General features: G+C 33.1%; 2 protein-coding genes, 1 long non-coding RNA gene and 2 pseudogenes across 5 annotated transcripts; 2 read left to right on the top strand and 3 right to left on the bottom strand.

The window, feature by feature from the left end:
- Window positions 1–17,681: 17,681 nt before the first annotated feature.
- LOC146939674 (putative F-box/LRR-repeat protein 9) lies at window positions 17,682–19,215 on the bottom strand (annotated as a pseudogene). The gene is made up of 2 exons (XR_015033464.1): window positions 18,715–19,215; window positions 17,682–18,283 (listed from the first exon to the last, which is right to left on the bottom strand). The product of XR_015033464.1 is annotated as a putative F-box/LRR-repeat protein 9 (transcript).
- A 5,846-nt stretch (window positions 19,216–25,061) lies between these two features.
- On the bottom strand, window positions 25,062–27,525 carry LOC146939673 (putative F-box/LRR-repeat protein 9). Its single transcript, XM_085753232.1, has 2 exons — window positions 26,255–27,525; window positions 25,062–25,824 (listed from the first exon to the last, which is right to left on the bottom strand). The coding sequence occupies exons 1-2, from the start codon at window positions 26,596–26,598 to the stop codon at window positions 25,170–25,172; spliced, it is 999 nt and encodes a 332-aa protein (XP_085609358.1). The 5' UTR covers window positions 26,599–27,525; the 3' UTR covers window positions 25,062–25,169.
- Window positions 27,526–44,408: 16,883 nt separating this feature from the next.
- LOC146939672 (uncharacterized) lies at window positions 44,409–45,397 on the top strand. The gene is made up of 2 exons (XR_015031747.1): window positions 44,409–44,579; window positions 44,864–45,397. It is a non-coding gene; the product is annotated as an uncharacterized LOC146939672 (long non-coding RNA).
- A 5,463-nt stretch (window positions 45,398–50,860) lies between these two features.
- On the bottom strand, window positions 50,861–54,862 carry LOC146939671 (putative F-box/LRR-repeat protein 23; annotated as a pseudogene). Its single transcript, XR_015031746.1, has 3 exons — window positions 54,692–54,862; window positions 53,073–53,451; window positions 50,861–51,605 (listed from the first exon to the last, which is right to left on the bottom strand). The product of XR_015031746.1 is annotated as a putative F-box/LRR-repeat protein 23 (transcript).
- A 2,559-nt stretch (window positions 54,863–57,421) lies between these two features.
- On the top strand, window positions 57,422–58,432 carry LOC146939670 (putative calcium-binding protein CML27). The gene has a single exon (XM_085753231.1). The coding sequence runs from the start codon at window positions 57,823–57,825 to the stop codon at window positions 58,237–58,239; it is 417 nt and encodes a 138-aa protein (XP_085609357.1). The 5' UTR covers window positions 57,422–57,822; the 3' UTR covers window positions 58,240–58,432.
- Window positions 58,433–72,089: the final 13,657 nt, after the last annotated feature.

The following is a 72,089-nucleotide window of genomic DNA, read 5'->3' as shown; positions in this document are numbered from 1 at the left end:
GGTAATCATCAAGAGGTTGACAAGCAAGATGCTCAGCAAGGACACTTCCTTTGATTGCTTTCTGAGCTTTGTACACAATATCATATTCAGACAACAACATTTGCCAACGTGCAATCTTTCCAGTAACAGCAGGCTTTTCAAAGATGTACTTGATTGGATCCATTCGGGATATCAACCAAGTTGTATGATTCACCATATAATGACGCAAGCGTTTGGCAGCCCAAGCTAAGGCACAACAAGTCTTTTCAAGCATTGTATACCGAGTCTCACAGTCGGTGAACTTCTTGCTCAGATAGTAGATGGCATGCTCTTTCTTACCAGTCTCATCTTGCTGACCGAGAACACAGCCCACTGAATCATCTAACACTGACAGATACATGATCAAAGGCCTTCCTTCCACTGGCGGGACAAGGATAGGTGGCTCCAACAGGTATTCTTTAATGCTATCAAAAGCTTCCTGGCATTCATCATTCCATACAACAGGCTGATTCTTTCTGAGCAATTTGAAAATTGGTCCACAGGTAGTAGTCATGTGAGATATGAATCTTGAAATATAATTCAGGCGTCCGAGGAAACCTCTGACTTGCTTCTCAGTTTGAGGGGCCGGCATCTCTCTGATGGCTCGGACTTTGTCAGGGTCAACTTCAATGCCTCTTTGACTGACAATGAAGCCTAGCAACTTTCCAGATCATACACCGAATGTGCACTTGTTAGGATTCAACCGCAGCTTGTACTTTCTCAGTCTTTCAAACATCTTTTTCAAATACACAACATGCTGCTCCTCATCACTTGACTTCACAATCATATCATCAACATATACTTCAATCTCTTTGTGAATCATATCATGAAACAGAGTGGTCATACCTCTTTGATAGGTATCACCAGCATTTATCAAGCCAAACGGCATCACTTTATAACAGAATGTTCCCCACGGAGTGATGAAGGACGTCTTTTCTCTATCTTCAGGAGACATTCGTATCTGATTATAACCAGAGAAACCATCCATAAAGGAGAACACTTTGGATTGAGCAGTACTATCAACAAGCACATCAATATGAGGCAATGGGAAGTTATCTTTTGGACTGGCTTTGTTCAAATCTCTGTAATCAACACACATTCGAACTTTCCCATCTTTCTTTGGTACTGGTACGATGTTGGCAATCCACTCAGGATATTCAGCTGTCATGAGGAAACCCGCATCAATTTGCTTTTGCACCTCAGCCTTGATCTTAAGAGCCATGTCTGGACGAGACCTTCTCAATTTCTGTTTGACAGGAGGACATTCAGGTCTTGTCGGTATCCGATGTTCCACAATCTTGGGATCTAGTCCCGGCATATCTTCATAGGACCATGCAAAGACATCTGGATAATCATGTAGAAGCTGAATGATCTTCTTTTTCACCTCTGGCTCAAGTGCTGCACCAATCTTGATCTCTCGCTTGTTCTCTTCAGTACCCAGGTTGATAAGCTCAATTTCTTCCTGGTGAGGCTGAATGGCTCTTCTTTCTTGCTCGAGCAGTCGAGTGATCTCATACGGTATCTCTTCATAATCATCATCCTCATCTTCAGCTTCATATACAGGGAATTCAAAATTTGGAGGAACCATAGGGTCACTGTGTTCAACGGGTTTATTGTGGTTCAATCTGCATAATATGATTGGGATGATTTTTAGAAAAAGTTTTTCTATGCAGATTTTTGAAATTAATAAGAAAATACAGATGTTTTGGTTTTTTCTGGCATTACCATTATTTCCAAGAAAAAGGCACTAAAAAGTAAAAAAACAAAGAGTCGTGAGAAAAACGACACTTTTATTGATAACGGCAATGCCGAAACAAACACGCCCTTACAATGATATCACTTTCGCCTCGGGCAGAGCGAAAGGATTGTTATTTTGAAAACAAAAAACATGAGCAACAAAACACATTACATGGAAGCATGCATGACTAAAGGAACATCAATGGCTTCCCAATTTCTCACAGTGCCTCCTGGTATAACAAAGGTAGGCACGTAACCACCTTCAGCAGCATCTTCAGTAATAGCATTGATGTACCCAGCACTGTAGAAAGTTCCCTTTGAAACAGCAGATGTCGGGGAGAATCCAAGGCCTTCTTTACGCTTGTTTTCCAGAATCTGAATCACTTTGCCCCAGCCAGCAGCTTGCCCTGCTTGAACAGCCTTCTGGGCGTCTTTTAGTGAAGCCATGCTAGTACCAGCCCTTCGGGGTTCTGCACCCTCAACGGTCAAACCTTGAAACGACGTCCCTTCAGCGGACCCTGCTTCAACACAAGAGAAAGATGATACTTGGCTAACCAGAAATGCCTCTTCACCATGCACAGTGACAATCTTACCATTCCTCATGAACTTGAGCTTCTGATGCAAAGTAGAAGTGACTGCTCCAGCGTCGTGGATCCACGGTCTTCCGAGGAGACAACTATAAGAAGCATTGATGTCCATGACTTGGAAGGTAATTCGGAATGTCTCAGGACCAATGGTAATTGACAAGTCCACTTCCCCGAGAACATCTTTGCGGGATCCATCAAAAGCTTTAACTAGATAGCTGCTACCCCTCAGAGAAATTCCATGATGACTCAATTGCCTTAGTGTGGACTCAGGCATTACATTCAATGATGATCCGGTGTCCACCAAAACGTTGGATATCATATCAGACCCACAGTGCACCGAGATATGTAGAGCCGAGTTGTGGTGTTTCCCTGCTTCGGGGAGCTCATCGTCACCGAACCCCAAGTTGTTGCAGGCAGTAATATTACTTACTATCCCATCAAATTGATCCACAGAGACTTCGTGATCAACATAAGCTTGCTCAAGTATCTTCATCAACACCTTCCTGTGAGCTTCTGAGCTCATGAGCAGAGACAAGATGGATATCTTTGATGGGGTTTGTAGCAGCTGGTCAACAATCTTGTAGTCACTTTTCTTGATAAGCCTCAGGATTTCGTCCAGATTGGACTCTTCAATAGATTGGCCTGCTGGGCCGGGATTCTTGTCAACAGGAGGAGCAATTGGTGGAGTTATTGTGGCAATAGGTGTCACCACCTTCTTTTGAAACAAGGGTGGACGGATTTTTCCACTTCTCAGAGTTGTAATTTCACCGGCAACATTGTCAACTGTAGCTGGGGATACCAGAGGCACCTCCACCCCGTTTTCAACCATGGTTGCATTGTACTTGTAAGGAATTGCTTTGGTAGAGGTATAAGATACCGGGCCAGGTAGCCTGATCACCAAAGGCTCAACATTCTTTGCCTGAGATGCAGTTTCAACAGGAGTATCATGGAACACTGGCACAATCACACATACATCACTGACGATCAAGTACTTGTCATCCATCAGGCTCTGGATATCATTTTGCACCACACAACAGCCCATAGGATTCTGCAGACATTCTGAACAAGAAGCATGATCATGTCTGAACAGAGAAGCCTGGCAAAGTTTGACATGTAATGGTACCAAGGGAGTAACGACATTGCGGACATCCAACATGGGGTCCTCTTGAGGAACGGGAACCCTTTCAAAGGCCTCAATCATGTTAACAGCAGCATGGTTTGGAAGCGGATTGTCAAGAACATGAGGAACACTGTTCTCAAAAGTCAACCGTCCCTTTTCTATCAGGTCTTTCACAATATATTTCAGAGCAAAACAACCTTCAACATCGTGGCCTTGAGCACCTTGATGAAATTCACATGTCAGATCCTGTCGGAACCTGGGAGGCAATGGATTAGGCGGAGGCTTGCCCGGTCTGGTGACGCAGTGTCCCTTAGCCAGTAGAGTTGGGAGCAGCTCACCATACCGCATTGGTATTGGTGGAAAAGAAGGTTTGGGTCGGGGACCCTGTTGTTGCTGCCGTTGCTGTTGAGCGGGAGGCTGTTGTTGTACTTGCTGAGGAATGGCATTGACGGGCATTGGTGGTTGACCCGGTGGTAGAGGATACTGTTGATAGAATGGCGGGGAGAAGGGATGTTGAGAGTACTGCATGTAGTGATAGGGCAAGGGCAATTGTGTAGCAGCTGCAGATGGGTTACCAGATACCATCCCTACGTCAGATTCTTTCCTCTTGTGATGACCGTTACCGTACTTCTTTGGTGCACTGTTTGAAGATTCACCCTTCTCAAGGACAATAATACCATCTCGGACAGCCTCTTCTAGGCGAGTTCCCATTGTAACCATATCAGAGAAGTTGTTCGGAGCAGAGACTATCATTCTCTCCTTATATTCCTTCTTCAGAGTCTTCAGGAATGTCTGCGTTAATTCTTCCTCATCAAGTCGAGGAGAAGCACGGGCAGCTGCCCCTCTCCACCTCTGAGCGTATTCATGGAAGGTCTCATCTGGTTTCTGAGATAGGGCTTTGAGAGAGTCCCTGTTTGGCCTCAGACGGGTGTTGAACTCATATTGACCTTCGAAAGCAGCAGCGAGTTCCTCAAAGGTATGGATGTTATCTTTGCTCAGACTAGTGTACCAATCTGCTGCATCATCTGTCAAGCTACTCTGAAAGCAGTGGATCATCAGTGCATCATTGTCGGCGTAGTTAGCCATCTTTCGGACATACCGGATAACATGGTTGTGTGGGCAAGAAGTCCCATTGTACTTGTCAAATTCTGGCTCTTTGAATTTCTTAGGAACCTCAAATCGGGATACCAAACATAGATCACGAGCTTTAGCAGGAGCACCATTGTTTCCTCGGCTAGCCTTGACCTCACGGAGTTCTCCAGCCAACTCCCTTAATTGTCTCTTCATAGCTTCCATTGCGGGATCTTGTCCACGCGGAGTATCAACATCAATCACCTGTTGCACAGTGTGTACAATAGGGTCGGTATCGACAGCGGTTACTTGAGGCATAGCAGTGGATACAGGAATCTGTCCTTGACCAGCGACACCAGAGACACCAGCAGCAGTATTAGGAGAGTAGTAAGCTGAGAGGCCATAAGGACGGCCGTTGGGCATAACAAAGCGAGCATCAGTAGCCACAGTAGACAGTGGGATAGAGGGAATCACCTCAGCAGTAATTGGAACAGAAGTGGCTGGTTGTTCCTGTGCAGCCATCATAGCGGACATAGCGTCATGAGCCTTAGCCAAGTCTTCTTTCATAGCAGCCAATTCGGCACGGAGCTGAGCATTTTCTTCTTCAAAGTTAGCCATCATCCTTCTCTTGTGAAATCTTGTCTGATGAATTCTGTCTGGTTGGTAAACTTTGCGAACACGAGCCACTTTTCAGACTGCGGCGGACAAAACCAGGAGGCAATGAGCACGAGAGAAGTTCTTTGTGACCAATGAATGCATATGATGCATGAAATGTGTTAATGCATATGCAAAAAGACTCTTTTTGTGTTACCGAAGGGTTTTAGACAAATTATAAACTTGTAAACATTACTAAACAACAATAATCATAAACGGGAGACAAACAACCAACATAAAGTTTTACAAGACAAATCCAACATGAACAAATGGAAATAACAACAGGGACTGGAGGTCCTCAAGCATAGGAAGTGGAAGCATCATCCTCAGACTCAGACTCATAGCTGCAGTATCGTGCATAGAAGTCACGGGCACCCCTAGCCCTCTTAGAGTCTCTCATAAGCAACCTATCTTTCTCTTCAATCTCTCTCTTAGCCTTAGCTAACTCTTTCTTCAGTGTCAAGACCTCATGAGTCTTCTGCTCGTCCTTTCCATCCAAAGTCATGATCAAGTTCTCAGCCTCATAGTATCTAGCCCTCCACTGATGCTTCTCCCGACTCTCCATAGCTAGATGCTCCTGATACATCTCCTGGGTAGGTGGGAGTAGAGGCAAAGGCATGGTAGGAACAGATGCAGACACATATCTCATAGAGGGGTAAGGCATACCAATCTCCTCAGCTTGGTTTATCACCCACTGTGCATAGGCCTCGTGAGCAATACCGGACCTTACACCCATATGCTTCACCTCTTTCTTCCGAAGCTTAGTCCAAGCTTCCATGAAATCCTTTCTTATTCCTGTGGGAGCATTGGAGTAGTGAAAGAAATAAGGAGCCGTAGCAAGATTGATGGGCTTATCTTTCATCGGAAAACCAAATTGTCGCAAAGCAAGCTCCGGGTTATAGTTGATTCCACCCCGGGTACCAAGAAGAGGTACATTAAGAAACTTTCCACCACCAAAGATAATTTCCTTAACCCTAGAAGCGGGAGTGAGCCAAACCACTTCATTAGGAGTGAGAGCCATAATCCTCTGTGAAATAGACCAATTCTCCGGATTGTCGTGGAAAGACTGCGGAAGGTGCGAAATAAACCACCTATAGAGGAGAGGCACACAACAAAGAATGTATCCACGACCTTTGTCGGAACGATCGTGAATAGCATGGTATGTGTCAGCTAGCAAAGTAGGAACCGGATTCTTGGAATGGAAGATCATAATAGCATTCATGTCCACGAAGCCATCAAGATTCGGAAAGAGAATAAGCCCATAGATGAGAAGTGCAAGAATAGCCTCAAGAGTGTCCTGACAAGTGGTATTGAGGTTGGCTTTCCCAAGAAGATACTCTGAAGTGAACCCTCGGATACGTGCCTTAGTGACAAGATTCTTGGAGACATCGGTGGTCTTGAGATAGAGATCCTTAGCAATAACCAGTGGAGTAAGAGGAGGCTCAAGTCCTGAGAAAGGTGCCCCCTTAGCGACAGACAGACCCATCAAGGAAGAATAAGCCTCTAGAGTAGGCACCAACTGAAAGTCTGGAAAAGTAAAGCACCGATACTTCGGGTCATAGAATTGCACTAGAGTGTGCACAAGCTTCTCATCCACATTAGTATGAAGAATAGGAAGTAAAGCCCCGTAACGACGTCGGAAACCAGTTGGATCCTCAATTTTGAGTGCCAAATCTCTCAAACTAGCCAAATCCACTTCCTTGAACTTGTAGGAATTAGTCCTCTTCATCCCTACAATGTTTACAAATTCAACTTGTCTAAGCCCTTCGATAACAATGCATGGAAAAAGTTTATGCATGTATGCATGTATGCATGAATGCATGATTATGTTCAAGTTCGGGGAAAACATGGTGGGTTGAGATTCAAAGTCGAGGAGTCATGGGCGGACACGGTGTCCGGTGAAACTAGGGCTTTAGGAAATAGTAACCGGGTTCTAAAAAGGTTCCCAAGTTGCAACCTCTCCGACGTATCTCATGGTGTCACGAGACAACACTCGCTCCATGATTATCCGCGGAAGGTCTAACTTGAGTGTAGTATCGCGTGACGACTAAAACTCGAGACAACACTCGGTTTAGCCTCCGCACTACGTCCTAGAAAATGGCCATGGATGGGTTTGGTTATCTACGGTTCATAGCGTCATAGAACAATTAGAAGTAAAGTGCCTAAACGCGACAACACGCGCCGACAACATCACCTCCAAAATGCCTTAGCTATGTGGGATTGATCGCATAATCCAAAACACGAGGCAACCCCCGAAATGAATTGTCGATTATATCCCTCCTAAATCCTAAGTTCACTCAGCCCGGGTGCAGGACATTTGATATTCTCACCCCACACGTTTGCAAGAAATTAAACATTTATTCACATAGGAAAGCAAGTAAAAGAAGCAAGTAAAAATACAAGCGCAAGCGTGGAAATAAAGACTAGGCGTAACTCTCGAATCTCCCCAGTGAAGTCGCCAGCTGTTTTATCTTGGTTTTCGGGTGTCAAACATTGATTACGTTTGAACCTTTTTAAACCGGTGATATCTTATTTTTTCTTGGGAAGGGAAAAAGTAAGCAAAACCCTTGAGAATCGAGGTCCGGGAGTTGTTTTCGCTACGGGAAGGTGTTAGGCACCCATAACGACTATAGTATCCTATAGGAACCGTCTTTAACTTCTACGCGCGCGCTCTATTTTTAAATGCTATTTTGAAAGATGTTATTTAGTCTAAGAGTTTTCTAAGTGAAGAATTGGAGGGAGAAGAATGTTTTTGGATTTTTATTTTAGTTGAATTGAAGGAATTTTGTTCCTTGCCTACGTACCCGTTTAAGGGATCAAATCCACCGTAGTTCTCTTCCAAAAATGTTTTTGTTTTTGTTGGTTGATTTTAAGTTTGAAAATTGGAATTTTTAAGAATGAGGAAAAGAGGCCTCAAGGGCATGAGATTGGGAAATTGTGAGGTTGAATTAGTCATTTGCAAAAAAAACAAGTCAAAGTATGATTAAGGTTTATTGGAATTTGATTAAGAAAATGAAAAGGAAAATCAATGGGGTTTTGACCCCAAGGTTTATTGTAAAAAAGATTTGAATGAAGTTTGTTCATATTTTTTTTGGAAAATTGGTTTTTTTCTAAGTATAAAGCCTAAACATTCATCTAAACATACAATCCTAAACATACATCTAAACATGCATATTCTAACTATATGGTGATGTGTGTGCATGTGTCGGTGCTTGTGTCGGTGTACATCATTAGAGTCCATTGTCCATTACATCATACCCTAGATACATTCTATGGCCTCTTTGCCAAGAAATTAAAAGTGCATAAAGGAAAAATATTACAAAACTCCTAAGTTTTACATTCTAATTTTTGGTGAAACTTAAAGTGTAAGAAATAAAATGAAGGAGGAGATGAAATATGGAATGCTTATGAATGAATGAAACATGAAATGAAATAGTTAGTGGCATAAGGAACAATAGGAATTGAAAATTATAAGCAAAAGAAATGCTAAAAAAAACTTGGCAAAAGTTAATGAAATTTTTAACCTAAAAGTAACTAAAATCACCTAACATTTACCATAATATCAAGACAAGTATATGACTTATAATCCTCACATCATGACAATTTTCGAAAGGTTTTATTGTAATCAATAAAGTGAGAATTATGAGGACACATTCAAGTCAAGAATTATGATGTATCTTAGACATACTTGACACTTTATTTTTCACATAACTTGCAACACAAGAAATTGACAAATCACATTCACAAACAGTAGGAAAGAGATACAAATCAGAGGCAAACACATCACAAAACTACACAACAAGAACATGTATCATTTTAACAAAATATCACATCAAAACCTAGCAAAAATTCTCAAGAAAAACAAACCAATCACAAGTAATATCATGCATATTTTTATCAATTTTTTATTGTGCAAAACATTCAAGAAGAAACATCAAGAAATATACTAAAACACATAGGGAATTTTTAGAAATTTTTTAAAAGGTTTTTTAATGAGACAGGGGTGCAATTATCAAAACACAACGTGGAAATAGCAAGAAAAACAAAGAAAGGACGCAGGAAACCTAAACCAAAGCCCAGGCCCAAGGGAAACGGATCCTGGATTTACCAGGAATCAAAGAAGGTCGTTGGATCGATCCAATTGGATCAAACCCTAGATCTAACGGCCAGAACACAAAACCAGAAAGTCAAGGCTGAACCAGACCGGTCCAACTGCCTATATAAAAGGCTATGGACCGGTTCAATTCATTCTTCTCTTTCACTTCTCTCTCTTCTCTTAACCTAGTGAGAGAAGCTCTCACTTCTCTCTTCTCCCTCGTCGTCTTCTCCGACGAACACTACGACGGAGGTACGGTGGCTGCCGGTGGCGCCGCCGTACCTGAACACTTTTTCCGGAAAAAACATGTCGTCGTGTTCGTCTTGAACTCCTCTCCATGATTTCGAAACTTGTTTTTGGAAATTAGGCATGGATTCGAACAGATCTACACTTGAACCTACAACTTAGGGTTTCGAAAATTTCTTCTGATTTCTTTGAAACTAAACCCTATCCTGGCTTACTTTACATGCTGATGATGAATTTATGCTTTAAATCGAAGACCAAACGGTGAACTTTCATGATTTTTGAAATTAGGGTTTCGTTTCCACTTTTTCGAATCTTTTCGAAGTTTTCACTTCGATTCACCGTTTAACTTCACTTTTAATCCTTCGATGATGATTTGAAGCAAGAACGAGGAGGATTTGTATGTTTACCTGATTTTGTTTGGAGATTCGAACAATTAGATCCTGCGAAGCTTCTGGTAAGTCTTGAACTGAAAATAAATCAGTTATTCTTTCTCTTTCTGCTTCACTGGTTCAGAATTCACTTCGATCTTCTCTTCTTCTCACTCTTGATGCCTCGCTTTCTGTGATCGTTCAGGTTTGTCACCTAGGTGATGAACTTGAGCTTCGAATTGCAGAAGCAAGAGTTCGATGATGAAGATTCTTCAATGAATCTCTGAGAACTGCTTCAAATTCATCGCCATTGATAGAAATTAGGGTTTGTGTTCTTCGGTGTTCTTGAGTTTTTTGGAGGTTTTGATCGTAACAGAATAGAGAGAGAAAATTATGATTTGTTTCTGAGACTTTTTGATGAGTTGGCGTTGAATGATTGATTTTTTTTTTCTGTAATTGGTGATGTGGCCTCTATTTATAGGCCAAGTGTAATATTCTGGACCAGTAGCCTTGTGACACCTGGATTTGGACTTGAAATGGCTCGGCCTTGGCTGGATTTTTTTGACAAAGGACCATCTTGCAATTTTGAGAATTAAAAGGACTGACCTGCAAAATAAAAAACTTAAAAAGAGATGACCTGGACAAAAAAGGACTATCTTGCAATATTTGGGACTTTGGGACTAAAGTGCAATTTGACCAAAAAGACTTGAACGAAATTTGACCTAAAATAAAAAAGAGTCTTAAAATAAGATAAAATAACATGAAGGACCAAAGTGCAATTTTAGGAACTTCAGGACTTAAAAAAAAACTAAAAATAAAATTGGAATAAAAATGGTAATTTGACTAAACGTAAAGTGAAACGTCTAAAATTTGACAAAACGGACTAAAACGAACCAATGGCCTAAATGAGGTACTTTAAAGTAACCTCTCTCTGCCAAAATTTCGTGTGAAATGACCAAAATGCCCCTGAGGCTAAAACGACTGAAAATGACTCAGATGCAAACTTTAAAAATGGATTTTTTACAAGAAATTGAAGCAAAGACTCATACAAGCAAAATTAAAAGACTCAGAGACAATTTTTAGTATTTGAACAGAGTCTTGACACTTGAAATGACTAAAATGCCCTTAGGGGCAAAATTGACTCAAAATGACTTCAAATGCAATTTTTGACATGGGTTTTGACATAGAATGAAACAAAGACTTGTTCAAACTATTTGGAAGGACTCAAACAAAATTTTGAAAGACTGAGAGAAATTTGACATGGAAAATGACTAAAATACCCTTGTATGTGAATTTTGCAAATAACATTGAAACAATATGCAGAGAAAGATGCAATTGATCAGAGATAGTTCACATAACTTGAAATGCAAGAGAAGAAGAATTGAGTTAGTATTTTTAGGTCCAAAATTAGGGTATAACAAATGTCCTTAAAACATTTCGAATTCTCACATTTGACCTTCTCACTCCTTTGCCATTCATTAAATGCACTTTTACCATTCATATCAAATCTGAAAATTCTCTCCTCATTTAAATGCAATTGTTTGACATTCTTCTTTAAGATCAATCTTTTAAATGCTCCTTTACCACACAATAAATTCTAACATTTGACCTTCTCACCCCTTTGTCACGCAATGAATTTCATTCACATCAAATCCAAAAAATTTCTCCTCATTTAAATGCAATTGTTTGACCTTCTTCTTTAAGATCAATCTTTTAAATACTCTTTTACCACACAATAAATTCTAACATTTGACCTTCTATCCCTTTGTCACGCAATGAATGTCATTCATATGCTCACGTTTATCTCTTATTATTAAAGCTGAACCCCGTCAACAGAAATCATCTTCACCCTCTCTCGGGTCAGCATAGTCAAGGAAATATGTGTCTTTTTTTTGAGGTATTTTAGATACACCATATTTTCTTTGAGTCAATCCATGTTTTAGAAATTTCTAATTGGGGTTTTTGAAGTTGTGGATAAAATCGAATTTTAATTGTATTACACGAGATTATGATGTGGTTAGTTCTACGTATTTTTCTTATATGTTTTTAAGTTGTTTCTGTTTTTAATCTCAAACTTACCAATGATGATTTAGAGATGTATTTTTGTTTTATGTTTTCAGTAACATGAAAGATGTTTCCTTATCCTCAGAAAATCTAATGAATATGTCTTTTTTGCGTTAAGTTATATGTCCACCTTTATTTTGATTCAGTATAATATAGTGTATTTGCAAATTATTCCATCTGATATAGTGTTAGAAGAAAATATAAAAGACAAAAAAATTTATGCGCTGACATAGCGTAAACAAAATTTAAATAAGTCAAACAAAGTTTGGATACATCGTTAATACTCAAATTTAAATAAGTTCAACTTATTTTATGATTTTAAGAGATAGAAGCAAAGTTATAAGACATCAAACAGGCTGAGATAGAAGCAAAGCTACAAGTTAACAATTATCGGACATCGCATAATATATAGTTTAAGCAGGTCACCACATATAAATTTAGAGGATCTAAAATACTCAAATTTGAACAAGTTCAACTCAGTTTAGATACATTAATAGTACTATCAAGTTTTAAAAAGTTCAACTTATTTTATGATTTTAACATGCATCCATATGGAATTTCAATCCGAAAATGGCCAAGATACTTTTCTATCATTAGTTATCCTTTTTTAATGTAAGTTAGTTGGTCATATGGTAAAGCACACCTGACTATGATTGAATGTATATGTTTGAAACCATTTATTTTAAGTAACATAATGTTGAATGAACGTGTAACCTCTCTTAAGCCTTAGAGGTTAGCATGTCTCAAACATCTGACCTCCACTATCTTCATTCCCATTTAGAGTTTATAAAAATCAAAGATAGTTATATATTCTAATGTAGTAAAAATTTGCTTTGTAAATTGTCCATGTAAATCCAAGAACGTGTTTGCATAAATTGTTTATGTCTCTTATTTGTACTTTAATGATGTCATACTCTAACGATGTCAACTTAATACTAATTATGTAATACATCATATTCCTTATGGAACTATTAAATTACAACTCAATTAGATGATATAACTTATTCGTCACTTTTCTTCGTTGGTTGGACCCGTGTGTCGCATGGGTCGATGTTCTAGTTCGAAATAAAAAAAAAAAGTTATTGAAGGAGTAAAGTGTAGATTTTAACATTAGAGAGGAGGAGAATGTAATTCATGCTTCTCTTAAAGGAGGGGATTGAAATGTTTTCTAATATGTTTTGAATAAGACGGGAGTGACGTGAATATTTTAACATAAGAGGGGAAGGAATTATAATTCAAGCATCTTTGAGGGGAGGGGAGTGCAAATTACTCTTATAATTTTGGTCCATGAAAATATGTGATATTTTGATTTTAGTTTTAAAAAATTTTTGTTTGTTTTTTACAGCTGCAATCTAAAAGAAACTATTAATTTGATCCCTCGATTGATTTTAAGTTTTATAACAATCAAGCTGGGAGGCCTCCTCCACCATGCACTCGTTCTTCTCAATTGCGATTGAGTTTTTCTGTTCTGCCCTGCCTCGCCATATAAATAAAATAGTAAATAAATAAAAAATCACATTTGTTATAATTAGTTTAATAAAATAATTTTAATAAAAAAAGTTAATAAAATAACTATTATTAAAAAACTTAAAATGAAAAAATTATTCAGAGTATATACAAATTTATAATATACTAGCAACAGACCCGTGCTAAGCACGGGGCCCGTGCTCCGCACGGGCTGATCCTTAAATTGTGATTTATGCGTCAAAACACATTTACAATATTATTTACATTGAAAAATAAGAAAAAAATTAATTATAAAAATGAAGATAATAATAAAAATATTGAAATAGTTGTTATTAAATATTATAAAGTGGTAGACCAAAAGTATGTGAAAATATTATAAATAATAAAATCACAATAATGATAACGGGGCCGTTAATAAGCCCCGTGATTTTTATATATCATTGAAAAATATTTATAATTTTTTTAGCATTTTTTTTTATTTTTATATGAATTTATAAACAATAAATATGTGTATCGTGCAAGATTCTTATATCAAATTATAATTAGTATATTATAATTACTCTCACTATTATTTAGAAGATACAATTAGGCATAGTAATGGGGCGGATGGGGACAGGTTTTACCTTCCCCGTCCTCATACCCTACTACCATATACATATCCGCTACCCTACCCATATCCCACGGAGATAAGAAATCGAATCTCATCCCTGTCTCTGACGCGTTCGGGTATCCTCTCCCCATCCCTGCAATGGATTTTTTTTTTATAAAATAGAAGTATTTTTCTTTCTCATGCGCAATGTTGCAATGCATTATCCTGCAAAGAAATGACGATGATAGATCATGACTATTGTGATGGAGAATAGAGAGAACTCTGAGAAGTGGGTGTCATCTGATAGACTGAGACTATGATTATGTGACTGAAATGATTTATGGTTTGAGTTTCTTTTTATATAAAAGGGGCAATAGAATGATTTTCTACATTCGGGACGAGTTTGGGCATGAGTTTGGGGTGGGTATACCTATACCCCCTTTACTCATCTCGTACCGGTATTTTGAAATTGGGGAAAACTCAAACCGAGTCAAAGCGGGGAAAAACCCGTCAAATTGAGTTTGGTTCAGATGGATACTCGCGGGTATGAGTTTTGTTGTCATGCCTAAATACAATACATAAAAAAAAATCAATTTAACTAATTAATATTTGACTGATTGTTATCTCATGTATGATTTGTACAACAATATTAGTTAGTGTCTAATTAATTAGAGAGTAACGTTTGTCTTGTTATTTTTTTATAGTCATTCTTTAAAAGGATATAATGATTAATAATGAATAACGATTGAAAATAATAATTTTATAATATGACATTAAGATAAACAAAAAAAACGTATGAAAATCATTTATACAAAAGAATTAATTTTGAAGATGTGTAATTTTATGTAAAGTAGTTGTATTTCTCATAATAAACACTAACCCCGTGTATAATTTTCCCTAAAAAAAAAACCGTGTCTAATTTATAAATGAGAAAGATTTTGTAACTCTCCTAAATTATGTTTTTTTTTGTTAGTGACCGGGGTTTGAACCCCGAACCTTGCATATTTTATTTATGCATTGTCCAACCAACTGAGCCAAGCTCACGAGGACCCAAATTATGTTATTTGTGATCATTCAATTGGATATAATTGAATAAATTTATATGTAAAAATGAGTGAGAAATAGTCATATGCTTTTTTCTTTTTTATTTACTCTTTTTTTTCCCGCGTTTTTTAAGTATTAGTATAAAATGTATTTATTAATGTTTTTTTATTAGAAACACACGATGAGATAAAATCACATGTACGTCATAAATTTTCTTTTTAGTAAATGTAAATTAAATATATGACAAATTTGTTACGAATTAAAAAAACAACATTCAATAATTTATGGATTTTTTTATCATGATAAAAACCACCTCTTTGTAAAAAACAATTCAGGACTCGTTTTGTTTTTTTTTATCAAGGGAAAATTTAAAAAAAACTAAGCAAATCGCTGTTTAAATATCCCAGAGGCATCCGCAAGCAAAGAGATATTTAGCTGAGGTGGAGGAGACATCCATATCTTCAAGGAATCAACATTTTTAGCACCAAACTTGGCCAACCAGTCAGCACATTCATTGGCTTCTCTCAAAGTATGATTAAAGGAGACCGACCAAGGAAGAGAAGAAAGCTTCCTAATGAGAGAAAGCAAGTTTGCATGAGGATGAAAGTCATTCTGATCAGTATTCGCAATAAGATCCAAAGTTGCCCGAGAGTCAGATTCTAGGAAGAGAAGAAAGCTTCCTAATGAGAGAAAGCAAGTTTGCATGAGGATGAAAGTCATTCTAATCAGTATTCGCAATAAGATCCAAAGCTGTCCGAGAGTCAGATTCTATGATAATAAATCGATACCCAAGGTCCCATGAGAGTCAGGACCCGTTTTGTTACTAATAAATAAAAGTGATTTTGATATCTATTAAGTAAGAGAATTTATAAAAACATATCACGATTTATTTTGTTTGGTTATTGTAATTAAAATCACATGTTTTAAATAATTTAATTTGTTTGGATACAACTATAAAAAATAGTTTTTTTGTTACAAAATTACATCTTTAATAATTAGAGAAAGATTAACTTTAATAATTAGAGAAAGATAATAGATTGTAAACTGTCAAGATAATAGATTGTAAATTGTTTTTAACTCTTTAGATATTTAGAAGTTGAATTATAGAAAAATTTATTTTGATTGGGATTAAAATTAAGTTTGTTTGTTCTTTTAAAAAAGATTAAGTTAGAGTGTTTTATCAAGTGTGTTTGTTTTAATTTGTTTTTAAGAGAGAAAATATAGGAGGAGGTTGAAGCAAAAGACACAAAAGGATATAATTTTGATGACGACTCAAAAAATTAAGAAGGGGTAAGATTGTATTTTTGGTACACATTAAGTTTCATAATTAGAGAATATATAATTAGAAAATAAAAGATTAAGTTTGTTTGTTATTTAAAAAAAGATTAAGCTAGTGTTTTTTATCGAATGAGTTTGTTTTAATTTGTTTTTAAAAGAGAAAAAATAGAGGGAGATTGAAGCAAAAGACACAAAAGGATATAATTTTGATGACGTGTCAAAAAATTAAAAAGGGGTAAGATTGTATTTTTGGTAGACATTAAGTTTTATAATTAGAGAATATTTACGCACATGTGGACGAGCCTTACAATTGATAGATAAATATAATTATGGTGTTGTAAAAAAATGCTTAATTAGTAACGCAATAACAATATATAACAAATTTGGTTCAAAACTTTATGGAAACAATACATTACAATTTAACAAAGATCATATTGTAATCACACCAACACATTATTCAAAATAATTTCTCATTTTGAGCAATTTTTGAAATGTTATCATCTAAAATTGTCATAATAAAATGCCGAAATACCTTAATGTTACTCGTCCCATCCCAAGTCCGTTGGTTCGACTCCAAGTAGTGATACAATTTTCCACACTCCAATCGTCAAGCAAATGGGTAGCTCTATTGAAAATTTGCTCACTAGTTTCTAACATTCTGCTACAAGTTCATGTTTTTATGTTTCCAGATGCTCCACGTTATGACAATCATTCGTTCAGCACCATGGCGAGATAATAGCAGCTGTACACACAATTTCTGTACTATGTGCTGCCATCTCGATGTCATTCCATAAACCATTAGCTTGCCAAATTTGGACATTGCTACGTGCGATTTACTTTTTTTTTTCTTTTTCAACAAATGTGCTACTTAATAAAGGTTAAACTGCTAATTTGTAAAAATGATTCTCTTCATGTCACAATCTAATAAAAAAGTATCACATTTGTACAATTTTGTAAATTAAAGGACTGTTTTGAAACAAAATAATAAAAGAGGAACCAAATCAGTGACAGATGCAGTTGTATGTTGAGTTTAAGTGAAAAAAATATCACACAATGCCGGCCGATGTAGTTCAAAGCTTAACACACTGAAATCTTTTTGAGGAAACAGAATGATTAGACAAACAGAAGGAAATTCATTCAAGAATATCCATTCTTTTTCACATTCATAGATAAATTCAGCCACTTTATCATAATATCATCTTATCATCATCTAAGTGGTAGCGATTGGGGCGGTGAAGCCGTTAATGTATCACAAGAAGAAGGAAGATGATATCCATATTTGTTAGCACTGATACCATGTTGATATTTGAGAGCATGATGAAATAAAACTTAAGTAATTGAATATTCATGAGTTACTTCATTGATTACTGGAAGAGAAAGTTAGTTGATGATAACTAACCTTTTATTTTACAAAACAAGATTAACTAACTATCAGTCTCCTTTAATCAAATTCTCCCATTTCAATTTTCGTTATACTTTGAAAATAAAAATAATAATCTTCATTTTCATCATCGCAATTTTCGTCTACGTTGGTTGGAAGTTGTAAGTCTTCTGATCCAAATTAAACTACCATTCGAATCAACATGATAACATCTGTGTAGGTCAAGAGATTCAAGAAGAGGGCATCCATCAATAATGGCTTGCAATCCGACATTAGTGAGGAAGTTTCCGATCATCGTAAGATGGCAAAGCTTAGGCATGGTTTTTGCAATAGCAAATGCATCATCCTCATTCAACTGGGTGAATCTGAAGAACATCCTACTAAATTTCAGTGATTTCAAAAGTGGGCAACTCCGACCAATGACTTCAAGAGAATCATTAGATAAGTTGCTAAATGAAATGTCAAGCTCCTCTAGCAGCGGAAATTTGTTTGCAACTTCACTAAATTGTCTGGGCGAAATATTCCGGCATTTTGTAAGTTGTATGCGTCGTAGGTGACTTCCACTGTAAGATTTGAATAAAAAAAATCATGTAAGGGAAAAATGATTGATTTAAAGAATAAAATAAACTTGAAAACTCAGCACCACAAAATACATAAAATATAACCGCCGACCATTTCTTCACTTCAAAGGATGCATCCAATATTGCAAAAAAGGTGCCCAAAAGAAAGATTGAGTTCTCATATGCATACATGATATATATGTGTAGTTAAACAAAACGAAAAAGAAACACATTACCAATGGCAAAAAAAAAAAAAATATTGATTGCAATGCATGAGATACAGTAGGCCAAAAAATAAATAAGTAACAAGACTTTGTAAGAAATCATTCATTATTATAGCAACAATTATTCGTCAGAACATCATAAATAAATGAATGAATTCGTAATTTTGCAAGACTTAAAATTCCAAGCGAGCAGAAGGAGAATAATATTACCAGCTAGCAATGGTCTGAAGGAGATCATCAGTGCAAAAAGACACAATCTCAATGTCTTCCAAGTGACCGCAACTTTGTTCAACAGCATAACGACAAATCTCTACCAAATCCATAGTATTGTAGGGATAACGATCATTGTCTCTCATGTAAATGGTGCGCCACATTAGAGGATCCTTGCAAATGTTCCACCACAGAGGACACACTTGACATGCACTTGTCACAATGTCGATGGTACAAAGCCTTTGAAGAATGTTTGTTGTGATGTCTCTAGGAAGTTCAAGCCAATTTGGCCCCATTGTGCTCTCCTCTTTTTTGTTCTCTCCCCATGGTGCCATCATAGGAACAAGACGATAAGTGGTTGAGAATGGAGAACCTGAAGAGAAAAGGAGTAAAATTGATTTAGAGAAAGAAAGTGTAAAAATAAAATTAATCATACGCAATGCATTTAATTGCAGCGGTTGAATACTGAAATTATGTTCGTATCTGGAGGTGAAATCACAAGTTATACATCTGTAATTGTGGAATGGTGGTTGAAAATCGAAAGAATGTTAGTTTTACATGACTAATATAATATATTGGGTTAATAGTAATTTACCCCTGTAATATATTTTTTTAGATTTCATCCTTGTAATTTGATTTTATTTTATTTTTTTGGATTTGGACCTTGATGACATCAAATTACAAAATTTATGGTACTTTCACCCCCTGTAATTTGAGCAAATTTTGCTTTACCCCCTGCCATATCATTGATTTTGTACGGTCAAATTCATGAAGGTCCAAAACCAAATAATCTTTAAATTACAAGGAAGAAATCTATTTTTTTTTACATAAGGTAAACCAGAAATGACCTATATTACATGAGATAAAACAATATTAATCCGTAATATATATGATGCAAATCTTGCGGGTGAAATCACAATCATCAAATCAAAACAGTAAATTCATATTCAACTATAATGAGAGTGGGTGGGTGTGCACATACGCGTGTGCTTGTGGAATAAAAAATTCATAATCAAGATAAAACAATAATTGACGTTAAAGTCTTAAGCTAAAGAGAGACTGTGTATTTTTTAAAAAGTTAAAACACTAAATCTCTTTATTTTATCGTAACCATCGAATGACATAAACATACTCAAAATTTCATCATCTTATTTTTTTCCTTCCAATACTTGAAATAAGAAGAGACAAATTACAAATCCTACGACCAGATCGGAATAACAAGCACAACCATGATGATATGAAGATCTTTAGTGAAAATTGTTTGTACTCTATAGTAAATCAAAATCATAGATACAAATATATTATGTATCATAATGTTAAAACATTGCTAAACAATGTGTACCTGACATGGTTGTGTTTATTGACTTCAGAGAATCTTCATCTAAGGTGGAAACTAAATTTTGAGATTCTTCTACCACGAATGACATTGTGATTGAATACCTATAAAATTTTCATCGAGATTTCAAATGAGTCTAGTGATAATGAAAAAAAGTATTTCAAACAGCGGCCGCTAAGCCTTAAGGTAGGAGAAGATGAGAAGAATATGAACCTGGTTAACAAAACCTAATCTTAAACTAGTACCCGGTTTTTTGTTTTTGGGCCTAGATGGGCCCAATTAATTTTTAAGAAAGTTGGTCCTGATTTTTAGAAATAGAGAAATTTGGTTATTAGGTCAACTTTGGACACTTTATTTTTATGAAGACCCTAGTTGTAACTCAAGCATCACAAAATCTTATTTATCATGTTAAAGATGATAAATATTACAAATAAATGGTCTTGATGCAGTCAAAAAAAGTGGTCTCTTTAATTGAATGTTTTCCTAAAAACCACTTTCAAGAGGTGAATTTAACCATATCCACCAACTGGAGCATAAACGTCTTTTTCCCTAAAAAGATGCATGCATTTCGGGATCTCCACAGGACCACACAACAAATTTCCAGATTATTAAGAAACCTAACATCTCCCTTTTCCCTCCACCTAAATCGAGCATAAAACTAAGAAGACTCGTTAGATATGAAGGCAAAACAAACTTCCACCCCAACCACCTAAACACATGATACCACACTTGACCTAAAAAAGGACATCCAACAAAAAGGTGGCAAACCAACTCAATAGTCTCATTACACTAGCTCCCATATGAAGAAATTTATAAGCTGATCTCACTAAAATGCTCGATGAATCATTGCTCTAGACTCAAAAGTCTGCATCTTCAAAGAAGGTCAAACGCTCTTAATCCGGTAACAACTCTCCCAAAATCAAAAGTTTCCACTCAAAAAGATCCCTCCTCCACTTAAGATCCCAGACCTTTTCAAATCTCTCCGTAATGGTCATATCGAACACTTTGTCTTCTTTATGAATATAAACTTGAAATAGCTTAGGGAAACAAATAATCAAAGGAATAGCTCCTAACCATGGATATTTCCAAAAATAAGTAGATCGATTGTCTCTAACCTTCCTGAAAATACTCTCAGAGAACAAATCAATAGACCCAAGATGACTTGTCCCGATAAGGAGATCTCCTTCCACTAGTTTGAGACACCTCTTAAAACCCCCGCCCTCCCCCCACGATGATCCCATTGAGACCGTTTCAAATATCTTGCTCCTATAATATCTTTCCATAAAGCCTACCCTCTTATGACCAGCCTCCAACGCCACTTCCCTAAAAGGATAAGATTTATCAATCTTAGATCGCTTATACCCAACCCTCCTTCACTCTTGGGCTTACGAACATCTGACCATTGGACCTAAGGAATCTTCCTGACCCCTTTAGGCCCTTCCCACAAAAAAAAATGTTGACTCCTCATAATTCGTCTCCAAACACCATTTGGAATTTTTAGAAAGGAAATGAAAATAATCAGGATAAAGTTAAATACCATGTTTAAAAGAATTACCCTGCCACCCAAACTGACAAACATATTACTCCACTTACTCATATGAGATACCAATGTATCCAACAAAGGTTTCCAAGTAGACAATCTCATATAATAAGCCACAATCGGAAGACCTATATACTTCAAAGGAAGATAACCTATACTATATATAATGGAGAAAATTTGCAGCCAGACCTAGGAAAGACGCATCACCATTAAATCCCATCATACAATCTCGAAACACTTTAAGATAGTCTTAATGGCCCAATGGTTCTCCATTGTTTCCTTTCTTATAAAAAGAGTATCATAAACATATTGAAGGTGTGTCACAGCAACCCTCATCTCCCAACTTTAAAACCAGTAAACATATCGACCATCTCTGCCTTCCTAGCATACATACTCAACGCCTCTGCAACAAGTAGAAAAATATAAAGGAGAATGAAGATCACCCTGTTTAAGTCCTCACTAAATACAAATTTCCTGGGTTGGGTACCCATTGACAAGCACTGATAGATTACCTGAAAACACACATGCTCGCATCCAAGCACATCATTATCATCAAAACCAAATCTCTTCAACAAATATTCCAGGAAACTCCAAATCCTTGAATCATAAGCATCCTCAAAGTTCACTTTAAAAATGAGGTAATTCTGCTTAGATTTTTTAGCTAGATCCGCAACCTCATTGACCGGCACCACTCCATCAACCAATTGCCTACCCTTAAAGAAAACTAACTAGTTGGGAAAAATGATTTTATCCATCACCGAAGCCAACGTTGAAGCCAAAACTTTAGCGATAAGCTTATACATGGAACCTAGAAAAGAGATAGGACGGGATCTCCCCAAGAGATTGACGGGATCTCCCCAAGAGATTGAGGGGAGTCAACTTTAGGGATTAAAGCCAAAAAATAAGAGGAGAAGCTTCTAGGGAGCGAGGCATTAAAGAAAAATTGATGGAAAAGAACATTGACCTCCCCTCTAATAAGCCTCCAAAATATTTTAAAAAAGGGCTTAATTGCACTTTTCCCCTATCTTTTGTTAATTGTGCGATTTTGCACCCCCTATTTTATTTTGAGTGATTTTGCACCCCATCTTTTTAACCCTTTTCTGATTTTGCACCCCATCTTTGTGTTCAATTGCACTTTTGCCCCCTATCTTTTTGCTAATTGTGCGATTTTGCACCCCCCCCCCCTCTTCTTCTTTTTTTTGAGCGATTTTGCACCCCCATCTTTTGCCCCCTTTCCCCTCTTTTAATGATGATTTTGAACAAAACACAATTGGCAAAAGATGGGGTTTAAAATCGCTCAAAAAAAAAGAGGGGGTGCAAAATCGCACAATTAGCAAAAGATAGGGGGGAAAGTGCAATTAAGCCTTAAAAAAGTGAAATTAAAACTACCTAGCCCTGGACTTTTATTACCATCACAACTGGTCACCGCCTTTGCAATTTCCTCCTGCAAAAAGGAACATACAGAGCCCTACTATCCTCCATAGAAAAACTTTTAAATTTAAAACCCTCCATCAGAGGCAAGATAATTAGGTTCAGAAAAAATGAGTAGAGAAAAAATTCACCACCTCTTCTCTAATACCTGCTACATCCTCTACCCAAGATGCGCCCACCCTCAAAGTCAAGATAGAATTCCTTCTACCCCTATTTTTAAAGCAAGCATGGAAGTACCGTGTATTAGCATCCCCATCCTTCAACCAACGGGCCCTTGATCTTTGAAACACCTGAGCATCTTTAACCTTTAATAAAGAACACAAATCAGAGCAGGATTTAATAACATACTTATAAAAAAAACATTTGTATCCGTAATGTAAAACTGAGTTCAATTATTAACAAAAGCTTTGAAAGTGTTTAACCAATCCTCCCAATTATGTTTTGTTCGGAAAAAAGTCCCTATTTTCTTTATTTTCTACAAAATTTCTTAGACGTAAATTTGTTTAGCATTATTGCAGAGTAAAACACATACTATCCTACAATCAACCCATTACACTATAAATTCAGAGTAATCGTGTAGTACCATCCACCCAAACATTTTTTCAACCACCTGTGTTACAAGATATAACAGTAAAATATATCTTTATTCTTTATTTTATTTAATTAATAAAAATAGTACCAAATAGTACACTGAGCTGATGACAAAAACTTATATGTTACGTAATCATCTTAGGCAAGAAATTATTTTACAGAAAAAATCTTTTTGGAATTTAGAAAAAGGGCAAATAGAAAAAGGGGGAAATAACATTAGTTTGGAATAGCAAATGCATCATCATCACATTTTATACTTATGCTCTAAAATTTGATTAAAATTTTATAGAAATAGAAGGAAAGAACTGATTAATAAAATGAATAAAATTGCATTAATCAAATCAACACCACCAAATAAAAAAAGAATAAACACGACACGAGCTATTTACTTTTAAAAGGTATATGCTACATAATAAAGGTAAAATTATGCTAAAACATAATATAAAAATGATTCTCTGCATATCACACTCTAAACAAAATGGAGTAATCAATATATACTTGTATAGAAAAAAGAACAACACACTGACTAGACCAAACAGAGGAAATCCATTCAAGAACACCTTTTTCTAATTGGCATCAAAGATCTGTCCCAATAAAACAGATTGAGATTTCGTGCCGTCAACAGAAATTCTTAAACAATTCATATATAAACAGATTTCATATGCTATTCCTGAGAATGGTACCGCAGATAATATTGGTAGCACCGCGATGAAAATCTTAAACAATTATGAGGTTGATATGGTGGAAGATGCACGGAAATTTTGATTTCTAAAATTCACTCTATTGCTGAAGATACACATAAAATATAGCTCACAAGAAACTCCTTTCACTCCTTGTCTCAAAAAAGCAGAAAAAGCTATATAAGTCTCATCAAGATGGAACGACATGAAAATTTTCATTTTCATTTTCATTTGGAAGAAAATTATCACATAGGTATTCATATATACTACTTTGAGAAGAATAATTGTGATCATAACAACTGTCGTCAGCATCAAAAGCATACTCTATACTATCACATAGACTTGGTTCAAAAGAATAATTAATCATTCTCATAATCAGAATAATCAGAATCATAGTATGCATGCACTGCCTCATAGATTTTATTAACAACAATAATCAGTATCATAACAACTTTCATTTGAATCGTAGGCTCATAACTCTGATCTAATCTAATCATCACATTTTTCCACAAACTTCCACTAATATCAATATTTATCAATCTCGCAGGTTAAGGAGAATGGCAAGCAAACCAAAATTAATGAGATAGTTTCCAATCATATTATGACGTAGCTTAGGCATCTTTTTTGCAATAACAAATGAATCACCATCATACTTCAAGTTTTTGATGTGCATGCATGTTGCTAAATTTCATTGATTTCATAAGAGTGAAAAGATGGATTCATACTATGCCGTAAAATTAGAATAAAAATTAACCAAAGGGAAAAAAAATACAGGATAAAAAGAATAAAATTTCATTCAACGAATCAACGCCGCAAAATAGAAAAGTATAATAAACGCATGCTAAGATGCTACATGCTTTTTTTTAAAAGGTAAGTGCTACTCAATCTGTTCCCTAAGTGCTTCCTCAACGGCATTGCATACGGCATTACCTATGGCATGACATATTTTCTCACTTAATGTCTTATAATTTGTCCTAATTACAGTCTTCGCTTTACATTTTAGCATGACCCTTGTAATAAATGAATAATCCAAATTTTGATCTTCCATTATACTTTTCAAATAGAAAGAATCGAGATATTCATCATGATCACAATTTTCATCTACGTGAGTTGGAGGATTAAAGTCTTTGATCTGATCACGACACCGTTTCCCCAAACTTCCACTCAAATCAAGATGAGAACAATCTCGCAGGACAAGAGATTCAAGAAGGGAGCAACCATCAAGAATGGCATGCAACCCGACATTAGTGACCAAGTTTCCAAATATTGAAAGATGGCGTAGCTTAGGCATGGTTTTTGCAATAGCAAATGCATCATCATTCAACTCAATGTCTTCGCTGAACATTCTGCTAAATTTTAACGATTTCAAAAGTGGGCAACTCCGACCAATGACTTCAAGGGAATCCTTACATAGGTTGCTAAATGAAATGTCCAGCTCCTCCAGCAATGGAAATTTGTTTACAACTTCACTAATTTGTTTGTGACGAATATTTCGGCATTTTGTAAGTTGTAGGCGTCGTAGGTGACTTCCACTATAAGATTTGAAAGAGAAAAAAAATCATGAAAGGGAAAAATGGTTTATAAACTGAATAAAATACATTTGAAAAAATCAGCACTACCAAATACATAAATATAATTTCCACCAAGTTCTTCATTTGAAAAGGATGCATAAAATTTTGAGAAAAAGATGTACCAAAAGAAAGATTGAGTTCTTGGTTCGGATGCATACATGCTATTAAGTTAAATAAAATAAAAACGTAACACACCACAAATCATGACCAATATGCGTATAAAAAAAAAAAAAGGATTGCAATGCAAGGACATGAGATACAACAAGCTAAAGAATAACAGCAACAAGACTTTGTAAACATTCAGTATTATGTAGCCATCATTATACAAGATAACATTAAAAATAAGTGATTTCGCAATACTTGAAAGTGAGTAAAAGGAAAATAACATTACCTATTAGCTATGTACTGAAGGAGATCATCAGTGCAAAAAGACACAATCTCAATGTCTTCCAAGCGACCGCAACTTTGTTCAACAGCATAATGACAAATCTTTACCAAATCCACATCAGGGTATGGGGAAATCTCATTGTTGCTCATGTGAATGGTGCGCCACATGAGAGGATCCTTGCAAATGTTCCACCAATAAGGACACACATTGCGTGCATTCTTCAGAATTTCAACTGCACCAAGCCTTTGGAGAATGTTTGATGTGATGTCTCTAGGAAGGTCAAGCCAATTTGGCCCCATTGTGCTCTCCCTTTTCCTTATCTTTGTTGATCTCAAACATGGGGCCATCTTACAAACAAGACAAATAAAATTTTAAGCGACACCTAAACATCAAAGTGAAAGTGTATCAGTTCTAAGAAGGAAAAAAAACGAAAAGGAAATAAATGTTTGGTATTTGCATCACTTTGTGATTTGAAAAAGAATAGTACAATTTTCCCCAACAACACAATTTTTTCAATATCGATAATTTAGATGTTATGTGTTGTGTAAATGCTAAGCTTATAAAATATACAACCCTAAATCACCTCAAAAATAAAAATATACAACGGAACAACACTAAAGTCATATCAAAGTGTGTTTCAAATCAAAGGTACTATAATTTTAAATTGGCATAAGGTTCATGTTTGAATACAAATTTAACTATCGAAACAACCAAATTTTGAGGTTGTTTACTCTAATTTTGTAATAAAAGAGGATATAGACAAACGATTACATGAGAATGAATAAAAAAACCAACTATTTCATGAGAATGAATAAAAAACAAAGAAAAGTAAAAGGAAGAAATAAAAAGAGAGAGCGGGTGAGAAGTTGCTAACCGTGCGAAAACCCTAAAAAACAACTTCTTTCACGGAGAACGTGAGAATGAGATAAGTATACTGCGAAAGAAAGTTTAAATACTTAGCTTCATGGGCCCAAAAGGCCTCAAACTTAAAAAGAATAAAATAAAATAAAATAAAAGAATATTTATTTAAGAGAAATTAGTTTCCCACCTTCTGTTCTTCCCAGCGTCTTCCGTTTTAATCATTACTTCATTTGTATTTTATAATCTGAAGTGTACTATATGTTTTTTGGATTATAAAATCCGAATTGAATTTCGGCTTATTTTATAATTACCCCTATGTTGGATACCGGTGTGTTACTTTTGTGAGATGGTGGAGGATTTTTCGGATTTTCTAGTCTAAACTATATAGGTTAGATTGGTTTTAGATTATATAATAAAAAATGTCCCAATAACAAAAAATATGCAGATCCATAATTTAAATGTGAGAACACAATTTAAATTTGACAACACAATTTCATAAAACATTTAAATTAAAATCATCATCGGATAAAGATACAAATATACGTCGAAGAAATCCTATCTATCATTACTACAGAGATCAACTACTACAAACATGTTTGACAACTAAAACTAAATTCGTGTACAGGAAGACGGAGGGAAAAGATGAAAACAACCCAAATTCGAACCAATATTATGTAATACAAGATGATGGAGGACAATCCCATTTGGCCAATCATACAAACCCCACAACTATTCATAAATGAGTCATTTTTCCTCCAACATTCCAAGAAATGAATTTTTGTTATTTCACATATGGGAGCGATTGTGTTGCTTGTGTGGAAGCATGATACATGAGATTTTAAAACACACTAACTGTGTGTGCACAAGAGTATTCGTTTGAGGATGTGAACAAGAACATGGAAATTATGTGTCGGTGCAAAAATATGTCGAGCATTCGATGGAAACACAAACACTATGCACACGTGAAATCATGCATCGCTCCCACAACATAATCAAGAAGTGGAATTTCTATGTGTATTAACCCTTGAGAAATTCCTATCATATATTTGAATTTGTCTTTGTCATTTGATGGTTAGAATCAAGCAGAGAGATTTGATGTTTACAATCAAAGAAAAAGTTAATCATTGTTAGTAGTTGATTTTTACTTATGAAAATATTGATTTATTAATAAAACAAAATAGACTAAAATATGGTTTTAGTCCCTGCAAATATGCCTCATTTTGATTTTAGTCCCTGTAAAAAAAAATTGTTTTTGGTCCCTGCAAAATTTTTTGTTTTTTAAAATAGTCCCTGACCCAATTTTTGTGATGATTTGCATATGTGATACATGATGACTGGACCCATTTTGTAGTTTTTGGTCCCTGCAAAATATTTTGTTTTTTAAAAAGGTCCCTGCAAACTTTTTTGTTTCTGACAATAGTCCCTCCAGGGACTATTTTCAAAAAAAAATTTGCAGGGACCAAAAACAAATTTTTTTTACAGGGAATAAAACCAAAACGAGACATATTTGCATGGACTAAAATCATATTTTTGCCAACAAAATATGATTATATTATCATGTAAATCTCCACAATATCTTTGATTTTGACCCATGAAAAAAAAAATGATTGTGTCCCCAACAATTCCTATTTCTTTCATTTTTGCCCTCAGGTTGCCTAGTCACTAAAAAATTGTTGATTTTTACATAATATTGCCACGTGTCCATTGTTATGTGGATTTTCATAGGCCAAAATAAAGTTCGTTCAAACGTTATAGACTGAAATCATAAATAACCCTTTAATTAATTTTGGCATGGACCGAAACTAAAATGGGAAATCATTTGTCTTCTTCGTCTCTTTAAATCTATGTTTATCCATCGTCATGACTTCAATTCAATATTCATCATCTTCGACCAGAAATTCTAGAAAATATTTCAACCGAACAAATTCACTCATTCAATTCAAAGGATTAAACATCAGAATGAAAAATGAAATTTAAATCAAATATCAAAAGATTAATTATTGAAGAAAAAGGTAATGAAATAAATATGGAGTTTAGAATGTTAAAAATCACAAAATCAAAGAGATGAAGATTCATCGCATATGAAAAATAAGCTTGAGAACTTGATTAAAAAAATCCTTAGAATTCATATTGAATTCTAAGATAGTGACCGAGTACATGACATGCTCTATGTAAAGTTTATGAGACATCTTATAAACCCCGCCCCCACCCCCCACCCCACCCCACCCCCCCCCCCCCCCCCCCCCCCCCCCCCAACTTAGGTTAAGAAAATTCTTAACCTAATTTTTAAGGGAAATTCTATGGTGAAGTTATAAGAATGACTTTTTTGGTGAAGTTAACATTATAACATCAAAAATGTAATGAGTAACACCCCACTGTTTGTACAATGACATCAAAAGTTCAGTCCTCATAGTATCATCAATTCATCAGATTAACAAGACTACATTTAATCTAATTTTATCCTACCTTGTTATAAGCGTAACACCCCACAAAGTGTCACATAATATCATCAACTCTGTTTGCATGTTAAAGATTCCAACGATAAAATAGTACCTGTAAATCCAAGATGTTGCAAGCATTACTAGATGAATTACTATTGATCATTAATCAGTAATCAACAATTTAAAAATGAATCAAACATTAAAATCAAAATTAACTTTTTCAAAAAAGTCAGTTTTTAATTACAAAGCCAAACTAAACACAAAATAGAAACAAATGATAAGACCCTAAAATAACAATTCAGAGGCTTCCATTTTGATTTTTTCAAAAAAAAAAAAAACAATTCAGAGGCTAAAATAAAATAAAAAAGAAAAATGATTATGCCCCTTCCTCGTCCACCCTATAAATGACCTATTTTTCTCCTGTTCCGATTTTATTATTTGAAACTTAAAAACACGCTTCTATAAAATTGCATAAATCGCTGCCAAAAAAATAAAATTGCATAAATAAGAGAAAGAGAAAGAGGAATATTAACCATGCCAATATAAAAACATGCTCGTCCTCTTTCTCTTATTTATGCAATTTTGGTTTTTGGCCAAAAATACTCCCCAAACCCTTTAAATTTGAATTTTGCTACATTGTGTCATATTTCAACTTCTTCCATATAGGAGTGAGTTGGTTTAACTAACTCCTAACTACCTAACAAACTTGGTAACTCTAGCATACCTATCATCTAACTCTAGTTTATTCACCACATTGTAATAAGAGGAGAGGATTCGTGATGTGCAACAACAAAGTTGTGTGTTTTGTTTCCAAAACTATGAATTGGCATGTCATTTGTTTGCAAGTTGCATAAAGACAAGGAGCATTTGGGATTTAATATTTAAATGGCTGGATTGGCATGTAGTAGGATGGGGTACCGAAATCGTTGATTATTTTTATAGGAAAGATGTGAATGTTATGATGGTGGTTGATCGAATAATTAAGCAGTTGTCTTGAACTTGGTTTGTATGTAGGGAGGGAAGAAACAAGAATTTTGTTTTTTCCTATTGTAATGTGTGTCTCTTCTTTTGGCATTGCCTTTAATAACTTAGTTTCTTACCTAAAAACAAAGCTTTGAAGTGTCTGAATGAAACGCTGAAATATATTGAAAAGGAAGCTGATGGAAAGTGGTTGCCTAAGTCATAAGTCCATGCAAGAGATTAATAACTAAACTGGCTATATAATTTAACCAATAATTCCAATTATTCTTACTTTCTACAAAAAATTTAGAGAGGTAAACTTGTTTCCTATTATTGCAGGGAAATATACATACTATCCTAGCCAAACCCATTACACTATAAATTCAGAGTAATAGTAAAACATCTTTAATCCTTTATTTAATTTAGGTAAACTTGTTTCCTATCTTGAACACCCAGACAGAATTAATAGTAAAACATTTTTAATCCTTTATTTAATTTAGGGTTAATTATGTTTTTGGTCCCTACAAAATTGCAACCTTGTAAGTTTAGTCCTTACTTAATTTTAATAGCATTTTTAATCCCTACAAAAAAAAATTACTTATAATTTTAGTCCCTGCTAAAATAAATTTTGTTTAATTATCCTTAAACTCTTAAATTTTTTAATGATTCTTTTTATACAAGTTTAGAACACTATGAAAGGTTCATTTACTAAAATCTATAATTTTTTAACATGAAATAAATTAAATATGAATTTTTCAAAACGACAAAAGTTTAAGATATAAGTAACAAAAATATGGACGTAGAAATCAAATTTTTGCGATATTTTTTCGGAGGACCTTTTAATAACGTTCTTAACACGCCTGTAAAAAATTGTTGAAAAACTTAAGAGTTTAAGCATAAATTAAACAAATTTGGATTGAGTAAGGACTAATATTGAGTGCAGAAATTTTTTGTAGGGATTAAAAATGCTATTAAAATTAAGTAAGGGCTAAACTTACAAGGTCGCCATTTTGTAGGGACCAAAAACATAATTAACCCTTTAATTTATTTACTTAATTTATCTAAAAATTAATAAATAAAAGTATAATATAGTACACTGAACTGATGACAAGCTAATTACATACTCTACCTCACCTTAGTGCACAAAATTATTTCACATAAGAAGTTGCTGGAATTTAGAAAGTTAATTACCAATTATAATCTTTTCAAATTATAAAGCATAAACTAAAACCAAACTGGGAATCATTATATGTAAAAACAAATATAATAAAAGATAATCCATCTGATAATACAAGCATGCATACAATTACAAGTTAAGTGTCCCCAAACTTAACTCAGTTGGTAAAGACAATGCATCATATATGTAAGGTCCGATGTTCGAATCCCGAACACCACCAAAACACTACAAGCTAAGTCTCTTTGAAAATTTAACTGCACTTCATTTGAAAATAAATAAAAGGGTTAAATATGTTTCATGTCCCTATAAAATTGTAAACTTTTAAGTTTAGTCCTTACTTAATTCTAATAGGTTTTTTAGTCCTTGTTACAACAAAGTTTGTTTAATTATCCTTAAACTCTTAAATTTTTTAACGATTTTTTTAGACAAGTTTAGAACACTATGAAATCTGGTAATGTTCTTAACACGTCTGCAAAAAATTGTTCAAAAACTCAAGAGTTTAAGCATAAATTAAACAAATTTGAATTGAGGAGGGACTAATACTGAGTGCAAAAAAAAAAAATTAGAGACTAAAATAACTATTAAAATTAAGTAAGGACTAAACTTAAAATGTCCAATTTTATAGGGACCAAAAACATATTTAAATAAAATTAATGCTAATTGGAGACACCCGATAATCAAAAGATTCATCCGGATAATCAAAAGATTTCACCGGATAATCAAAAGCTTCATCAGGATAATCAAAAGATTCAAAACTAGGCATTGTGCCGTCTACTTCACGCCAATGTTCAAGATCATCATCATCATACCAAATGTCCAAGGGTCCTTGCAGATACTCATGGGGAATGGGATCGGGTAGTTTGGGCCATATCAGACTCTGATTCAAAGGGTCCTTGCAGATGCTCCGCCATAGAGAACACACTTGTCTTGCAGTTATTACCATTTCCATAAAGTCAAGCTTCAAAAGGATGCTGAATGTGATGTCTATTGGAAGTTCAAGCCAGGTTGGCACCATTGTAGTTGTGCTTTCCTCTTCAGCTTCCTTTGCAGTTGCAGGAACAGAAGAAGATGCCATCATGCAAATAAGAAAACTTAAATTTGATTCCAATCTTACAAGTTACAACCTCTATAAATGTACTCACACTAGTGACCCCTAACGCATTTTTAAAGTGAAACCTAGTTTCGGTGTGTGACTGTGAGTAGACAAATAAATAGTAGTAATAATATATTATGTCTTCAATAAAGAAGATAAGCTTGAATCTTGATAGCTTCTTGTTACTCATTAGCCATTGAGAAACAAATATTGCATTTAAAATATTATTATTCCACACGCTTAATATAATTGGTAGTAAATAATATGATATTATATTGTTTTAGATTGTATCCCTCCGTCCCGCAATACTTGACCTACTTAGTCATTTCACATAGATGAAGAAAAGTGTAAAGATGAAAGAAAGATAATGATATTTTTACTAAATTGCCCTTATTATTATTTTTAAACCTTCACTTTTTTAAGTAATGATTATTTTCTTTGTTCCACTACAAACTTTTACATGGAGACCACAAAAAGTATCTATAAGGGGTAGACTTGTTAAATCAAGCTTAAAAATTTGAGATGGTCAAGTATTATGTGACAAATTTTTTTTTCAAATAGGTCAAGTATTGCGGGACGGAGGGAATATTGAACAATGAACTGAAGGGTGGCCAGCTTTTTCACATAAAACAATGAACTAAAGAGTGGCTTTTCGTAGAAGATGCTAACCACTGTAATTTTTTTTTAAAAAAAAAAAATATAATAATTAGATATCGTTTTCTAGGGTTACATATCGTTTTCATTTATCAATTTCATTTTATTTTTATAGACAAATGTTAGATATTTTAGTAGTTTTTTTTTTTGAAAGATATTTTAGTAGTTATATTAGTACTTATACAAGATTGTTTCTAAGGTCCTTGCCAATCGTCTCCGTCCACTTATTAACAATGGATTTCCCAACAACAAGCAGCCTTCGTGCATTCTCGCTCAATCATGGATAATGCGTGAACAACATTTGAAGTTCTTCATCATATGCGCTGCAAAACAAAAGGAAAATAGGCATGGTGGCACTCAAACTTGACATATCCAAGGCATTTGATAGTGTAAGTTGGTCGTACCTCAAAGCTATTTTACTTAAAATGGGTTTCAGTTCATAGTGGACTTCCTGGACGATAATGTGCATTACCTCTGTTGATTATCACATCATTTTTAATGGCGACCGCATTGGCCCTATCACTCCCGAATGAGGTCTCCGTCTAGGCTGCCCACTCTCACCATATATGTACATTCTTTGCGCAGAAGGATTATCAGCAGCCATAAGAAACCGCAAGTTAAGGCAAGATACATGGAACTCGTATCTATCGCACGGCCCCGCCTATCAGTCACTTATTATTTGCAGATGATAGTTTTTTATTTTGTAAAGCAACAATGGCTGAAGCACAACATCTCAAAGAAACTCTCTCTCATTATAAGCATGCATACGGGCAAGCAATAAACTATGGTAAATCAACTATTACATTCAACTCTAATACTCACCATGATACCGTGGCTGATATCACATCTCTCCTTGGCATATTTGTGGAAATTGGAAGCAGTAAATATCTAGGCCTCCCATCAATGATAGGTCGAAGTAAGAAGGCAATATTCTCTTACTTAAAAGACCGCATCTGGAAAAAAAATGTCAGTCTTGGAGTGCTTGTTTCCTATCACGTGCAGGAAAAGAAGTCTTGATCAAATCTGTGGCACAAGCTATATCCTCTTACTGTGTGGGTGCTTTCCTTATTCCTACTTATTTATGTGAAGAAATGGAAATGATGATGAATTCATTTTACTGGGGTTCAAAGAAAAATGGCAGACGCGGTATTATCTGGATGTGATGGGGAAAACTTACTCTACATAAAAGTCTTGGTGGCCTTGGCTTTCGTAACATGGAAGCATTCAATCTTTCAATGCTTGGTAAACAAGGTTGGAAACTCATGCACGACTCAAACTCCTTACTCACTCATGCTCTTAAAGCCAAATACTTCCCCAGACGGGATTTCTTGGAAGCATCTCTTGGTCACAATCCAAGCTACACTTGGAGTAGTCTATGGAGTACCCAATCCCTGCTTACCATGGGGCATAGATGAAAGATCGGTGATGGCTCAAAAATAAATATGTGGAGTATGCCTTGGATATGCGGCCTCCCATCTTACAAACAGTTAAAAGCTCCACCCCCTCACTATGGGGATGTTACGGTAAATTCCCTTATGAACTCTGACATGAATTCCTGGAACAGTATGTTACTGCACTCGTTACTATCCCCTGCTGATGTTGCAGTTGTACTCTCAATCCCCCTATATCCCTGCCGGCGTGAGGATATCAGAATTTGGAAAGCTACTACTAATGGGCATTATTTTGTAAAATCTGCATATCATGTATGCATTTACCTCCTCCATTCATCAACATCACGTAATGTCAATAATTCTTGGATGACTATTTGGAACTTACAGGTCCTTCATCGTGTCTGATCTTTCCTTTGGCATCTCGCTCACTAATGCCTTCCAACACGCACAAACCTCATTACTCGCGGTATTCATTGTGATGATTCTTGTGTAACTTGTGACACTCTAGAAGAAACAAATATGCATACATTTTTTGTATGCTCAAAGGCCACAACGTGTTGGGATCTCCTCGACCTTGGCAATCTGGTTCGCGAGCTGCTTCAGACGGTAAACGATTTCACAGCTTGTTGTCTGAATTTCTCTGTAAGTTATCACTTCACACCAACAATCAGCTGCTATGCTTATTTTGATCCTTTGGAAAAGCCGTAATTTTAAACTATGGGATGCCTTGGATGCATCGTCGGCCTTCACAGTTTCTCGCGCAAGAGATACCCTTCAAGAATGGAGTTGCATGTAGAGGGCCAAAAAACAAGTTCATAATTAGCCTTGTTTATCTTCCTAGACTAAGCCACCGATAGGTATGACAAAGTGCAATGTTGACGCTACAATCTTTCACAATAACTCCACTGTAGGTTATGGAATATGCTTTCGAGACCATTTGGGACAGTTGTTGATTGGTAAATGAGATTTCTTACATTCCCCCTCCACCGTTTTAGAAGCAAAGGCCATTGCTTTGCTAGAATCTCTAAAAATGGCTACAGTAAATGGAATGCACGCGATTCTATTTGAAACAGATAGTAAGACTCTGGTTGAGATCATTAAATCACATGCAACAGCTCATAATGAGCTTCGTGATCTTATTGTTCAATGTAGAAGTTTCTTGAATAGCAATCCCGACTTTGTAGTGTTGTTTATTTGGAGGCAAGCTAATAAGGTTGCTCATAGTATTGCTAGAACTTCCTTATCACATTATATCCCCCATATTTTCTATCATGTAACAACTACTTTGTACTCTTTGATTTTGAATGAAATGAATTAATCTTGCTTATGCTCATAAAAGAAAATTAGTTTCTTGGATGGAACTCAAGATTATGTATGTAAAATTTTATACAAATTTTAAATCATTTGATATGGGTTTGAGAATCACCAATATTTACGGTGTTATATAAGAACGAATAAACTGTTAAACTTGATAGGTCTCAATAACATATTAAATGATTTCAGATTTATGTAAAAATTTACATGGTTGATTTAAATGATATAAACTTACAATCTAATGGTTAAATTTAAAAAATATGAATCGAGTAAAACGATATTGAGCGGTGTAACATTACTTTGGTGTATTTTGATCTCTCTTTATCTCCCCTTCTCATGATTTACTCCTCTCATCTCTCACAATAAAACTCATCTCACTTGATATCATGGCCCTTAGATTAATCTTTACTATGATGATTAATTTTGATAACTACATCATAACATTCATCCGCTCCCCTTCTCAAACCTTTCATTTCTTCCTTTAAAAAAACAAAACAAAAAACTTATGCATCTTCACTCGAGTTCTTGACAAGACTATTTGAATCAATTCTAATTGTTTATTAAAAAGAATCACGCCCTTTTTATCAAACATGAAAGAGAAGATGGGATGATGATTTTTTTTTATATTGTTCACCTTTGCACCACAAATGTGAGCATCGATTGAAGCATAAAATAGCAGGAGCTCAAATTAGACACATGAAGTCTAGTTTGATCCCATTCAACATCGATTGACACCTGAATAATTTTGGGAGCATCAAATTGTTTCTTGAGTTTTCATAAATATATCTCAAATCTTCTTTCCTAAAATTGAATGGTAACAGTCAATCCCATCAAACCAATGATCCAAGGGTTTATTTGACAAAGTTCTGTTAGCTGATTCACAGAAAAATTAAAAGATGAGTCAAAGGAAGGAATTTGGCCATGAAAAGCTAAAAGAGATGAAGAGGCAGTAGGAGGAAAGAGATGAAGAGGCACTAAGATATGTGCAAGCGCACATTCACTTTTTATTTTAGTTTTTAATCTAAACCATCCATTTAGATCCAATGATCAATATTAACTCCTCTCATCCTCTCAATACACACACACACACACACACACATATACATATGGGGTTTTTCTAGAAGACACCCATAAATGTATCTTTTAGCAATCCACACATCAATGTGTGATTATCAACTTTTTGTTATTTGCTAAAAGACACATTCATAAAAATTAATTAGTGTCTTTTAGCAAATGCCTATATGATAACTTGCTAAAAGAAGCAGTCATAAAAGGTGTCTTCTAGCGAAACTCATATATATATATATATATATATATATATATATATATATATATATATATATATTGAAAAACAACCTTCATTTTGCTACCAGATCATTACACAACAAATTACGATTTGCATTTCTTCTTTTAAAATAAATTATGTTTTGCATTCCTTGTAGGCATTGTAGTCTTAGCGATAGATAGTAAGGGATGGAAAAGAAAATATATAAATTAAAATAACAATCGATCAACTGGTAATGGATTTTGATCAACAATCCATCACTACTAGAAAAATCAATTTTAAAGAGGGTAGAAATCCGTCACTAAACTACTATAATTCCATCACAAACGAATTTAGTGATGGATTTTGTGACGATCGGTAACCTGTTTCCGTTTTTAGCCTCGATATATATATGTGAGGGATTTTGGTTTTCGTCACTAATTGACACGGATAAAATTTGTCACTAATGATATAAACTCGTCACTAAATAGAGTTAAGATCCTCTCCACTAAATATGAAGCAGAAACGTACTTAATCACACATAATTATGTCACTAGTTATGACCAAACTGAATTCCCTCACGAACTACAACCTATGGTTTCATGACGATTTTATTCCCGTCACTAATTAGTGAGGAAATTCAAAGAAAAATTTGCATTCTTGATCTAATGTTCAATTTCCTACCAAATTTCATTCATTATATTAATATTGCAAATGAATTTACTATATTAAATCATATGAAACTCGTTGGAAATTATAAATACACAATAAAAAACACTTTATAATTTGTCTTCATAAACATCAAAAGTCATAAGGAAACTCTCAATAAGTTTACAACTATTGTTCAACACTCTTAAAATACATAATAGTCATAAGGAAACACTCAAAATAAGCTTCATAAGAAACACTTTTCAACATTTTTAATGGTACTAGAAGTAGCACATTGTTCTTGAAACTAAGTTTGCAACCAAACTATCATAATAACCATGTACTATATATCTATATATCAAGTAAATGGAGGTGGATGTAGATGACCTTGAGAAAACATTTCCATATAAATTTAGTCATTTTCTCCCTAAGCAAACGTGAATCTTATTGTGATGCACAAATCAACTCCTCATGAGCCTTCAATTGCTCCTTAAGTGATGTGTTTTTAGCCCTCATTTGTTCAAATTCAGATTGTAGGATGTCGTCATATCTGGAAGATCTAGGCGGCTTATATTTCCCTGCTTCCAGGCTCAAACCATATATACGACGCTTCTTATTTACTTCTCCAACAACATCTAAGAAGATAATGTTGTCACTTTCATGACTATAAACATCATCCCCTAGTGCCTCCTCATGTGAATCCCTCTCAATAATCCTTTTTCAAACGCATCCTAAAAAATAATATATGAATGCATTATAGATTAAACACTACACAGTCAATGTATTGTATCAGATCTTAGACAATAGCAACAAATAACATTATCATATCTAGTCTTTCATTTCTCTAATAATCAATCGATGTCCAAACTACATGTGGTTCATCGTCTGAAGTCTTCAACATATATGGAAATGGGCTTTGCATGGCTGCCAGAGTCATTCCACATTAGAATCTTAGCGACAGAAATTTGTAAATATCATATTCCAAATATAGGTAGCCTATTAAACTTCCAAAAAAATTGCACATTATTCTTTCACTCTTATAAAATTTATGACATCATTGTTGTGCCAGTCACAATCATATACTGGTATAATAAATTGAATAATTTTTTTTCCTTTAATTCGGATTTGGTGGCATTTGAGGTCAGAAAAAACTCGTAATAGATCCACCTTAGCCATAAAACACAAGCTTTTACAATTTAGGATCAATTCAACCAAATTTCACTTATTATTATTAAGATCAATTCAGCCAAATTCCACTTATTATTAGGATCAATTCAATCAAATTCCACTTATTATTATTTATGATCAAAGGTTATGTGAGGCAGGTTGCAGAAGCTCGCATTAAGGCAAAACTGCAATATTGTGCATATGTAGAGCTTACCCAACATGCTTTTATGCAACTTTGTCATGGGTTGTCATACATTTCAACACAATAGTACAAAACTATATTTGTATTTTCATAAATCCTATATCAAACTTGATTCTATATCATAACAACTAACATCGTCTTTATATCATAGTTCAACTACTTTAAAAATAGACTAAAAATTCACCAAGTTCAATAAGTTTATCAAGTTATAACTTCAGCAACATCCTTTGATTTTGAGAATACCCATTTGCTTGGATCATCTTTCAATTTGTGTCTTTTGAAATAGTCTGAACATGTTGGAGTCGTATCTGATGATGTTTTCTAAAAAAACGGATAAATCAACGTTAATTGAAATTAAAATGCTTAACCTAACAAAAACAATTAAACTAAAATTATCGTGTTTAACCTAACAAAAAAAATTCAATTACTTACTAATCTCTTAAAAATCTCAGTTGTTGGAATCGGCCCTCAAGTGTGGAGTGGACTATCAGAAGATTTTATGCTTTCGTTGTTAATTTGAGCCTTCCTTTCATTCATTCTTATTCCAATTTTCATCCAATTTCTTATGCATTTCAACAGGAATGCAACTACCAGGATCTTCCCCTTTTTTTACCATAAAGCAATATATTGAGAATAATCTACTGAAAAAAAAAAGTTTAACTATTAAGATACTCAAATATTCATGAATACTTTCATACATTAAACTCTCTAAACAACATTGAAATCACACTACGGGTCTTTTATTATTTTTCTCCGACCTTTAGTTCTCCATAATTTGTCCAACATCCTGTAAACTTTTGCTTGATAATTTTTATTATCGCATGTGTAGGCGCAATAGCAGGGTCAAACCTATAAAAATAATATTGAAGAAATTGTAAGATACGAGTATAATATATTTTAAAATTAAAGGAAAAATAATAATAATAATAATAATAAAAGCTTACGTGCTCTCTGATCCTGGACTAATCCAAATACGCCCATCATGAGGGTCCTCACTCCCAATGTTTGGAGATGAACCCATATCATTTGATGATACATGTGGATCAACATCAGATGCATTTAGTTGATGGGATGAGTGGCGAGCTAGGTGTTTGAGAAATAGGTGGGCTAGGAGTAGAGTGAGGTAGTTGTGTATTCCAGGTTGTATGAGATGTGGAAGGATTTGTTACTTGACCAACAATAGATTGTGATAAAGTAGTGGAAGCCATACCTCTCCCAGTTGAAAGTGTGGTATTTGTTGTTGTATGAGGTATGGAAGGATTCGAAGGTTTTCCAATAACATATTGTATTACATTAGTTGTACCCCTACCTTTCCTACCTCTACCAGTACCTCTTCCTCCATTTGTCGTAGTATCATTGCCTACCATCTATATATACATATAAAAAACATATATTTGATTAACACAAACCAAAATCTGGACCGCTTAAATGTAAAGGCCAGTAGCAAGAACATCAGTAGCGTACATTATAACAAATTTAAATGCATTACTTTTGTCATAGACATTGACAACAAAAATATTTTTCTGCACTACTTTTGTCATAGACATTGACAACAAAAATAGTTTTCTTTCACATATATTTTACTATTTTACTATAGAAACCAGAGATGGGTACTTTGATGCACAAATCAACATTTAATGGCATAAAATTAAATAGACGAACAAATAATAATATTTTCGTTGAATATGCATAAGAATAACACATCAAAATCTTCCTAAAAAAAAAACACATCAAAATAATAACAAAAAAAAAAACATATGTGCCACTTTCAAATTAGTTTGGCTCAATGACTTAGTTTGAATCTATGTCTTCATAAATATCTTCATCTTCATCTTCCTCCGTTTCATATTCTTCATCTTCCTCCTCCTCCTCCTCATATTCATCTTCTTCCTCATCCTCTTCCTCTTCTAAATGTAATTGGTTCAGCAAAGAGTTTGGCACTTCTTCAGCTACACCATTAATATCAACAAGGCATTGCTGAAAATCATCATTTGAAACAACTATAGGTAGTGTATATACATCATCATCTTGATATGCATCTGTTGTTTGCTGTAAAAAAATTCCCAAAGTTTGAATCTAAGTGTGTGCCTTGATTTTTATGACACCTAGCCAACCTTGTCGCCCTTTAGGAAAGGATGTAAAGTAAACTTGAGGTAAGGCACTCTTGATTTTAATACATGTGTCCAAATTTCAACTCTGGAATACCTACTTCAGGTAAGGCACTACCTCAGGACAATTTAAAAGAATATAAATGTGTCTAGCTTTCATTTCCCTAACGCTCAAAGTAGAATTGGTACGTTTTCCAAACGGACGACCTGGATAGTTAAAGATTGACAATGGAGGATTCACTAGAAAATCTTCTCCTCCATCATCGTTCTACGGAACTCTTGTTCTCCTCAATGGAATATAATGGGGGATGATAATAGGAAGCGAATGTAGACACCCCCTCTAGTAAATATTATTTCCAAATCGGACTTTCCACATAACCCTGATTTGTTACCTTTTGTTTTGAAGTTCGTATGAACCTATAGACCAAATCAAGATTAAGCTTAGAGAAAGTGAGAAATAACTAAGAAAACTAAACAGGAGAGTATATAAGGTTGAACAATTAACCTTCCGAATGGATACATTCATCTAAATGAATAGGAAGATGTTTCATTGAGTCAAAAAGCTTGGAGGAAATATTTGTTCTAATTAGCACATAATGATTGCGATGTTTTCCTCCCAACTATGCCAATTAAAACATATTTTAATAGAGGACAATAACATTGACCAATACACTTTTAACAAAAAAACTAATCGATTGATACACCTTTTAAAAATTTTAAACATTTGAAATGATGAAAGTACCTTTTTATAAATATATTTGTCCTCATTATCTTAAATAAAGTTTATAGTTTATTTCCTTTTCTCTCACCGCAATTGAAGCATCTTTCTGTTTGTCTAATAGTAACAAAAGACAATGTCAAAAGACTAACTTTAATCTCTTTACACACATTCAGTTGATAAGACCACAAAAACTATGGATCGAGTGTCACACCAGAAATGAAAAATCAAGATTTACAGATAGAAATTGTTCCAACTCAATTTTTGGAACAAATGCCATCTATAAATCTTGATTATTCATTTTTGGCCAGATCTGAGTGTGTGATTCTCGATCCATAGTTTATGTGGTTTTATCAACTGAATGTGTAAAGAGATTAAAGTTATGCTTTTGACTTTTACTATTAGACAAACACAAAGATGCTCCAGTTGTGGTGAAAGAAGAAGAAATAAACTATAAACTTTATTTAATAAATTGAGCATAAATATTTATAAAAAGGTACTTTCATCATTTCCGGTGTATGAAATTTTTGAAAAATTTATCAGTTGATTAGTTTTTTTGTTAAATGTGTATCGGTCAATGTTATTGTCCTCTATTAAAATATGTTTTAATTTACGTAGTTTGGAGGAAAACATCGCAATCAATATGTGCAAATTATAATAAATATTTCCTCCAAGCTTTTTTGACTCACTGGAACATCTTCCTATCCAATTGATAATTTTGTTGAGGGAATATTCAATTGAGAATTTATTAGATGTATCAGATGGTTTCTTCTATTTTCAATTGGTTTTTAAATACACTTTCTTCATTTTTTTTAAACAAAAATCCAATGAAAAATCATTATAAACAAGGGAGTTGCATAACCCATTCAAAAATCTAATTTAAAACAAGTCTCATACTACCAATCTTCAACAAAAACAAAAGTTATATAATCCTAGTCTTCAACAACAATCATTCAAAACTCAAAATTGAAAATCAAAATTAATAACAAACAAAGGGAAGGGTTTGGATTCACCTATTTCAGTTAAAGTGAGTGAGCAAGTTCACTTATTCACTTTTAGATTGAGAAATGGGCGTGAGTTAATTGTAACCCCCACTGTAAGATTTGAATTAAAAAAACATGAAAGTGAAAAATGATTGATTAAAAGAATAAATAAACTTGAAAACTCATATGCATAAATGATTGATTAAAAGAACCACAAAAGGATGCATCCAATATTGCAAAAGCGGTGCCCCAAAAGAAAGAGTGAGTTCTCATATGCATACATGATATATAAGTTGTAGTTATAAAAAACGAAAAAGAAACACATTACCAATGACAAAAGAAATCATATTGACTGCAATGCATGAGATACAATAGGCCAAAAATTAAATAAGTAACAAGACGTTGTAAGAAATAATTCATTATTATAGCAACCATTATTCAACAAAACATCCTAAATAAATGAAGGAGACTAGGATGATTCACACTCATTAAATTAAAACTTAAAAAACAACTTATTCTATAACTTATACATGAACTTAAGCACATTCACAACTTAATTTCACAAAGTTCAACATACACATAATTAACATGATTATTTATCACGAAAATCAATTAATCATAACATCAATTTCATGAAAATCACTTAATCAAACATAACCCATAACTACTATATCATTTATAATCATTTAATGGTAAATATAAACTTTTCCTCTTACCTTAACCTTCAAAAGCAACTTTAATCTTTACTCTAATCTCCCTCTTAAGCTTTCCCCCAAGCTAGATCTCCCTTTCTCTTGAATTCTCCTCTTCTACCTCTCTCTCTCTCTCTCTCTCTCTCTCTCTCTCTCTCTCTCTCTCTCTCTCTCTCTTAGCCTCTTTTCTCAAAATGAACAAATGAACTCTTAACCTAATTTTACAAAGACTATATCTCTTATATACTATTGGGCTTAGTCACACTCACTAATCGGCTTAGTAACTTTCAATCACTCACAAATGTTACTACACAATTACTTCATTAATAGAATAGTGGTTTATGAGTAATAATGAGCGTTTTAATGAAGTAATTGTGTAGTAACATTTGTGAGTGATAGAAAGTTACTAAGCCGATTAGTGAGTGTGACTAAGCTCAATAGTATATAAGACATATAGTCTTTGTAAAATTAGGTTAAGAGCTCATTTGTTCATTTTGAGAAAATAGGCAGAGAGAGAGAGAGAGAGAGAGAGAGAGAGAGAGATAAAGAGAAAGAGGTGTAGAAGAGGAGAATTCAAGAGAAAGTAAGATCTAACTTGGGGGAAAGCTTAAGAGGGAGATTAGAGTAAAGATTAAAGTTGCTTTTGAAGGTTAAGGTAAGAGGAAAAGTTTATATTTACCATTAAGTGATTATAAGTGATAGAGTAGTTATGGGTTATGTTTGATTAAGTGATTTTCATGAAATTGATGTTATGATTAATTGATTTTCGTGCTAAATAATCATGTTAATTATGGGTATGTTGAACTTTGTGAAATTAATTTGTGAATGTGCTTAAGTTCATGAATGAAGTTATAGAATGAGTTGTTTTTGAAGTTTTAGCTTAAATGAATGTGAATCATGATATTGTTAATGATTATTGTTCAACCTCAACTTCGCAAGACTTGAAATTCAAGCCGGCAAAAGGAAAAGAATATTACCAGCTCGCTATGGTTTGAAGGAGATCATCAGTGCCAAAAGACACGATCTCAATGTCTTCCAAGTGACCGCAACTTCGTTCAACAACATAACGACAAATCTTTTCCAAATCCATATTATTGTAGGGATATAACGGTTGTTGACTCACATGTAAATGGTGCGCCATACGATAGGATCCTTGCAAATGTTCCACCATAGAGGACACACTTGACAAGCACTTGTCACAATCTCAATAGTACCAAGTCTTTGAAGAATGTTTGTTGTGATGTCTCTAGGAAGTTCAATCCAATTTGGCCCCATTGTGCTCTCCTCTTTTTTGTGCTCTCCCCATAGTGCCATCATAGGAACAAGACGACAAGCGGTTTAGAATGGAGAACCTAAAGAGAGAAGGGGTAAAATTGAGACTAAAAAGAAAGTGTAAAAAAAATATTAATCATATGTAATGTAGTTAATTGTAGCAGTTGAATATTGAAATTATGTTCGTATCTGCAGGTGAAATCACAAGTTATACATCTTTAACTATGGATTGCAAGTATGTTAGCTTTACATAATTGCAAGTATGTTAGCTTTACATAACTAATATAATAAATATGATGCATTTCTTGCAGGTGAAATCACAATATTCAAATCAAAACAGTAAATTCGTATTTAACTATAGTGAGAGTGGGTGGGCTCGCACAGGCGCACGTGCTTGTGGAATAAATTATTCATATTCATGATAAAACAATAAATTCACGGTATGTATTGGATTAGGATTGTAAGGGATTTTAAAAGACTTTTTAATTATGAAAAAGTCTTGTGGTATTCAATCAAGATTCTTTGCAATTTAAAAAAAGTCTTGTGGTATTCAATCAAGATTCTTTGTCATTTTAAAAAAGTCTTGAGGTATTCAATCAAGACTTTTCATCACTTAAAAAATATCTCATGGTATTCAAAATCATTTAAATTTCAAAGGATTGTTTAATAAATTAGATTTTGATGGATTTTGTGAAATTGTCTAGTGAAATTTTAACAAAAAAAAGTCTTCCATGAAGACATAAGATTTCTTGGGATTGTTTTTCTTTAAAAAAATTTATTATCTCTTTCTTATCCCTTCTTCCTTCTCTCTTCTTCCTTCCCTCTCTCCTCTCTTTTCTCCCTCCTCTCTCTCTCTCTTCTCCCTTCTCTCTCTCTCTCTCCTCTCTTTTCTCCCCTCTCACTCTCCCTTCTCTCTCTCTCTCCACTCCCTATATATATATATATATATATATATATATATATATATATCCCTCTCTTCTCCCTCTATCTCCTCTCTTTTCTCCCTTCTCTCCCTCCTCTCTTCCCTCTCTCTATCTCTCATAAAAATAAAATAAAAATTAAGAGTATGTATTCAGAATATTATGATAGAGAGTGTGTTGTAATCATTTCTTTTCAATGAGTCCTTAAAATTCATAAAATCTTTTGAAATCTTATAAATCCATAAAATCCTTTAAAATCTTATGATGTAAATCCATTGAAATCCAAATTGAAAATCCTGATTGTCTTTGAAAATCATAAAAATCATTAAAATCCTACAAAATCTTTTAAAATCTTTGAGACTTTTTTAAGCAAAAATTGTCCTTCAAAATCCTAATCAAGCTAGGGAGAGACTTGTGTATTTTTTTAAAAAGTCAAAACACTAAATCTCTTTATTTTATCGTAACCATCAAATGACATAAACATACTCATAAATTTCATCATCTTATTTTTTTTTCTTCCAATACTTGAAATAAGAGGATACAAAGTACATATCATATGACCAGATCGGGATAACAAGCACAACCGTGATGATATGAAGATCGTAATAAATTTCAAAATTGTTAGTACTCTACTCTAGTAAATCAAAATCATGGATAGAAATATATTATCTATCATAATGTTAAAACATTGCTAAACAATGTGTACCTGACATGACATGGCCGTGTTTATTGACTTCAAAGAATCTTCTTCTATGGACGAAACTGGATTTTGAGAATCTTCTACCATGAAAAGCATTGTGATTGAATACCTATAAAGTTGTCATCGAGGTTTCAAATGAGTCTAATGACAATGAAAACAAGTATCAAATAGCGGCCGCTAAGCCTTAAGGTAGGAGAAGATGGGAAGAATATGAACCTGGTTAACAAAACCTAATCTTAAATTGGTACCCGGTTTTTTGTTTTTGGGCCTCGATAGGCCCAATTAGTTTTTAAGAAAGTTGGTCATGGTTTTTAGAAATAGAGAAATTTGGTTATTAGGTCAATTTTGAACACGTTATTTTTATGAAGATTCTAGTTGTAACTCAAGCATCGCAAGATCTTATTTATTATGTTAAATATGATAAATATTACAAATAAATTTTCTTGATGCAGTCAAAAAATTTGGCCCCCTTGATTGACTTGGAAGTAACTCAAATTATTACGCCTTGAAGTGAATTTGCAAGAGTGTATAAAGTTGAAAATTGTGGATGGATTATGTATAATTTTAGTTCTTAACATTTGAGCAAATTTTGATTTTGGCCCCTAAATTTTTTTAGAGTTTATCCCCAACATTGCACATTCCATTCATTTTTGCCCTCAGGTTGCCCAATCACTCAAAAATTGTTGACTTTGACAGAATTTTGCCGTGTCCATTGCTATGTGGATTTTCAGGGCTAAAATCAAAGTATTGTCAAATGTTTGGCTGGAACCTAAACAAAATTGGGGAAATTTTTTGTCTTCATCTCTTTAATCAATGTTTATCCGTCTTTTTTTTTTTTTGGTAGATAGACGAAATGGCAAAGCCATTATAAACTCACACAAGTGGAGGTACCGGGGTTCGAACCCCGGTCATGACATCCGGCCTAACAATTTCGGCATTTTGCCAGTTGAGCTAGGACTTCTGGATAATGTTTATCCGTCTTTATCACTTCAATTTAATATTCACTCATTTTTATCTAAAATCTAAGGAAAATTTTCACCAAACACGTTCATTAGTTCAAACGACTAAGCATCAGAAAGAAAATGAAATTTTAATCAATGATCAAAAGATTAAGAGCCTGTTTGAAACACTGCCCAAAAACTCTTTTTTAGTTCTTAAAAACTTGAAAATTAAAAACTTGTTTGTTAAACTATTTTTAAAATTACAGTTTTGGAAACTGTTTTGAATTTTTTAGTTTTGGGGACTAAAAAACTAAAACATATAAAAAATAACTATTGTGAGAAGAGGACTTGTATATTTCAAAAACTGAAAACAAAAACTATTTCAAACAGGCCCTTAGGGCCTATTTGAAGGAAATTAAAATATTGAAGGAAAAGGTAAAGAATTATAAAAATGAAATAAGCATGAATTTAAATGTTACAAATCACATGATAAAAGAGATGAAGATTAATCTCTTATGAAAAATATGTTGGAACAAAAATAGTTTGTCTAATTCCTTTAGAGTTTTGATGATAATAAAGTATTAAAGAACAATTGTATATGTTAATATAGGTTCAAGTGTGCAGGGTTATAGATTAAAATTTAACAAGGTTTGAACATTTATAAGAGCATCTGAAGCACAAAGAGAAGCTAATTCTGATATGGTCGTATGATTTATACGACCTGATCGGAATGACAAGATGTCTGAAGAAATGTCAACCAAAAGTCAAAACTGTTGTGAATTCGTTAAAAATCACATCAATAAAAACTTATATGTGGAGAAAATTTGCCTCTTTAATCTTAGTGTGATTTCAGCTGGAAGAAGAAAATCTTTGAGGGTGATAATGGCTTGGATGGACAAACAGATTGTACAAATATTTGTACAACTATTTTGATATAATTTTTGGACAACTCTCTCATACTCTCATTGTGTTTTTACTTTTTTTTTCTTGAATGTTTTTTAACAGTAAGAATCATTGTGTTCTTACTTTCTTTTCTTATCTCTATTGTTTTTTACTAGTAAGAAGAGAGAAAAAGAAAATTATTCTAAGAGTTATCACGAAATAACTGTACAAATATCAATACTCATGTCAATATATCATTGTTGTTTTAAAAATGAATTAAAGGTGTTTACACATACATACATACATGGGTGTTTTAGAGCACCTACAATTATCATTTCTTTTTTTGGTTACCATGGTATTAGTGGATTCTCCCTCTCAACCAGATTTTTTCCACAAACATAAGATTTGAATTGAACTCTGGCCACATGTTTAAGAGGCACACATCTCTTATTACTTATACCAATCTATTATTGGTTCACCTACAATTATCATTAGTTGAAGAATATTTTATATTTTTATAAATATTCTTTTTGTTCATCAATTTGCTTAGGATCTTGCTAACGAGTTCCTTAATGGCACTTTTAAGGATTCCTGATTAAGAAAATGATTGTAGAAAAAGTTAAATAGTTCAATTTTCAATGTATTGAATGCATCAAATTTTATAAAAACTTACTATTTAAAGATTGTTAAAGAGTGTATTTCTCATTTAGGATCTTTTTTTGAGAGAGCTTCTTTTGATTAAGAGCTTCTTTATTTGACACAAAATTAAAATTTATATTGTATGTTAGAAGCTGTATGAAATACACCTCGAGTTGGGGTCTTTTTCTCATCATCATCCCATATTCCCGTGTGAGGAAAACATTAATAAAATAGAAAAATTACTTGACAATCCAAAATCTTATAACACCATATTTATATATTGTCAATTTAATAATAATTTTTTTCTTTCTCTTATAGTTAAATTAACACTTTTTATGTATCTTTATATGGTTATTTCAAAAATTGTCACATTTTAGCTGTTCAAATATAACTCACTCGTGTTAATAGAAAATCAAAATTGTATATTATTCAAATCAAAATTTGGCTCGAAAAATCATTAGTGCCGGAGCTTTTAAGTGAAAAAGAAAGGGAAAAAAAGGTACATGATGCAAGCTAAAGTAATTCACAGATTGGCACTAAAATCATTTTAAACATGTCCATTACCTTGTTTATAAACAAAATGGACTAATCTAACACTTGTTGATAAGAAGGACAACAAACTTGTTAGACAAACATGAAGGAAGTTCATTGAAGAACACCATTTTCTTGTAATTAAAGAAAGATCAATAAAAAAAAAATTGGTGCTAACCCTTTAGTTTCTAATTGAAAGGCCCCTTAATAATCTAGAGTTTGGTCGAATGGTAAGTAAAGTCTGACCAAGAATTATTCCTTTAAGGAATCAAACTCATATTCTTTCGAACAATTCATCCTTAGTGAAGCTCATTAGCCACTTGAACTTGATCATAACGATTCAAAGAAAACTTTAGGTGTTGTTAAATGGACAATGATTCAAGCAGAATAGACAATGACTGACCCAGAATCCGAATCATCATCACAATTGTTATATTCAACTATGGCAATATGAAAATATACACACTCAGAATAACAAAACGATAACAAGTTGAAATATACACACTCAAAATATAAGGAAACGATAACAAGTTGAATTGAAGACTGCCACTCCAATAATATCCCATGAGTTTACTATATATTCTATATCAAGTGAGACTTTCACAACTATTTTTGCTCATTTTCTTGGTATTATCAACCAATAAAAACTAAGTTCAATCACGTGTGAAAGGAAAACTAAAAATGAACAGAGAACAGAAAGAGTGAGAAAGATATATGTTTGAGGTGCTAGCTCAGTGGTAAGAGCTAAATATTCTAACCTCAAGGTACTGTGTTCTACGGATGATTGTAAAATGACAATTAGTGCCACTAAAACTGATAAAATCTCGCACAGGTGAACTATTTCCAACGATTGCAGAGGAAAGATTCTCAAATCAAAAAAGTAACCAAGGGTAACCTTTTCAAACAAGAGCATAACCAAAAACCACATTCACAGTCATTTAGCAATAAATACAAGAGAAGATAATACTTCTGATTAATAAAGCATGGCAACCGTGTATGTGTCCAAGGTTCTTGGAGAATTTAAGTGCACTATGTAAAAGTATATCAAATATTCCTAATCAACAAATTTCATTTAAAACAACATCAATCACATTTGAATCATTCAAGTATAACCATCCAAATTAAAATAATCAAAAGTCAAAATCATTTCAATTTTCCATCAGCAATTACACCAACTAAATAAAGATAACCTTCATCATCACAATTTTCATCAATGTCTGTTGGAAATACTGAGTCTTTGATCTGGTCACGACATTTGTCACCATCTAGTTGTCATTTTCATGTAAATCTAAAAAAAAGTCATAGTTATTTAAAAAGAATAGATAATCCAAATCTGGTTCATCTAATTCATCATCAGAATTTTCATCTACATCAGTTGAAAGTACCAAGTCTTTGATTTGATCACGACACCTTTTCCCCAAGCTTCCACTTAAATCAAGATGAAAACAATTTCGCAAGACAACAGATTCAAGAAGGGGACATCCATCAAGAATGGCATGCAACCCGACATTAGTGAGTAAGTTTCCAAACATCGAAAGATGGCGTAGCTTAGGCATGGTTTTTGCAATAGCAATTGCGTCGTCATTGAACTCAATGTGTTTGCTGAACATCCAGCTAAATTTTAGTGATTTCAAAAGTGGACAACTCCGACCAATGACTTCAAGAGAATCCTTACATAGGTTGCTAACTGAAATGTCAAGCTCCTCTAGCAGTGGAAATTTGTTTGCAACTTCACTAAATTGTCTGTGCGAAATATTTCGCATTTCGTAAGCTGTATGCGTCGTAGTTGACTTCCACTGTAAGATTTGAATAAAAAAAATCATGAAAGGGAAAATGATCGATAAAAAGAATAAAATACATCTGAAAAATCAGCACCACAAAATACATAAAATATAACTGCCGGCAAGTTCATCTTTTCAAAAGGATGTATCAAATGTTGCATAAAAGATGTACCAAAAGCAAGATTGATTCCTCAAATGCATGCATGCTATTTAGTTAAACAAAACAAAAATGAAACACATTACAAATCATGACCAATGACTAAAAAAGATGGGTTGCAATGCATGGACATGAGATACAATAGGCTAAAGAATAACCAACTAACAAGACTTTGTAAGACATCATTAGTATTATAGAAGATGGTATGAGAGAATAATAGAAGCGATGATGAGAAGAGGGTTTTGAGCACATTTGGAAGAGTCCGGCTCCATCCAAAGTGATCGCTTTCTCTTGGAAACTACTCCTTGATAGAATTCCGACAAGGATGAATCTTGCGCGTAGAAATGTATTACCCCAAGAAAGTTGACCAAACTGTGTTTTATATGATGAGATAGTGGAATCATCTATGCCTCTACTTCTCCATTGTGGGGGATGGCTATGAATGTTTGGAATAAGGTAATGATATGGTTGGATTTCAACTATATTATTCCTCCAACTTTGTTCCACCATTGAGAGTGTGTTGGAGACTTGGAGTGGGGAGGCTAGGAATAAGAGGATTCAGAATGGCCATAGGTTGATTTGGCATGCAACTATCTGGAGCATATCGAAAGCTAGGAATGACAAAATATTCAAAAATGGCACAATACAAGTAGAGGACATAGTGGAGAAAATTAAGGTTTTATCTTAGAGGTGGGCATTGAGCAGAATCAATATTCCAGCCTGTTTATTCTATGAAAGGGATTGGAATCCGAGGGATTGTCTAATGAGGTAAGGGGTGGATTGGCGCAGCTTGTGGCAGTTTCGATAGTGAGGCTGAGGTATTCCTTGTTTTTTGGTTTTGGTATCAGCAAGAAGTATGCTATCTGCTGTTATGTTGTTTTCTCAGGCACGTGGTGCAGCTGGTTTGAACTTCAGTTGAAATATGCCAGCATCATTATTAGATGCGTTGGACTGTTGTTAGTGTAAGTTGTGATACCTTGTTTTTGGTTCGGTTTTGCTGCTGCTACTGTGTTTTTTGTCCCTTTAGTAGTAAGCAATTTTGGATTGTAAAGCTTCTGTTTTAGCTTTTGGTATGGGCGGGTTGGGAAGGTGTTTTTCCGTTTTTAAACGGCGCCATTGTATTAGTGTTCCACTGTATTCGTTTTTTCTTGTACTACTTTTGTCCGCGAGAATTTTGTGTTTCTTACACAATTTCGAAGAGAATAATATTTACCGATTAAAAAAAAAATCAGTATTATAGCCAACATTACATAATAGAACATCATAAATAAATGAATAAGTAATTTCACAAGACTTGAAAGAGAGCAAAAGGAGAATAATATTACCAGCTAGCTATATATTGAAGGAGATCGTCGGTGCAAAAAGACACAATCGCAATGTCTCGCAGGTGACCACAACTTCGTTCAACAGCATAACAACAAATCTTTACCAAATCCATATTATTGTAGGGGTAACTGTCATTGTCTGTCATGTGAATTGTACGCCACATGAGAGGATCCTTGCAAATGTTCCACCATAGAGGACACACTTGACATGCACTTGTCACAATTTCAATGGTATTAAGCCTTAGAAGAATGTTTTCTGTGATGTCTTTAGGAAGTTCAAGCCAATTTGGCCCAATTGTGCCTCCCCTTTTTCTGTTCTTTGCTGATCTCAAAAATGGTGCCATCATACAAACAAGTCGAATAAAATTTTAAGTGACACCTAAACATTTTCAAAGTGAAAGAGTAGAATAAAAGTCTATCAGTTTCCAATAAACTTAAGGTACATAAAAGAGAGAAAAAAATTAAGGAAAAGGGATGTTGAAATTCGGGGCCTAACTCATCCTTACAAAACCGGCTTGTAAGGTGAGGAGTGCCTCCTCTTTATAAACTCTTCTCAAGAGTCCTATCTATCCGATGTGGGAGTAAATTCACCCCCTCAAAACCAACACAATGAAGGTGTTGGAGGCTGCAATGAAGGCTAACCCAAAGGTCGCAATTTAGGCGACTAGGGGTGGACCGCAATTAAGGCGGAATTTCCAACAAGGGAAAAAGATAGATATATGATATAACATAATATGTGATCATCAGATGTTTGGTATTTGCATCACATTGTTAATTTGACATAATCAAGTGTGAAAAAAAGAATAATACTACTTTTCGCAATCAACCCAAAAAATGACAATTCAATGGCTATGTGTTGTGTAAATGCTAATATGCTAGAGCTAGCTTATGAAAATATAGCCCTAAGAGTGTGTTTGGATGAGAGATTTTAACAAGTTATGTAATTTTTTTAGGGAATTTTAATTCTTCTATGTAAATTTCATTTTTCACTCTATCCAAACAAAAATAAAATTAGAAATCAATATACTTTTATACCATTTTTGTTTGACACTTTTGGCTTACTAACACTATAGACTGTGGATATTATTCTACAAAGAGTTCAAGGGGTCATGCATAGTAATATTATATCTCGTAGGTCTATGAATATAGTTTTTAAGAGGATTGGATTGGTCTTGCCATACAGAAAATGATAACGGCACAGCTTGTTGTATGTTTGTGCTTCATTCCTGTGTGATTTTCTATAATATATTAGAAATGAAGCTTGCTTAAATTTCTAAATTTGCTATAATTTCCAAACACTCATCCAAACAGATATCAATCCTCCGGTGACTACTGTAAATAAATATTCTTATTCTTTTCAGATACATTGAATAATTGATGTATTTGGTTTTATAATATAGATCAGATACATCAACTATGAATACAAATTTATAATTTCAAATGGGTATAACGTTCATCTATGAATACAAATTATAAGCATCGAAACAGCAAAATATTGAGATGCTTCCTATAATTTAATAATAAAACAGAGTTCATAGTAAAATGAGTACTAGAGAATGATGGAAAAAAAAAAAGTAAAAAATTAAAATAAAGAGAGAGTGAGAGATTGAGAACCGTACGAGATGTGGTTAAGGGATGGCGTCTCCAGGTCCAGGGTTTCCGTTTGATGGTGGGCAGTATGCTGACGGCAGCAGTTGAGAACGGAGAAGCACACCGAAGTGAAATGAGACTCCGAACTACTTCAAGACATTGGTCCCCTCTTTGTTCATGTCTTTGTCAAAAGTGTTTAATTAAGTATATATTTTATGTTTTTTTTTGGCATTACGTGGGCCTTAACCGAGAGACTTTTGGTAAAGATAAAGATTTGTTTGAAATAGTGATAGAGTTATTTAATTTGAGAGTAGTTTTTTTTTTTTTGTTTGGGGTTCGAACCCCGGAGCTTGTATATACTATGCATTGTCCTTATCCAACTGAGGTAAGTTCACAGCGACAATTTGAGAGTAATTTATAAAGATAGAGACCAATTTCACGGTTTATTCAATAATCATCATTATGGTTTAAAAGACTAACAATCATCAGTGTCGTTTGGGTTAGACTTATTTTAAAAGACCAACATCCATCAGGGCCGTTTGGGTTAGACTTATTTGAAGCTTATACAAATAACTAATTTTTTTTTATTATTCATAAGTTAATAAATGTAGTTTATAATAAAAACACAATTTACAAAGGTACAACTTTTGTTAGTAAGAACTTATAAATTAACATAAAAGTTTATTTATTTGCATAAGTTATTTTGCATAAACTCGAAATAAGCCTAATCCAAACAGGTCTTAGATTATTCACTATCTCGATCTAAAATTATAAATCATTTCACAAAATTAATGTTATTTTTTTATTATATAATTTTTTATGACAAATAAGTATAATTTGAAAGAAGACTTGTCTAATCTTTTGACAATTTTTAAAGGGTTTTTTTTTTTTTGAAGTAATTTTTAAAGGGTTTTATAAATATACATGGTTGATGTAAAATTATTTCACGGAAACTCGTGAAATTGCTATTGAAGTCCACATTATAAAATTTAAACACGTCAATGATCATTCCAACACTTAAAGAAGCAATCTTTCATTTCTAATAACAATTTTCACTTTCAAAGCGCTTCCAACCTCCATCAGGAGCACAACCTTACCTTTAGCGAAAATTGGAAAAATTTGTTGAGTTGGAGGGGTCCTCACATAATCTAAACTTTCACGTTGATTGTTGCTTATGAGTGGCTCCTTACTAATTATCATAGAAGTAGATGAGGACTTGTAGTTTTACTCACTTGTTCTCCTTGTCGAAATGCAAATGAAACAATCATCCATGTTCTAAGAGATTGTGTTTAACCAACCTAGATTTAGATCATGTTAATCGATTCCAATCACTTTACTAATATATTATCTTTGAATTTTAGGGACGGGAGTTTCAACTAATTGAACAGTACTATGGTGGGAGTGCACAAGGATGGGTGGGCAAACAATTTTTGCAATTAATTTTATTTTTAAAAGGGCTTCCAACGCCTCAACAAAGGGATATTATCTTCATTGGTTGAAAGTACCTTTGGAGAGGATGGGTTAATCTCAATTACGATGAGACACACAAAAAGCTCAATTAACCTTTCAAGTTGTGTTGGCTTTCTTCATGATAACAATAACATTTTTGTTGTGTAAGTGACTCAAAATTGAAGTTTTTTGAATCTGTCAAAATCAGTGGCCTAATGGTGCTGTTCGGGGCCCGGTTTTGAGTGTTGTTTTTCAGCCTTTTAGTACGACAAAAATCGGTGGTCGAATGGAGGAATTCGAGGCCCAAATTTTCCAGCAAAAATTATAACAGAATCATATTTTTGGGCTCAGATTTGTTCCAATTTTATAAGGGATACTTTTACTATAAATATAGACTTTGTATCAAAGTAAACCTTGAGAGAGAGGGGGCTGAAGACAAGGGTTTAGAAACAAACAACAAACTAGGGTTTAGATAGATTTCTCTAAGCGGGAGACACTAGGGTTGGGATTGTTTTGATTCACCTTGAACAAACCACTATTAGGATTGAGTCTCTTGGTCACGGGAAGAGATTAGGACTTTGGGTAGAATTAAGTTTAAAGACTTATTCTTGTAACCCTTTGATATCTTTTGTAAAATTACTCATCATTATAGTGGAACTGATGGCTGCTCTCTCCCCGACTAGGTCAGTATTGGACCGAACTGGGTAAACAAATTTCGTGTGTTCTCTCTTCTTTTCTCCTGTTGTTTTCTACTTTTGCTTGTGTTTATAATTGTTCCCACATTGATATTGGTTGCTTGATTACTTTGCTCCACACATTAAGTATTTTATTGGTGTGATTTTTTCAATGAATTCACAACAACTTTTCTAGTTAGTTATGCCAACAAAATTGGAGCCTATGATGCGCTCCATGTTGAAATGTGGATATATATACCCTCCGGTCATTATTATAAGAAAAAATATACGTTTTAGATTCATTCTATTAATGATGTACATGGTCTTTAAGATTATGTAATTAATATGGATTTGGCTCTCAGGAGGGGTACCAATCTTCAATTTTCATATACTCCTCTTTGGTGACATGTCTTTTTATTTACATACTACTAGTTTGTAGGCTCATCCTAACGATCTTTATATACTCTTCTATGATGACACTTCTTTTAATAATCTTCATATATTCATCTTTGATGACATATTTTACACCTTCATGATTTGGAATGTCGTTTAACTATATATTTTATTTCTTTTTCTTGAACTTTACCCTCTGATGGAACAAAAAATAAATAATTAAAATTTAAAAGTAATATTTGTACCCAATAAAAATTTGTAAACATTAAAAATAATAATTATCTGTCATACCAACAACTTTTAACTTAACCACAAACACTGATGATTGACAAACAAACACAGCACAACATAACATGCAATGAATCATGAATCTCGTGTGTTCCAACTTCCAACCATAATTCAATACACGCTTCCTGTTTTCTTGTGGTGTATATCATAGTATCTGCTACTTTCCTTCGCTTTCAATTCATTTCACTTTCACTTCACTCAAAAACCGCGTTTGTAATTAATCTACACTTTTCTTCAACTTTTTACCTAAAAAACGCGTTTCCGTGACCAAATCACGTCTCTATAAATCCCACACCACAACACCAAACTGAACTGAACTCAAAATTAGAAACAGAGACTCTTCTATTTCTCAGGTCATGGATGAAGAAGAAGTTCGCAAGATCTTCAACAAATTCGACAAAAACGGCGACGGGAAGATCTCACGCACGGAGCTGAAGGAGATGATGACGGCGCTCGGTTCTAAAACAACGACGGAGGAAGTTACTCGTATGATGGAGGAGCTTGATCGGAACGGCGACGGTTACATTGATCTGAAGGAGTTCGGGGAGTTACACAACGGCGGTGGAGATACGAAGGAGCTTAGAGAGGCGTTTGAGATGTATGATTTGGATAAGAATGGGTTGATTTCGGCGAAGGAGCTTCATGCGGTGATGCGGCGGTTGGGGGAGAAATGCTCGCTTGGTGATTGCCGGAGAATGATCGGAAACGTTGATGCTGATTCTGATGGGAATGTGAATTTTGAAGAGTTTAAGAAGATGATGAGTCGCTCCTAATATTGTAATGATGTAATGGTGAAAATGTATTTTACTATACTTTTTTATTAATCATCCCTCTCAATTTCTATTTTAATTTATATAGGCTAATAGTTATCTTTCTCTCTCAATTTGCAGTATCCACAATAGTCCATAATCCATGAATGTAGCCGAATTTTAAAATAACTTTTGATGTGCATTTCGTTAATTAAAACCGTCTTTGCGTTAAATTTGTTAATATTATCATATTAATCCATCAATATACTTATATATAATTGTAAAAAAAATAATTCATAATTTAATTTTTTTGGCAAACATGTTGAACGAAGATATCATTGTGAAAATATACACTCACTCCTCTTATACAAAATATATTAGAGAAAATTTCACATATCTCTCTTGAATGAAAAAGGAGAGACTAAACTCGAAAGTTTAAATAGTTCCTTTTCTTTTCTTTTATTCATCATATTGTGTGAGCCTAATCTCTTCTATTAGACTCATCCTCATTGATAAATAGCTTTTGAATTTGTCACAATCCTTGACACAAACCTGCATATGAATGTCAATTTGCCCCGCAAGTGGGCATCCATGTGGATATTGCCTCATTGGAGGATTTGGATTTTGGGACTTTTACTTTGTGAGGACGAAATGTGTTATACATTTCTGAGAAAATTACAATCGTTTTTGGTCATTTAATTGTTGTTTATTTTACTAAAAATATATTATATTAATTTAAATTGATAGAGTATATCGATACCATGTAAATTCGTTAAAAACAAAATAGATGTGAACAAATTTAACATAAAATGACAACGGTTTAATTACATTTTTGGTACCCTTGTTTTATCCAACTCACGAAATTGGTCCCCCATTTTTAAAATCAAACAATCTTGTCCCTCCATTTGCATTCTTTTTACACTTTTGGTCCTTACCCCCTATTTGGTCTTCACAAGCGTTGATGTGTCCAAAAAAAAACACTTAAGTGGCATTGCATACATGGAAAATGACATTAACATGTCACCAAATCAAATTTTTTAAATAAGAAATTCATTAAAACATTTCAGAGTTTTTTAATTGCATAGTCTCCCTCATTCCTTCAACCATCATCTCTTTCTTCTTTCTTCTCTCTTCTCACATAAGTTCGTCAACCAGCTTCATCATTTACATTCAATCCCATAAATTAACCACATTAATAAAACCTAGAAATTAAAAAATATTCATAATGAACATCAATCAAAACAATTTTAAAATTAATCATTATAATCCATATCTAGCAACAACAAAAAAAATCCAAAAATACATATGAAGTTGAGGTTCTGGATTCCATGTTTTTCCACAAGACCACCTCAAATTGTTCCTCGATGCAGTAACCCTATCCAGAAAAAAATCCCAATGTGTGTGTTGTTGAAACAAAAATCTTTTTGACGAATGTTTTAATGATAACAAACCTTATGGAATAAACACTAAGTTTTATGAATTGTGATCTACTGATGTTTGCACTTGAGTCTTTTCACAAAAGTTGACAAGAAAGAAGTCTCTGGCAAGTGCATATATATACTCATTGAAAGAATATCAAAACAGTAGTATCGCAAGCTCAAAGAAGATATAAAAATAATATTGTTTGAATCAAATGAGTGTTGATTGAAGATTCAACATGAATTTTATGATCAATTAACTCATACTCGTCACCACATGGTTTTCAACAAAGCCTTAACGATTCGAGGGATAAAGGGTTAATATTTGAAAGGAATGATCTTCAAATAGCTTCTAAAAGAGTTTAAGGAAAAGACACAAATTTTTCATTCAAGAGAACGATTGAATGTACCTTCATGATTACATGCATGCCTAAACTAAAACATCTCAAAGATACTCAATGGAGAAAAAACATTGTGTACAATCACCAAGAGAAATTATGAGATAAATCGCATCATCAACAAATTAATTCAAGGTTAATTAACTGAGAATGCATTGTCATCTCATATAGAAGAGAACATTATCAACTCCGATGAAAGAATGTTCTCGTGATGAGGATTCATATTACACTCAAAATTATTCTCATCATTTCATCAAAATGATTAGAATCAACTTCTAGCAAAAGCATGTTAAATATTTCTCAAGTATGGTTGTACGCAGAGAACGTTCTGGAGAAGGTTCTGCAAGTGCAAAATTTCATGCTTTCTCTCCAAGCATCAAGTGGAGCCAATTTTTTCAGTTTGAAATGAGTTCCAACAGCTCTTTTTTAGCTTGATCTCCAAGACATACATCTCCTATAAATAGTGGACGTCTAGGAAGATTAAAAGCAAGAGTTTTGATTTACAAAAGCTTCTATATCTCTTTCTCTCAAAGCTAAAGAAATCAATCTCTTCAACATCTCTTTCAACAATCACAAAGCAAACTCCATAATCTTTCACTATATTTATCATCTTTATCTCTCATTGAGAACATCTTTTTGAGTTTGTATTTGTAAAAGGATAATTTGTTTGAGACGCAAAGATTCAAACAACATCCTACAATATTTTTGTTTGAGACGCTATATCCAAACAATCATCCTACAAAAGTGAAACCTAGATCTCAAGTCTATTGGGCTTAATAGTTTGAGATTCCAACCTTTCTGGTGTGATCAAGACCTTATAATGTTGGTTAGAAGTTTCTACCAACTGTATACTATAGTGGATAATCTCACATGAAGTGTGGGGACTAGAAGTAGCCAGGTTTGGTGAACCAGGATAACTCTCCTGTGTTATTCTTCTTTCTCTCTCTCTCTCTCTCTCTCTCTCTCTCTCTCTCTCTCTCTTTTATTTTTACACGACATGCACACACTATCACATTCCAGAATATTCTGGTCCTAATTAATCACAACCAAATTAATCCAGAGTTCTCTGGTCCTTAATTAACCATAATATTATTTTATCATTCAGTTTAAATAATTAATCTTACTAGTATGGATACCCGTGCCAAGCACGGGCTAGAATTCAACCATACCTAAGTGAAAAAATGTTGTATGTATCAAGTGTAAGTTACATTTCAACATTGAATAAAAGAGTGGAGGTTAGACAACATATAAGTGGAAGATTCATATACTTAATACCTTAAATATTCGATGAAAATGTAATATCATTCTGACTTGGATGATTGCTCTAGCTCCAATGGATCGATCCACACCACCGTGAGTTCCCCCATAAATTTCAACGGTCGTAACAAAACTCGGTTCGACTTTGTAGCGGGAGCGCGAGTGGGAGAGTTGTTATTGTGTCAAATGTGAGTAAAAGTTCAACATTGAATTCAAAAGTAGATATTGAGCAACATAATATATCTAATGTCTTAAGATTTAGGGTGAAGATGTGGTGTCAATATCACTTATGTGGTTTCTTTTAGTCTAAAGTGATGATTAAACTAAATGTATGATCCCCGGTAGTAAGAAAATTATGAACTATTTTTTTTTAAAAGTTTTTAGATGTCATGTATTTCTTTCAAATAATTCTTAATTCATTCTTTCAAACATTAATTTTAAATGAAACATGAATTAAATTTGTATGAATAAAAGCTCTCGCCAATTTGAGATTTTGAATGAGTCGCTTATACACATTACTCATTTATCTTTTAATAATAATAATAATAAGAATGTAATTTCTTCAACAATTGAGTTCCACAAATAACTATATTATTATATTCCAACAACACTTATTTATTTTAAAATAATTTATTTAATTAAATCTGTATAAAAGTGAAAAGAGTTGTTTCATAAACATTATTCTCTATTAGGCCCACCACTGTTTATTATGGTGCCAGCCCAATGGCTTTAAAGCTAAAGGGGTCCTAGTAATCTTAAGTTAAGTCGGGAGGGTAGTAAAGTTTGACCATTAACTGTTCCACCTAGAATCAAACTCATGTTCTCCATAATAATTCGTCGTTGATGGAGCTAATTGACCACATGAACAAAACTTCTTGTTTTATTTATTTAATTTTTTAATTTAACATCATGGTGATTTTGTTTGAATCTACAACAATTACTAATCAACATTTATTTATCCTCTAAAAAAATTAACATTTATTTATTCAATATTGGTATTAGCATTTTCTTTCTATTTTCATAAACTCCTAAAACATACAACACTCATGACATTCATATTTTAAAATGGTTTTTTATAATATATTGTTTCCATTTCTTTTTTTTTTTTTTGGAGAGAATATCCTTTCCATTTATATAAATTAGAGCAATTAGAAAAATATACTCATAAGATATTTTGTATTTTTTCTCTCAAGTACTCCAGCGGTTAAATTCACACAATGAGGGGTATAAGTTTGAACATTGACACATGCATATCAATGACATTCATATTTAAAAATGGTTTTTATAATATATTGTTTCCATTTTTTTGTTGGAGAGAATATCCTTTCCATTTATATAAATTAGAGCAATTAGAAAAATATACTCATGAGATATTTTGTATTTTTTCTCTCAAGTACTCCAGCGGTTAAATTCACACAATGAGTGGTATAAGTTTGAACATTGACACATGCATATCAATATAAATGGAGCTTTCAACCGAGTTGCAATTATAGGACTGTAAAATTTATTTGAGCATTAATATGAATTATGAAATTAGAATTATTTGAAATATTTTTACTAAAAAAGCATTGATTGTAATGTGATTAAACTCAAGTAGTTAGTGAGTTCCAAATTAATCAGGAAATCCGAGTTTGATTTTTCAGTAGAACAATCTTTCGATCAAACTCCGGTATGCAAAGAGTCCTTTACAACAAAAATATTTTTTTCACAAAGAAAAAAATTCCTATTTTGAGAGGTAAAAAATTAATTACTTCACAAATGTTTTTAATTTAAATTTAATTTCAATTGAATACCGGTATTAATCATATTTATGTGGTTAAAGGTCACTGCATGAAATATATTAACAATATAAATATAAATTACATATTAATAAAAAATGGGAATACAATCTTGGTTTAATTTCAAAGTAACTTTTTAAAAATTAGCAACAAATTTGTTTTTTTTTTTGTAGCAATTCTCATGGTCCAAGACAAAAAATTGTAAATTATAATTAGTGATGATGGTGCTATGAATAAGAAATTTCTATAATAAGCTGAAAAAATTTAATGTAAATAGTATAATATTTAAGACTTTAGTAAAAAAAGACATTTTTTTACAAAAGTTTAAGGCATTGTTGTATACTTAGAAATATTTTATCACAAATTAATTTTAGCATATGTGGTCATATCAATGAACAAAGTTCATTTGATTAAATGTCATAATATTTTCAAATGAAATTCAAGATGATAAAAACAACAATTGGGACAAAGACTATCACTGAAATGAATAGAAAAGACCGTGTTGGCTCTTTTTTTGGATTTGATTTATGTCCCTAATTTTTTATCGGGTTAGATTTACGTCCCCTATTTTTTTCTCCATAAATTTTATTTTTATCTTAAAAAAACTTGTTAGTGTAGATCCTTAATATGTCAATTATTTTCTATTTTTAATTTGCAAAATATCTTTTTTTTAGGGAATTAGCAAAATGTCTTGAATACTATTTAAAATGAAAGACATAAGATTTTATTGACTATCATAGTTTAAAAGTTATATATTTAATTAAGAAAAAAGATATCCTATAAAACAAATGCTTTTTTAATGTCAAATGTTAGTAGTTAGTTGTTAGATTTTTTTTCTTTCCCGAAACAAAATTAATTGTTTTCTTCTTCATCCAATTTTGTACCAAAAACCTATAACATCATGGAAAAACACATTCAAACCAAACCAATAAATACATTGAATTAGACAATTGATATAACATTAAATTCTTGCATGGTTTTGCATCTTTTGTAGAAAAATAAAAGAAAAAAATGTCATATCAACATGATATGTTATGGTTGAAAGTTGAGTGGAAAAACATACAATTTGGTTGTTATAAGAATTATATTTGTTGGAAAAAAAAATTATATTTAGCTTATTGTTAAAAAATACGTGTATGATTGAAACCTTTCATGATTTTGTTAAATCTAATTGGTCAAAAATTAAGACAAAGGGTGGATGAATCCATTTGATTGGTTGAGAAATCAAACAATGATAATAATTTGATGGCTGTCATTGAAACATGTTTTTTTTAGGGGGCAAAGTGTCATTGAAAGATATTAATAAGAAATAAAAAATTCATTTAGTTTTGTCATTATAAAACTTTTACCACTTTCCACTTATAAATAAGGTAATTAATAAAAATATTTATGCAATTTTAAAGCATATGTGATTATCAATTTTAATAATAGAATGAATGATGGATACAAAAATATGACGTTGAATAAAACATAATATTTTTTTTCACTTAAAAAACATAATAATTTAATAATCTTTAGTTAGGATATTAATTTTAAAAATAGTATAAACTCAGTTAAATATTTAATTAGGATGAAGGAAATAAAATATAAATTATTGTATGGTTTACTATTTTTTTGAAAATGCACTTAAAATTTTAGGGTAGCACCTCGCTCCCTTTTAGTTAAAGAAAAAGGAACTTTTTACTCAAAAAACAAAAATCAAAGGTGCCATAAAATCGATTTTCTATTATGTATTTCTTATCTTTTTCACTCCAAAGTTATCGATTCAATCAATTTTTTGAAAATAGGATGCATTTCTTCTTGTCTATTGATTGATTTCCATCTCAAGTACAAAGTAGCAAAAAAAAAAAAATCAAAAACCAAAATAACATATAAAAGAGCAAGATATTAAAAGTAAAATAACAACATAAGAAACATAAGAAAAATTAAACAAAAAAGAATAGATAGATAGAACAAGTTGTGAGTATTGAGGGATTAAAATAAAACAAAAGGGGGATGAAAGTGATTATATTTGAACGTGGTAATAGAAATCCTTCGTATATATTCTAATTTATATGTGATGCATTTCTTCTTTTCTGTTGATTAGCTTCCATGTCCAAAATAAAGATCTGAACAAAAACAAAGAACATATAAACACCAAAAGAAAATTGAAAAGGGAATATGAATAAGAAACATCAACCTTAGAAATCACATAAAAAGGAACATAACAATAAGAAATGTTAAATAAACAATAAAACAATAAAAAATAAAAAAATAAAACAAAAAGATAATGAGGTTGAAAGCAGTGATCTTTTATGGGAGGAAGAGGTAGATGAAAATAATAAAAAAATCAAATTGTTTATATATAGGGAAAAAATCATATCATGATCAATTTTGATTGGTTGGTGAAAAATAAGTGAGTCATGATTCAATTTTGATTGGCTAATAGAAAATGAATGAGTCAAGATCCATTTTGATTGATTGATGGAAAAACATTAAATGAAATGGGGAGTATGAAGATGCCACGTGTACTTTTGTTCAAAGATGTATGCTTTTGTATTATATAAAGATAAAGATAACTGCTATCCAGAACATTCTGGTCCTAATAGAACTGCTTAACATTTATATTCTTCCAGAGTTCTCTGGTCCTTGGTAATTATTAATATTGTTTTATTATTTCAGTCTCTTTATTAATTATATAATTATTATCCAGAACATTATGGTCCTTAGTAAAACTGCTTAATTATTTAACCTTACTCTATCCAGAATATTCTGGTCCTTGATAAAACAACTGTTTAAATATCTAAATATTTTATAATCTTCTTTTATCTAACATTTACCAAGAATTTTCTTGAGTACATAAACTTGTTAAGTTTCAGGATTAAATTTAAAAAGGGTCACAATTCAAACCCCCTTTCTTGTGACTATTTCTTCCACTTCATGTGTGTGTGAGAGAGAGAGAGAGAGAGAGAGAGAGAGAGAGAGGAGGAGGAGGAGGAGGAGGAGGATGAGAGTGAGTCGGTCCCGATTCAATAGATTTTGGGTTGAGGAATAGAAAATTTTAAGGTTTTGCCATATGTTTGAAATATGCCATGAATTTGGGAAGGGATTTTTTTTTATATATCGGTTAATATCAATTTGGGAAGAGATAAATCAGGGTTCAATATTCACCACAACCACCACCGTCGTCACCTAGCATCATCGCGACAGATCCATCATCATCATCATCATCACTAACCAGATCTGGTTCAAAATCAAAACGCAACACATACAAACATCACCAACCCATAAAATAAATAGATATGGTTGAATTTTAATTAATCATTTTTCTATTTCTAAATAGTTGTTGAATATCTATCAACTAATTTAAGCCTCTTTTGTTGTTTGGTGGTGTTGAACCATCAAGTGATGAATGCACGAAGGATGGTGTTCGAAGGAGAGAGGTGGAGATTGTTGTAAAAATTAGGAATAAATTATCTCTATAAAAAATAATCATCGTATAAATAAAAGCATCAATTAATTATTAAAGAGCATAAACAAGAGGGATATCAAGTAAACTTATCTGTTCTTGAAATTGCGGTGATTAGAAGTCGGTAACGGGGAAGTGAACAAACACGAAACCATGAAAGGTGATAACCTGCCAAACAATAATTCATTATATAACATGGGGCGTGACAAAGTCACTGTCCTTAAGGATTTATCCACCTCATAAGCGCATATCCTCCCAGGATACAACATGTTCTTCCCTGATATGAATCATATCAAAGGTGACAGAACAGCTTGAATCTGTTAGAACACTGGAATGATGTAACCCGGGAACTCAACTATATTGGAAGGAGAGAAAGATACTTTTTTTGGTTTGATAGTGTACAAAAATGTTTTGTTTCAGTATTGATGGAAAGCAAAAAATGAAAAGGAATAGATATGCTTTTTCTCTTCTGTGTGTACATAATTAGGCCAAAAACATTGTTTTTTGAGTCAAAAAAAATAAGCCTTAATAATAGCCTCATTCAAGAGATATCAATAGAAAGGCGGTTACATAATTTAGAATTAAAAACACGTTACAAAACCAAGTCAAAGATCCTAATTAATAATAAGATAATAATTTTCTATTAAAATAATTTTTTATATTTCTCAATTAAAAATATGGGACACAAAATATTTGAAATTTTGAAATATACTAAAAATTTACAATAGAGATAAGTGAGAAGAGATGTGTTGGTGTGTGATGATGGCTTTGTGGGTTTGAATATGTAAAGTAGTTGATGGTTGATGGATTGACATGAGATAAGAGAGAAGATATAAGAAAGAGATGGTGGTTGAATCGATGAAGAAAGTGATGGTTTAAGGAGTGAGGTGAGATACGAGAGAAGAGACATGGTTTTGACTTTTGAAGATGAAGAGTGAAGAAGATGAATATTGTAGGATTTTTAAATTTTTTTGGAAACTCAAAATTTTTAATATGATATTTCGATGATGCATTTGTGATATAGTTTTTTTAATCTTTAATTTTGATAAAACTATAATTTTTGAATTATTGTAAAATGTTTTACTTATGTGGAAAATGATGTGTTTTGTCACATCATAACTTTTCAAGCCAACTTATTAAAAAAATTGGACACGACAGTATTTTTGGAGACCTTATAGGGGGTAAGGACCAAAAATGCTAGAAAATGCAAACAGAGGGTTAAGATTGTTTGATTTTTAAAAACAGGGGAACCGATTTCGTGAGTTGGGTAAAATAGGAGGACCAAAATTGTAATTAAGTCAATGGCAAAATATATTAACCTGCAAATATGACTATACTTAAGTGTTCGGAATATTTATGAATTTGGATATGAAACATTAATGATACCAAAGTCATAGATTAGATCTACATTTTATCCAAGTGGATTCAACAAACTAAACCGAACAAACACCATTACAAGATGAAAAAACAAAATCACGTCACATAAATAGCGAATAAAACATCGTCGTACTAAATAAATAATATTACAAACAGAATTGATCCTCGTGCATGGCAAGGGGAAATACACACTTGTTGTGAATAGTTGGCACCCAACATTTCACAAGTCATTTAGCTCATCGCGTCTAATATTATATAAATAAATAGGTAGTTATATTGTACCAAAAAAAAAAAAAAATAGGTAGTTATATATATAAATATAAAGACTAAGAGTGTCTTTATTTTAAGTTATATTCGTAAATTTTTAGAAATAAAAAGATAGAGATATACATGTATATGTTTGTTACAAATTTACTAAATTTTATTTTCGGTTGTAAAATGTTCTTGAGAATAGACAAATTTTCCCAAAGAAAATGGTGAGAATAAAGTTATTATGAATATGAAAATAAATTAACATGTAACTACCTATTAATCTTCCTATTTTTAAAGTTAATCAAGACAGGCCACCTGTGATTCACACTGAAGTCAGTAATAAAGATCAAACAACTGTGCAAAGTCTTATGGCTATGCCAATAACAACCTATCAAACTTCTCCAACTAGTGACAAAAAGCCTATGTGCACATTATTAGAGTCAAGCTCTAATACTTGTTCTGAAGCTGCTCAAAAGAGTGTCTCTATCCTCAAAAAGTTTTGGGGTGATGTTGATGATGAATCTGATGATAGTCATGAGGTTGGTGAGGATATAGAATATCCAATGTTGTATTGCTCTGCTGGCACAACTTACATTCCAGCAACTAAAAACCAAAACAATAAGCAAATGAAAGAAAAGCACAAGGTTCACCCAACTGTTCCACCTTCTCAACGAGTCAGAACCCGTTCTAAGAAGGGTGACTGCTGATTTTGTTCTCTCAGCTTTTGGTTCTGCTTTAGCTAGTTGGCATCAACTCTTTTTAGTATTTGGTTGTTTTATCTTAATTGTTTTGTTGTTTGTTGGTTTTGTTGGGTTTTGTCCTCTTCCCCCCAACTTTCTTTATGGTTCAAGCCCTCTCTTGAGTTTATTGCTTTTTCGTGCCTTTATCAAAAAAAAAAATGTTAAGCAAACATCTTTTTTCTAAATATATATCTTGAAATAAAACTCACATATTTATATTTCAAAAATGTTATTTCTAAAAATAAATTTAATAAACTTGAAACAAACACATCATAAGAAAAATTACCCTCTCATGGTCCTTATTGTATATAAAAAAAAATTCATTGAATAATTGATATATTTAATTTAATTTAAAATATAAATCAAATACATTAATTATTTAACAAGCTTAAAATGTGAATTGTTTCATATAATAACATGAGGAAGTAGTTTGGAAGGCCAAATGTATCTTGAATGATTTGAACATTGTTAATAAGCTGGTCCACACACTCATTTCCTTTTCTAAAGATGTGACTGCATTTGAATTGAATGGACACGGTTAATCCATCTTTTTCTTAGACATTAAAGAGACAAAGACCTTTCATATCAAACCTTGGACCAACATTCCATATGTGCTTTCTCAGGAGCATTGATAACTAAGTTAAATTTTGTATAAAGAGCATTTTTAATTCCCATGATCATAGCATATCAAAAGACCATCAGGGACTCAACTTCACAGATGAAGTTAGGGTTATGAATATTGCACAGATTCTTAAATTAAAGATGAAGTTTAGAATGATGAATATTGCACACTTCTTCAAAACCTTGAACTTCAAGTTTATTGTAACGCAAAAAATCTTCTCGTACAAATCTTACATTTTTCTGCACTAAAAACAAACAAAGTGACACATGTTTGGGTATTCGAAGACAACAGTAACTATTGTTAAATTTTAAGACTTATGCGAGCAACGGAACAATACATACATAACTTGTTTCTTGGTCGAACACGAATCTTACTTTTTAACTTGTTAAGAACCCACATTTAAATATTTTATTTGTTGATAGCAAATTAATATACCTGCACTAGCCCCAAAATATCAAAATCCCTGCAATAAGTGGACGATACTAAATTGTTATCCTTTTAGCATTTTTTTTTATTTTGGTACAATGTTATCCTCTTAGCATTTTACAATAAATGAATTTGTTTTTTCCATTTAAAATACATTACTCACATTTCTCACTTTTCTCGTTTCCATTGATACTATTTAACATGTTTCCCTCATGTTATCAACCACCAACTTAATTTTAAAGAATAAAGAGAGTAGTATTATGAACAATCTCTTATTTACACTCTATTTAACATTCATTTTTTTAGACGAGTGCTATGAACACTCTAACTCTTCAGTAAACTTCTTTTTAATAAATTCTCACTAACGAAAATTGTATTTTTGTAAAATGTTTTTTATTTACAAACTTATGAATAATATATAAAGTGTATACTTAATCGGTTTAGTTCAACATTCTTGCATATGTCAACTTATCATCTAGATTTTTTTTTTGCAATTAGATTCTTCAGCGCCATTAGATTTATGGATATTTTTTTAAAAAAATAGATAAATTAACTCATCCAAATTAGCACCGAGGAAAATCGAACATGAGAATTTAAGGAGGAAAACACGAGCACACTCCCAGTCTTAAACCAATACCACTAGATCAACCCAAGTGGGTTAGATTTATGGATTATTGAAAGCTTCAAATGGTCAAAGACTTGTTTAGTGCATCACATTTTTGCATATGTTGCAAACATGTTTTCTTCAAAATTATTTTTAGCGTCCATTGTACTTTTATAATAAAAAAAATTCATTTTTCCTTAAAAAAATCATTTTTATATAGTTGTATTTAAACAAGTAAAATCCTTTTTGTATATAATTAAAGGGTTATGATAGAAGACACCTTTTATGAAGGTGTCTTTTATCAAGTTACTCTATGAGCATTTGCGAAAAGACACCAACTTACTTTTAGGAAGGTGTCTTTTATCAAAGTTATAACTAAAAAGTGAAAATCACACCTTAAGGTGTGACTTGATAAAAGACACCACCAAAGGGTGGCTTGTAACATAACCCATAATTAAAAAAGTGATTCTTATACAAATATAGAGAGTAAAATAACTTTTATTTTTTAAAAAGCACCCCAAACCTAACACAAAGTTCTTAATCATAAGTTTTTTTTTTTAGAATTTAGAAACATATAAAATAATAAGACTATAATCATCACCGTCATCATTGCATTATTGTCTGTGTATCCACAAACACAAAGACGTTTTCTTCATATTGAACCTGGCCCATAAATATTCTAAGGGTATCAACAACAACAGCTTGATTAAATAATAATATTTTTTTAAAAAATTAAAATAATGTTTAGACATACAAATCCAATCTACGAGTAGAGAGAAAAGAGAAATAGAATAATATAATAGATGTAATATGTTGGTGATCTGTAGAAAAAAATAGATAGAGAGAAAATTATATATTAAATGAATGTAGGAAAATTAAAGTTGTTCAAAAACAAGTGATCTAATTATTCTCTATCAGGTTGAGAAAGATAACATCAATATCTGGCCCAAGAACCTTTGTTAAAAAATAAAAATTAATCTGGTCTAAAGAACTTTACTTATTGAGAATGTCTTATCTCATCCTACTTGCTTCTCACCTTCTTTACTAAGTTTTAGATTATAGAAATTAATCCCATCTAGAGAACTTTACTTAGTGACTATGTTTTATCTCAATCTACTTGCTTCTCACGTTATTTACTAAATTTTACATTATATATTTTAAATTTTATAAGTGTAAAATACGTTCAGAAATGCTTCATTTGTTTGAAGTTTAGAATCTAAAAATAGAACGCGCGGAAAGTTTGAAGAATAAATTATAAAAAAAATGAATTCCCTTATATATTAGAGTTCAAGACTTAACCGTATCCTAATATCCACTGTTCAACCATGTGTTGATCCTCATAATATTTCTGAGCATTTCATTCAGTTCAATCACTATACAGGTCATTCGAAGGTGCGTCGATCATTTCTCGAACTTATTTGGCTACTTTGTGTCTGGTTGATTTGGAATGAACGCAATAACAAGTTATTTCATAACATCCAAACCACCATTGATCAACTCATAGAAAAAGTTAAATTTCACACGTTTTGGTAGCTAAATGCTAATAATGCCACG

Source organism: Medicago sativa, chromosome 3 (genome assembly GCF_051527215.1).
Source record: "Medicago sativa cultivar Bolivia chromosome 3, Bolivia_mono, whole genome shotgun sequence".
Taxonomy (NCBI): Eukaryota; Viridiplantae; Streptophyta; class Magnoliopsida; order Fabales; family Fabaceae; genus Medicago; species Medicago sativa.
This window is presented reverse-complemented; position numbering and strand designations above follow the sequence as displayed.

Excerpts from the sequence above, each read along its gene's own strand:
- LOC146939670 (XM_085753231.1), top strand. The coding sequence starts at position 57,823 with ATGGATGAAGAAGAAGTTCGCAAGATCTTCAACAAATTCGACAAAAAC.
- LOC146939673 (XM_085753232.1), bottom strand. The coding sequence starts at position 26,598 with ATGGCCCCATGTTTGAGATCAACAAAGATAAGGAAAAGGGAGAGCACA. Across the intron at positions 25,825-26,254 it reads CTTCAGTACATAGCTAATAG|TGGAAGTCACCTACGACGCC; the intron begins GTAATGTTATTT and ends CAAATCTTATAG.